The 67,770-nt window shown below is 38.5% G+C and overlaps 3 protein-coding genes across 4 annotated transcripts; 1 reads left to right on the forward strand and 2 right to left on the reverse strand.

Annotated features, from left to right (window-relative positions):
• Nucleotides 1–23,277: 23,277 nt before the first annotated feature.
• LOC139131216 (uncharacterized) lies at nucleotides 23,278–37,426 on the reverse strand. 2 transcript variants are annotated; one of them, XM_070697190.1, is made up of 6 exons: nucleotides 37,328–37,426; nucleotides 34,926–35,187; nucleotides 32,949–33,014; nucleotides 31,734–31,967; nucleotides 26,314–26,428; nucleotides 23,278–24,180 (listed from the first exon to the last, which is right to left on the reverse strand). In XM_070697190.1, exons 2-6 carry the CDS (start codon nucleotides 35,154–35,156, stop codon nucleotides 23,834–23,836), a joined length of 993 nt encoding a protein of 330 aa, XP_070553291.1. In that variant the 5' UTR covers nucleotides 35,157–35,187; nucleotides 37,328–37,426; the 3' UTR covers nucleotides 23,278–23,833. The 2 variants fall into 2 exon arrangements, with proteins under 2 accessions (XP_070553291.1, XP_070553290.1); XM_070697189.1 differs by lacking the exon at nucleotides 37,328–37,426 and having other exon boundaries at nucleotides 34,926–35,222.
• LOC139132167 (tripartite motif-containing protein 2-like) lies at nucleotides 36,963–45,195 on the forward strand. The gene is made up of 2 exons (XM_070698558.1): nucleotides 36,963–36,999; nucleotides 44,264–45,195. The coding sequence occupies exons 1-2, from the start codon at nucleotides 36,963–36,965 to the stop codon at nucleotides 45,193–45,195; spliced, it is 969 nt and encodes a 322-aa protein (XP_070554659.1).
• A 1,484-nt stretch (nucleotides 45,196–46,679) lies between these two features.
• LOC139131217 (gamma-aminobutyric acid receptor subunit beta-like) lies at nucleotides 46,680–60,004 on the reverse strand. Its single transcript, XM_070697191.1, has 8 exons — nucleotides 59,761–60,004; nucleotides 59,373–59,467; nucleotides 56,912–56,979; nucleotides 54,891–55,108; nucleotides 52,791–52,873; nucleotides 51,629–51,760; nucleotides 50,595–51,049; nucleotides 46,680–49,416 (listed from the first exon to the last, which is right to left on the reverse strand). Exons 1-8 carry the CDS (start codon nucleotides 59,856–59,858, stop codon nucleotides 49,018–49,020), a joined length of 1,548 nt encoding a protein of 515 aa, XP_070553292.1. The 5' UTR covers nucleotides 59,859–60,004; the 3' UTR covers nucleotides 46,680–49,017.
• Nucleotides 60,005–67,770: the final 7,766 nt, after the last annotated feature.

Genomic DNA, 67,770 nt, shown 5'->3' on the forward strand with positions numbered 1-67,770 from the left:
AGACCTTCGTCGTCAATGTTATCTGAAGACTACTTGCTCGTGAAAAAAAAGGCAAGGGTAATGTAAAGAAGGATGTGCCAGTACCTTTTTAATTTAAGTTGAGAAATTCAAAGAGACGCAGTCACAGTCCATCAGTCAGTCGAGCTACATTCATGGCCAGCCCAGAATTATCGTTAACGTACTTTCTCCAACGAAACATGTATAGATTGCTTCCCTTTTCTTGCAAAAAAATTATAAATGTGCAGCGGCCTTAAAACATATCTACCTCCACACCGGTCGGCTGAACATCATTACATCAAAAAAGTGCAATACATTAAAGAGTACTGAATAAGGTTTCAATTCTGGGAAAAGCGAGTCGTTACAGAGGGAAATGTTAATATTACTTAAGTCGTACGCCACTCTACTTTAGCAATACGCCAGCGATATGCGCACCAATTATTTTCAAGGACGGTTTTCAGAGTGCCTGTTCTGTATTCCCCTGCACGAATAGCTCTGTGTCCGACGAGATCTCGTTTTCTAAGGCTTTTCTTCTGCCAAGCCCCGAAGCTTGGTTCGCAGACGGATGGCCAGTGTGAAATTTTCAAATTGCCGTACCTGAACAGTTCAATATTTGCATAGCAAGGAAATAATTTCTCATTCCCCATGTCGTTCCCGCGTGCTTGGAAACTCAAGTTTATTCCATTCTGGTATCAATGACACTCGACTCGTGTCATGTACTTTTTCAAGCACTGCGCCTCCTTGCATTCTGCGGTCAGCGCACTGAGCTGGACGAAGCATCGACACGAGTCACGTCTTTCAGAAACGTGACTTTTCTATAAACAATACACAGTTCAAGGCTCTCGTAGAGCCAAAGCCAGTGTCAGTCAAACTTTCTATCACGTGCATGCTTTCAATAAAGCTTTGGTTGATCGAACTCCGTGCAGACTTAAAGGAAAAATAGTTGTTAGTTTTAATGATACTTGGAAATTCATTATTCCTTTTTTCTTCTTTGCAAAGTATATGGTCACTTATTACAATACCATCGGACATAACGCACAAGGGGCTGTATTGATTGGTCGATAACAATGTTTTTGCAAGTCAAGTTATCAGCGTTTAAGTGTAGCGGTGTTATGTAGGTCATTTCCCCCACACTCATCATGACCTGAGTTCAATAAGTCTAGAACATTCTCAAGGTGACTGCCCTTAATGACCTCACAACCTTGAATTCAAATAGTCATGTTTGGAATGTTCTGGAAAGTTAATTAGTTGTGTAAGAGAGATAATTTTAGAACAGTAATTATCATGTCAATAAAAGTTCTAGATTGTTCTTATATGCCTTTATGTAAGCACATGGGTATAAAAGGGACGTGCACAGCTTCCAGTCAGACTTTTGGGATCGTGTCTCTTGTGTGTTACTAAACTCCAGCAATAGTCATTCTCAAGACTTTTCAAGACCTTCACTGCCAACGCTGGATTTATACTGTGGACTTTGTGCAACTTCAAGCCTGCAAGCCAAAGGACTGTTCATTCATCCGACTGACTGTTACAACTCTGAGACTGGAGCTTTGCTGTCCCAGCTGAGATAAGTAGTCTGTACACTTTTAAAGCTTGTACTCTATCCCTGACTTAGCAATTAGTTTTATTTTCGTAATAAATTTTGTTTAAACGGAAACTGCTGAGTTCACCCTTTTGTTCGTTTTCTCTGCACGTAACAAAATTGGGGGCTTGTCCGGGATACGAGCATTTTGAGCCATTTGATAACATTTTGCCAGCCTTTTCAAAAACTACTATATACTGTGAACTCAGCGAAATTTAAACATGGAGGAATTGAAACCAGAGGAAATGCATGACCTTGATCTGGACACATTTGCTTCCCTGAAGAAAGACGACCTCATAATACTGGCCAATTTCCTTAAAGTAGACATCAAAAAACCTACGCGCAAAAGGGAAATACAGTACCATATTTCACAACATTGAGTTGATTTCGGCCAATTTAAGGATTCCACCCTGAAAGATTATGAGCCCTAGTCTACCTCTGAACTCAGACAATTAGAATTAGAAATACATGCAAATTTGGAGATCAAGAAAGTAGAATTACAAATGAGAGAGAAAGAATTACAAATGGAAAAGAGAGACAGGCAGATTTGGAGCTTAGAAATTGGAATTAGAAAAGGAAAAATTACAAATGGAAGAAAGACAGAGAGAAAAAGAATTGCGATTAGAAGAACAGCGACTACAGGTAGAAATAAAACGTTTAGAGCTTGGAAAGTCAGGAAAATTCTTCCCTTCAGACAATTTTGACATCACTAAGCATTTCAGGTTAGTTCCCCCTTTCCGAGAAAAGGATGTTGATAAATATTTCCTTCATTTTGAGAAAATTGCTCAGAGTCTGAATTGGCCTAAGGAGTCCTGGTCTATGCTTTTGCAGAGTGCTTTGGTGGGTAAAGCCAGAGAAATTTACATTCAGTTGTCAGTAGAGCAGGCTTAGATTATGATTCTGTGAAGGAATTAATTCTCAAGGGCTATGAATTGGTGCCTGAAGCTTACCGTCAGAAATTTAGGGATTGTGAGAAGGTGAAGGATCAAACTTATGTTGAATTGTGCCTGAAGCTTACCGTCAGAAATTTAGGGATTGTGAGAAGGTGAAGGATCAAACTTATGTTGAATTCGCTCGGACAAATGAACAACTGTTCGACCGTTGGTGTTCTTCGGTAAAGGTCAGTCAGAATTATGACAAATTACAACAACTTGTTTTGATTGAGGAATTTAAGAGGTGCATTCGGAGTGACATCAAGACGTTTATCAATGAACAAAAGGCAGATACATTGGAGGTTGCTGCACGTTTGGCCGATGATTATTCATTGACCCACAATCTTCCTTTCTCAGGAAACAATCCCAGTCCTTTTCCTACAGAAACAATGCAGGTAAATTTAAATCCTCCTTTTCATCCAAGAATTTTTCAAAGGAAAGTAAAAAAATCAAATGACAACAATTCACAGAGTTCAAGTAACGCTTCCGCATTATCAGATCCCAAGTCTCAATCTCCTTCTGACAAACACTTTGGTACACTTTCTTGGAGAAAGGTGGCCATTTAATGTCAGATTGTTTCAAATTGAAAAGAAACGTGAAGGTCAAAGTGGTCAAAGTGGATCTAAGCCGATCGGCTTTATTTCTTCATCAACTTAATTAGAGTCTAATAATGTGTGCAACACATTTCCTGAGGTTAAATCCCTCTCATCCCCAATTAATGAGGTCAAGGTCATTCTTCTCAAGATAGCATTATGGGTATTTTCGAACCATTTATTCATGATGGTTTTATATCACTTTCTAGTGATTTTTCTTCCGCTACCCCTGTCAAAAGTTTAAGAGATACCGGGGCGTCCCAGTCTCTTTTGTTGGCAGATACCCTGCCGTTTTCTGAAAAGTCATTTTCTGAAAAGTCATTTTCAGGTTCTAAAGTTCTTATTAAGGGGGTAGATTGCAATGACTACATTCCTGTTCCTCTCCATAATGTCTATTTGTCTTCGGACTTTGTTTCTGGACCTGTGACTTTAGGTATTAGGCCTTTTTTGCCTTTTGAAGGGATTCACCTTCTTCTTGGAAACGACCTTGCCGGGGACAAGGTCATTACTAATCCACTTGTGACTGATAATCCTAGTTTAGATCAGGATCCAGAGCCAATAGAGGAAGAAATTCTCGGCTTTTCCCTTCATGTGCTATTACTCGAGCCATATCAAAGAAAACTTCTGAGAATCAAAATACTCTCAAAAATAATGTCACAGATGTTGACTTAAATGACACCTTTCTCAATCAGGTGTTTGACACGGATCATTCCGTTATCGTTCGTGGATTTGAAACTTCCAGTAAAACTTCTGCTGACCAAAGTCAGACATTTCCTAGATCAAATCTCATTGCAGAACAACACAAAGACCCAGATATTTTGTCTTTGTTTGACAGGGTAGATGATGAAGGTAAAACTTCAGATAGCTCTGTTTCCTATTATACAAAATCTGGTATTCTCATGCGTAAATGGAGACCTCCAGATGTTTTGGTTGATGACGATTAGGCTATAAACATCAAATTGTGGTTCCAAAGCCCTACCGTGCTGAAATATTGCGCCTGGCCCATGAAACGCCCTGGGCTGGTCATTTAGGTGTAAGGAAAACTTATCATAAAATTCTCAGTCACTTTTATTGGCCTAATCTCAGGCAGGATGTAGCCCATTTCTGTAAAACTTGTCACACATGTCAAATGGTAGGAAAGCCAAATCAGACCATTCCAAAGGCCCCTTTACAGCCAATTCCTGCATTTCAAGAACCATTTAGTAGGATACTAATAGACTGTGTTGGGCCCCTACCAAAAACAAGATCAGGAAATGAGTACATGTTGACAATTATGTGTACATCAACTCGGTTCCCCGAAGCCATACCACTGAGAAATATAAAGGCAAAGACTATAGTGAGAGCTTTAGTCAAATTTTTCACTTTATTCGGCCTCCCTAAATGTGTCCAGTCCGATCAAGGCTCCAACTTTATGTCTGGTATTTTTCAACAAGTAATGGATCAGCTAGGCATTAAACAGTATAGGTCATCCGCCTATCATCCAGAAAGTCAGGGTGCTCTTGAGCGATTTCATCAAACTTTGAAAAACATGATTAGGACCTACTGTTTTGACACAGAGAAGAGTGGGATGAAGGAATTCATTTTCTGCTCTTTGCTGTTAGAGAGTCAATTTATGAGTCTCTTGTTTTAGCCCATTTGAGCTTGTATTTGAACATACAGTCCATGGCCAACTTAAGTTAGCTAAATACCTTTTAGCCACTTTCAGATTTTTATTTCTTTCTCAATTGAACACGTCCCAAACCCCAATAAAGTATACATTTTCTGAAAGCCCTGATATAGAGCTATCCGACCAAGCACAGTACATGGTCATTATTTGCATAAGAGTCACGTTACGAGCGTTTTGCTGAAGCTTGAAAAAATCGGTTTCTCCCGCCTTATACAAACATGCTGCAAGATTTCCAGTTAGAATTTCTTCATTGACAAGCCTTGACAATATCCTTCAAACCGTGTCTGCGATTTTTTCCCGGAGGCTCCATTCAAATTATATGGCGTTATAATTAAAATTCCTTAAAAAGCACCTTCATCTAACACTTTAAGAGCGCATTAAAAAAAAACAAAGGCATATAAAGAAAATCCCAGACACGGTTTTGAAGGATATTGTTAAGGCTTGTCAATGAAGAAATCTTGCAGCGTGTTCCCATAAGGCGGGAAAAACCGGTCTTTGGAAGGTTCAGCAAAACGCTTGTCACATGACTCCTATGCAAATAATGACCGTGTACTGTGCTTGGTTGGATAGCTCTATATCAGGGCTTTCAAAAATGTATACTTTATTGGGGTTTTGGACGTGTTCAATTGAGAAAAAATAAAAATCTGAAAGTGTCTAAAGGTATGTAGCTACCTTAAGCTCGTTAAAGAGAAATTCCTATCAGATGATGATGATTGTCTGAATATTTTGCAATATGTGTCAGATTTTCGTACAAAACTCTCTAAAGCATGTGAATTAGCCAGAGAAAATCTTGAGTCATCCCAGCAGTCAATGAAAACCAAGTATGATAAAAGCACCTCAAAACGGAAGTTTGAACCAGGTCAAAAGGCTTTCGTTCTCCTTCCGGTTCCTGGCAAAACACTCCATGCTCGTTACTTTGGGCCATACCTAATTGATAAAAAATTGAGCGATTTAAATTACATCATAATAACACCTGACAGGCGAAAACAAAAACAGCTATGTCACATAAATATGCTTAAGCCATATTTGGATAGGGATAATCCTACTAAAACAAAGCCTGTCAGTGCAGTCAGTTCAAACCATTATGAAGATAGTGATACTGAAACTGACTTGAGTGAAAATACTCTAAACTCAAAGCTGGGCTCGGTCAAGCTTCAGAACTCAGAAATCCTGGAGAAGCTAGAATCTACAAAGTTGGCACACCTCCAGCCAGAACAACAACAACAGGTGAAAGAACTGCTCCATGAATATAAACACCTGTTTCAAGATGTTCCAACGAGGACAAACGTCATCTATCACGACGTTGATGTTGGGGACAGTAAGCCTGTTAAACAACATCCATACAGACTGAATCCAACAAAAGCGAAATATCTCCAGGAAGAAGTCAAATACCTGCTGGACAATGACTTTATTGAACCCAGTAAAAGTAACTGGAGTTTGCCGTGCATACTTGTTCCCAAATCAGATCACAGTTATCGTATGTGCACGGACTTTAGGAAAGTCAACACTTTAACAAAGACAGACACTTTCCCAATCACGAGGATTGATGACTGCATCGACCGAGTGGGAAAGCCAAGTATGTGACAAAATTTGACCTACTGAAGGGATTTTGGCAAGTCCCTCTGACGGATCGTGCTCGTGAAATATCCGCCTTTGTTACACCAGACGGATTGTTCCAGTACAAGGTGATGCCATTCGGAATGAAGAACTCTCCGGCAACGTTCCAACGGATGATCAACGATGTCATATCCGGGCAAGACGGATGTGCAGCTTACGTTGACGTGGTCGTCCTGTATAGTGACACCTGAGAGGAACACATCAAGCTCATGCGGAAGTTCTTTGAGAGACTGAGTAAAGCAATGTTGACTGTCAACCTTGCCAAATCTGAGTTTGGTTGGGCGAGAGTAACTTACCTCGGACATACTGTAGGACAGGGTGAGGTAAAACCTGTTGATGCCAAAATCAGTGCCATTTCAAGTTTTCCCATACCAAACTGCAAACGACAACTGATGCGCTTTCTCGGTATGGCTGGTTACTACAGAAAATTCTGTCCAAATTTCTCCACAATTACTGAGCCTTTGACTAACTTACTTAAAAAGAAAGTAAAGTTTGTTTGGTCAGAGCAATGCCAACAGGCATTTGATACCCTTAAGCCATACTGCAAAGTGCTCCAGTGTTTTCTGCACCAGATTTAAGTTTGCCGTTCAAATCATCTGTAGATGCTAGTGATACGGCTGCTGGTGCTGTTTTATTGCAAGAGAATAGTCATGGTGTAGATCATCCTGTTTGCTATTTTTCACGCAAATTTAACAAATCCCAGAGAAACTACTCTACAATTGAAAAAGAGTGTTTATCTTTGATATTAGCTTTACAGCATTTTGAAGTCTATGTTACTTCTTCAAATCAGCCAATAGTGGTTTATATTGATCACAACCCTCTTGTTTTTCTGCAGAAATTTAAAGGCAAAAATCAGAGATTGCTAAGATGGAGTTTAATGTTACAGGAGTTTAATCTTGACATTAGACATATCAAAGGCAGAGACAATTTAATTGCAGACTGTCTCTCTCGTATTTAGAGTTTATTGTTGTTCACACTTTTAAGATTACATTTGTAAAAGAAAGATTTTTCTTTGAACAATTTTTTTTTTAAGAGGGGGTGTGTTATGTAGGTCATTTTCACATACTCATCATGACCTGAGTTCAATTAGTCTAAAACATTCTCAAGGTCACTGCCCTTTATGACCTCACAACCTTGAATTCAATTAGTCATGTTTGGAATGTTCTGGAAAGTTAATTAGTTGTGTAAGAGAGATAATTTTAGAACAGTAATTAGCATGTCAATAAAAGCTCTAGATTTTACTTATATGCCTTTATGTAAGCACATGAGTATAAAAAGGGACGTGCACAGCTTCAAGTCAGACTTTTAGGATCGTGTTTCTTGTGTGTTACTAAACTCCAGCAGTAGTAATTCTCAAGACTTTTCAAGACCTTCACTGCCAACGCTGGATTTATACTGTGGACTTTGTGCAACTTCAAGCCTGCAAGCCAAAGGACTGTTCATTCATCCGACTGACTGTTACAACTCTGAAACTGGAACTTTGCCGTCCCAGCTGAGATAAGTAGTCTGTACACTTTTAAAGCTTGTACTCTATCCCTGACTTAGCAATTAGTTTTATTTTCGTAATAAATTTTGTTTAAACGTTAACTGCTGAGTTCACCCTTTTGTTTGTTTTCTCTGCACGTAACATAGTGTAGCGGTGTAAAATATATCAAAAACAAAAAAAAACAGACGCTACACCAAATGGAGTTTTTTGATGTAACAAGCCTTGTGTTTGAGTTCCCTAATCCTGAGTACTTGCTGCTTATTTGACTGGTGACATGCCACATGTTAAATTGTATTGAGATGTAAAATGCTAAACAACCACTCACAAAAAACCTAAAATGCTAAACAACCACTCACAAAAAACCTAAAACAGGAAAAGACATTTTTTCAACTCGAAATAAACACTTGTAATCTGCTAACACAAACTCGTCTTTCGTACTTCCCCTTGCGTTGCTATCATGACTGTCTTCTGAAAGAAAACACATTACTATATGTTAACATCGTTGGATTTCAAACTTTTATATGGTGCTGTTTCTTCTAACCTTCTTCTTAATAGTGCCACTATAAATTATAACGTCTGTCAGATTTATTAAATTTCTTACTCATACCGTCACCAATATCATCATAATCACCGCCATCACCACCACCACCATCATCATCTCTTTCTCTCTCTTTGACTTTAACTCTGACAGATAGACAGACAGACAGACAGACAGACACCACACACACAGTCTCTGTATCTATCTATTCATTATTTACCTCTCTAACTTTACATAATACGCTAACTGATAGCCATTTGTACTCTTGGTGATTTCATTTCATTAATGTTTCATTTAATCATACGAAGGCTGGAGCTTCATTCATTTGAATGACGCAAAGTTTTATTTTTATATGAAACTATGCACTGAACGTCACAAGGCGTCTTGTCGATTGAAGAGGATATCGTTTTGTAAGCAAGTACGAGTGGGTCAGTTTTCACGCCTCCAGTTCTCTGAAAATAGGAAGCCTATATGGTATGCATCCCGCAGATTTATATCTACCCCAAGTAATAAGTAATATAGATCAATTTCGCGAGGTGAAAGAAACCAAACATTCACATTTATAAGAAACAAACATTGAAGCCTTGAATCTGCAATGTGTTTTACAATTACTCAAGAAAATCGTCGATGACTGTATAAAGGTCAAAGTTCATATCGCAGGGCAGCGTGTCGCTAATACATATCTCAGGGACCAACACTGAGAACCACCTGAATGATCCGCTGATCGGCTTATACTTGAAAACTCTTCGAGTCGATGGAAACCTCAATTTAGTTGTAACATCAGCAATTCTCAGTTTGGTTTGTCATCGCGCCCTTCAGATACGTTACCTGGGCGCCAGCGAGCCCTGAGGTTGATAAAGCGAACGTGTTGCCCCTACTTATAAGAGTGTTCGGAAGAAAGTGCGGCGACCTGGAGGTGATAGCATCGTGAATCCAAAGTCAAGGGTGTGATCAGATTTCACCAAGTCTAGTACGTTTTGTATGCTGCCATGTTTCAGGTTGTGTTTCCAGGGAGCATGATGATAGCCAGATAAAAAAAGGGAGTATCGCATTAAATAGACAAATACGACACCATCTCTCTGCGAGATGCAGGTAAACGCGTGATTTTTTCCTACTCAGCAAAGACCGTTATGATACAGCACAGCTAGTGGTAGTCTTTGAACTCGAATGTACAATAATCTATATCTCTCCTCCATGCTGTGTGAAGTTACTCTTTAAAGATTCATACAGTCATTTAGTTCCAAAGATTGCCTCTGCAGGCTGGCGATAGCGTTGACGTCTGATGTGCATTCCTTTGAACCCGTTGGCAATTTATATTCAGCCTTGTACTTTTGACCTACCGAGCGAAATATGTTCAGCAACTATTACAGAAAAGCACGTGCAAACTACTTGACAGACTTGTTTATTTGACCGGGGTTGAAGCTGTGGTGAATATTCGCCCCCGCGCTCTCGGATCAATCCGAATAATTACGTTCAAAGTCTGGGGCTAATGTCATAATTCTTCTCGGCCTGCAAACGTCCCGTCTGGTAGGTCAGAAGCATTTCACTTGATTATGATGACTTAAGGTGAAGGTTATATCCGACAGCATACAAGTGAATAGCCCTCAAATTAGGTGAAATAATTACCTCAATATACGAAGCGATCTCATTTAACTATCGATAGGAGCAGTCAAGTCTCTTCGACCAACGCTGTCTCGTTTATTTGGAGAAAAATAGCGTGATGATGGACTGATTTGACAGCAACTCGATATCCGACGATAGCAGAAAAAGGTGTGCGATGCAAACATACCATGTACCGTAAAGATACGGGCCACACTACCGCAGGAAACCGCGCTGTCAGTGATACATACGTACCGTGGCTGAAAAGGGTTAAAATTAATGTTGTATCTCATGTACACCAGTGCTAAAAATCTAGTGATCGAAGTGAGACGCTGTATTCTAAGACATCAATAAAAAGTGGAACGTTGTCCGATTTGGTATATGTTATGAAATTGGTAAATCTGTCACTTTGAAGAATGTGAGGCGCCAAATATAACACAGACAGACAAAGAGAGAGACAGCGATGCGGAGAAAGACAGAGCGATCGAGACAGATAGGGAAAATAAGTATTTGAATGTAGTGGAGCATGTCCCATTGACCAAGCTACACAAAGTCGTATTATAATAAAAAAATTATTGCATTTTAAAAAGATTGTACTGTAAAAAGTGTTCTACTTGGCTAGCGCTGTAGCATAAAGCTTAGAATCACTGCAAATGCCTTACAGCGGTAAAAGGGCGGCTATTGTTTGATTTATGATCATCTACAGGCCGCCATCAGACTTGCTATCTACTGAGATAAATTTTGAAAATTTTGCGTCATAAAACGAGTAATTTGAGTCATTTTGCCGTATGCTACCCGCCTATTAGTTCAGCATAAGATGGACCACTTAAAGCTTAATTGTGCTGTGTTCTGAGACAAGTTCTCCTGCGCAAAAAAAAAAAAAAAACAGGGACAGACGACGGCCCGGTCACAAAAATCGAACTGCAACCTCATTTTTTTGCATTTTGCATATAAAACCCGCAAAAATGCTTCAGGTTACATATTAATGAAGTCGAGCAAATCAATGAGAACTACGCCCTACTTTAACAGGATAAAGGCCGAATTCAGCGGCCACTATCGTCGGTCGATGCAAACGAATTCACGGTAGTTAGACTGGATACAGTGAGTTTATCAAAGATAATGGTGACCGAGAATGATGAATGAATATTTAAACGTTATTTAAGTTGTTAAAGATACCTACATGCATGCATGCATGCATTCATGCATGCATGCATGCATACAGACATATTGGTTCGCAATATATATATATATATATATATATATATATATATATATATATATATATGTGTGTGTGTGTGTGTGTGTGTGTGTGTGTGTGTGTGTGTGTATGTATATTACATAATTACATAATTACATACAAATATGTACGTATGTATGCATATGGTTGTATATATGTAGGTATATATCTAGCTACGTATATAGCTATATATCTGTGTTTCAATCTATCGTATATGTATCCTTGGAAATGCGTTAAATGGTTTGTACTTTTTTATTACATTTAATATTCACGAAAACACGAAAGTGAATTAAAGATTTTGTCACTCATTTACTAATGGGGGGAATGGTACTTTTTAATCCTTGTTCCCATTTTAAGTCATCTTTGCTATTTACCTTCACGAAAATTGAGTAGTTCAAGTTCCTTAAGGGTTATTTAATTCACTTCAGAGGTAATTGGACAAAACTATCGTAATCGAGTTACCGTAATTTTGTTGAAATGTTTTACACTGAAACTACCCCATGGGAAGCTTTCTAGTCGTCTCATCTACCTATCCATCCATCTTTCCATCTTTCTATCTTCTATAAAACTTCATTTATCTAGTTGTCTTTTTGTCTTTTTTCCGATTATATGTCTTTTATTATCTACCTTGATATCTTCTGTTGTTTGTAAGTCTATCTGTCTATCTGTCGATCGCTCTATCTATCTATCTATCTATCTATCTATCTATCTATCTATCTATCTATCTATCTATCTATCTATCTATCTATCTATCTATCTATCTATCTATCTATCTATCTATCTATCTATCTATCTATCTATCTATCTATCTATCTATCTATCTATCTATCTATCTATCTATCTATCGCAACTTGTATATAATATCCGTTCATGTATTTGGGTTTCGCTCATTCAGTTTTTGCTGATTCATCACGATCATAATCCAATTATTAGAGCAAGAAATATTTTGCATTAGGGGTATACCTACCAATAAGTCAAGCAAATATACCTTTAAAAACGTCATTTTACGTTACTTTTCTTTCTAAATGACCTTTAACATTAAAAGTCTCATGAGCTAGTGTATATATATATATATATATATATATATATATATATATATATATATATATATATATATATATATATATATATATATATATATATATATATCCTATCTCTTTGTACTCACGCACGTGAATCATAAAAGTTAGGCATCCGAATGCACAATGAGATGAAATTCTGATGGAATAAATGACGTCACGGACCATTTGCTGGAACGGTACTGAAGATCCTTCCGCCCATGCACTTTCGATCCACATAATTGCTGCGGAAATAGACACACGTGCATGGACATACGTAGATTTGAATTTGTTTACTGGGGAAGAGCTTTTACCCGAAGACATTATGGATATAATTTTTTGATGAGACAGCAAAGGGAAAGCAATGCAAGTCTTTGGCTCGGTTGGCAATGCATATAGTAGCTCTCACAATATTTTAATGCTCGAGTGAGACGTAGCTTTTAGCTATTGCGATCAGTCAAAGACGGGCATCAAATCCACCATTTCACGAGTAAACCCTATGCTATTTTTTTGCACGCATCCTTTGGCGAATTGGTATTTGTGTGCCATAATTACACGTAGTTGTCCATCAGGAAACAAATGTCTAAAGGCAGTGAACAGTAGATATCGTCACTTGGAATCGATAATTCGTCTATATTTTTATTAGATTACCTATCCTATTACCTATTCTTTTAGATTTTTGAATCATTAAATTCTTGTGGGCGGACGTCAACTTAAAAGTTATCGTATTATTTCAGGAGGTTATGCAGCCTGAGACGGCCCTTTCACGAGGAAATTCAATAGCGATCATATCGTCTCGTTTCTTGCCCTTTCATTGCGGTCAAGGCTATCGATCCTGCTAGAAGGCAAGCATTGATTTACTGCCCCCGTAAAATGTTACGTCGTGCACGGCCTGATCCTGCAATTTTTTTTTCGATCAGTTAGGGCTCATTTACCTGGGAAGGCTGAGAGCGATTCAACTATCTTTGAAATTGATCAAATTGCGGGCAGATTACTATTACTGCGCGTTCTAGTTTTTTTCACGTGACTGACTTTATCTCGACGACATGCAGGTATGCGGGTCAACTCGAACTCTGAAAAGTCATCTAGTCAAGTTCGAAAACCATAGGTGGCGTAAGCAGTGCATGCAGCTCGTCAGAAACTTCCTATCATAAAATATCTGGATGTACAGAATATATACACTTCAAAGTTATATTATCATACAAATTGAAGTTTCGCCGGCTTCACATCAGTTGCTTCCGAAATGTTTTCCATTTTCACGCTTTTCACCGTGCAGAGAACGCAGCACGCAACGGATGGAAATCAAGGTCACGGTCAGGATGTATCATTCGAGAAATAAATATAACATTCACTGAAATAAAGTGTGGGGACCATGTAGTTTCATTAGAAAAAAAATCTGTAAAAATTGATACATGCTGTACACAGAAATTGAATTGCACCGTATATTAAGAAACACAAAGCGCATGCTCTGAGCTATACCATATATCAAAAAAAAGAACGTCACAATATGAAGACGACGCCACATTACTAGTATTACAAAATGTATGCACACACTGACAACATCACAAAAGATAATGTCAAAAATACTGTATATTGACAATACCATAACTCATAATGAAATATTTTTAGGCAATAAAGCACCCAAATAATGTTTACTCAAGTAAACTTGCACTCCATAATGTCTTCGGCTCAGCCTCGTAAATTATTTTTGTAAAGCTTGCTTCCGTCCATTATGGTCCGAGAGGAGTACATTATCGCTATTATTTTACAGTTTAGGCAATACCGGTGAATTTGTCGATGTAGAAAACATTTTGGCCACAATAAAAGATAATCCGATACATTATCAGAATGGTTGTAGATGACGTCACAACGTTCACTGGTATTGACAATGCTATGACATAATTCCCAGTGATAGCTTAACTATGCAACATTACCTCCACCAAAACCAAAGTACAATATAATGAAGAATTATACTATTAAATTAAAAGAGTGTGCTACGTAATTTGAAACCAAGGAAACTCTACGGCAAAGGGATGCAACGTAACGACAAAACTTAACAACACAACTCAAGACTGTAGAACGCAACGATGACACTAAATAGATATATATGACAATATTAAATAATGTGATCACAATATTCGAAAACAATCAATCAATAATTAATACGGGCGTTAAATTGAAACTTAACCATAACATTACTATACAACCTATAGTGACAAGACTGTATCGGATATTTGAAAGACAATATTTCAATGTTTCCGGACATTGCAAAGACAATATTTCAATGTTGCCGGACATTGGAAAGATAATATTTCAATGTTTCCGGCTATTGGAAAGACAATATTTCAGTGTTCCGGATATTGGAAAGACAACATAACACAATATACGCACACAACACCCCATTATAACGGCGCACCCCCTAAGACAGCTGCAAGTACGGCGTTCTTTGCAGAACCATAATCAGTTAACTGTTGCTCAAACATCCAGCAAACGTCGGTGTTACCTAAGACGAGGTTATTGGAGGGACGAAGGCTTTGTATCTTATTTTACTCTATTTTCCTTATTTTATTCTACGGACCAAGAGCATTTTTCCTAACTTTTCTCCTCCTCCGAGTCCATAAAGTGTGCTTTGATGCACAGTGCAAGCTTTGTCAACACAACGCATTGTGAACGCTCCATGTTTATGCAATCATAATGCTAATCCTTGTCAAATGAATTCTTGTCCGAATGAAAATATTCGATTGGCAAAAGTAACATTAGGCCACTTAATGAAAATTCTTTGTTTGCCGTCCTTGGATTTTTGTAAAACCTACCAGCCAAACAAACGCAGACAAAAAACAAAAGTGCATTAACATAAGCTCAATGTCAATTTCGTTTCTTTTAGAAAATGATATTTTTATTTGCAATAGTGTTAACATTGTGTTTGTTTTCTAATTTTCCCTGAAAACCTATCAACACGCGGGCGGCAAACAGAATTTATTTTACGGCGCCTTACAAAAATGGAAATTACAGCCATGCAGGCTCTGTTGACAATTTAAACTCCAGTAGAATGTTAGCATGTCTTGTTGCTCGTAGTGCGAGAAAGATTTTAACCGTCTTGGATTTGCGAAAATCCAAACTTTTATTTTTCTCTATAGAGTTAACACAGAGGCGGCGGCCATTTTGAATTTCAAATCTCGGTAAATCTTTGGTCATTTGTCTCTCTATTACTATAATTTGCACGGTGACCCCCCCCCCCCCGATTTTTATTCATGATTTTGAATGAGAATGGCTGACAGATTTTTGAAGAAAAGCTTGAACAAATTTTAAGTCTTTCATTTTTGTACTTTAAGTTTGTTCGCGCCTCAAAATCGAAGATTTAGAGGTTTGCTCAAAGTTCCGTACGAAAACTAATTGCCTTACGAAAACATAAGTAAAAAGCAGGGCAGGGGTCATCGTAATAAATTTGATACTGTAGAGAAACAAATTTTTAGATATTTTCCGACCCTTGAAATTCCATTTCTGCGTTGACTCTGTATACTAGGAGAAATTTAAAACGTCGATTTTTCCGGTGAAAACTTTATTTGCTCCGTAAACCTCAAAAAGAGTCCCCACAATTGCTAGACTAAAACAGTAAAATGTGAAAGTTTTCGAATGAGAATATTCTGTCCCCGAGGCGCATTCTAACTCAAGGGGATATGCGCCTCGAAAGTGAAAGATTAAAAACTTTCCTCAAACGTTCCTCAGTTAATCATTCAACCATTCTCTTTCAAAATCAAGAAAAAAAATCGGAGGCCACCGTACAAATTTGGTTGTAAGTAAACAGATAACCCATGATTACAGATATTTGCATTCAAAATGGCCGTCATCCCAGTGTTAAATGTATGGAACAAATGACATTTTGGATTTTCGCAAAAACTAAGACGATGAAAAATTTTCTTACACCAAGAGCTTTAAAATAAGGCCCCACGAGTGATAGATCAGAATAGAATTGATGAAATTTTGAAAGCCCGATTATCTGTCCCCCAGGCGAGTTCTACCTTAATTCCAATGGATAAACAGGGGAGAAACATTATACACAGGAGTAATGAATGTTTCAACGGAATAAAGTCTTAATTCATTCATAAACTACTTTGTGGAATATGCAAATGTGTAAGTCACGTGGCATTTTTATGGAGAAAACAACTCATAAAACGCTTCACTGCAAAAAATTTCAAAGACCAGTCAGTAGAATTTTGGCAAAATGGTAGAGTGCGTTGCGATCAGTTTGTGCTCTTGACTTTGATCTGAAATCGAATTTGAAACGCCAGGCGATCAAAATCGTGCTTGGTTCCAGTTTGTTGATCTTTTTCATTTCGAATGAATGACTGTCGGTTTGTTTATGTTCATTCGACCGTGATTAGGCCTAGTGGGCACATGGCGACTCGATACCCACCATTTCTCGCGTGCGCGCTTTCCTTTGCACAAATAGCTTGATAATTTGGCCTCAAACAATTCATTGCCCAGTCAACGCATTAAACACCGTCTTCCCCTGACCTTATATTCTGATCTTGCATCCCTAATTTTACGAATATGTGAAACATTCAAATTATAATGGCACAAGTCATGCTCTTTCCGTATAATAAACGAATTATTTTTTGAGATTGAGAGCACCTCGAAATAGAAAAACAGACTTTTGCTCGAACTTCCTGTAAGAAGATTTCCTGTCAAAACAATAATAAAAGATAGGGGTAACCGAACCACAGAGAAACATAGACCGAACGTAGTATTTACCGATATTTGAAATCCAAAATGGCCGCCCCACCATCCCTGTTCTAACTCGATGGGAACAATGTTGAAGTTTTCGATTTTTACAAAACTAAGCCGATGAAAACTTTATTTACTCCATGAGTTTCAAAATGAGCCCTAACAAGTGTTAGACTAAAAAAAAAGTATTTTCAAAGTTTGACAAATAATTTTTAAATTCGCACGTTTCCAGGATTTCTTCGTCATAGAGGCCAAATTGCGCTATTCAAGCCGATGAGTTGACATTCTTGCGACAGATTTCCCGTAGCTGCTTTTCTTAGCGTTGGAAGGGCTAGTAGCTGTAAATTTTGATGTCTATCTTTCACATTTTTTGCTCTTAGTGGCAACAGCAGTTTCGTGTCGTACACCCCCTAGAGCATGTTGAGATACACAGTATTCAGACTGTCAGCTGAGCCGGTACACGGGTAGACTGCATTGTTTATGACAAGTGAATTCTAGTCCGGCGACAAGTTACATGTCAACAGTAATAGTGTATTGAACTATGTGTTTACAAGCTAAATAATCGAAGTTTCAGCATGCAAAACATGAAAAAAATAATCAAAAGTTACAGCGAATTGCCTTTGAAGTGTTGTAGTTGTGAGTAATCGTGACATTCAGTTGTAAAACAGTTAAATATCAGGCAGCCGTCGAGAATGGGAACCTTGTGTGAGGACGTAATCACAAAAATGGTAAAATCCTTGGGAAAATTTTTAGGTTTTGTAAATTACAACTTCGTGCATTTGACAACTTCCTTTCTAGTCGGTTCATTGTCAGTTCAAAACGTGAGTCAAATACTAAGTACTGAAGCATGTCTGCCAGATGGCCAAGAATGAAGGATACTAATAGACCCACGCTTGGCCACAGTACAATGCCACGTTATGGGTACCTTTGCAAAATATTGACATTGGTAGGAATCTCCAGACAAGAACTGATTTCTATACTTAGTGTATGAAAAGAGTGTGAACCAGAGTATCATATGTATGTATTCCGCAACATGTACATAGAACCAGCCATACATGGTAACAGAAATGTTTGCTTAGTGAGTACTTTGTTCAGAAATTGTCACGTTGAGAGCAACGTCAAGGATCAATATTCGATCGATGTCAGCTGGCCTTGCTGATGTAAAAAAATAATACTGAACCTTTCAGCAATATAATGTCATCAACAAAACATTCTTGAAAGGTTGACCTTGATGGATGTATGTATGTATGTATGTATAGTATGTATGTATGTATGTATGTATGTTATGTATGTATGTATGTACGTACGTATATATGTTGTATGTATGTATGTATGTATGTATGTATGTATGTATGTATGTATGTATGTATGTATGTATGTATGTATGTATGTATGTATGTATGTATGTATGTATGTATGTATGTATGTATGTATGTATGTATGTATGTATGTATGTATGTATGTATGTATGTATGTATGTATGTATGTATGTATGTATGTGTATGTATGTATGTATGTATGTATGTATGTATGTATGTATGTATGTATGTATGTATGTACGTATGTTAATGCACTCATGCAGAGCACTCATGCAAGTCTCTACGGCCAGCAGTCTTTACGTCAACTATAGAATCTACCTGCCCTCGTCATGTCAATTATGTCAATTAATTAATTCATCATTGTGCACGCCATCTTGTCAACTCTGCAGCGCCTGGTCAAAACGTTGGTTGGAAGTGTTAACTCATCATTGTAAATTACTTAGATAGATATCTTTGAAATGTTTCCTATAGGGAGAATTGAATACATACACGAGGTTTAAAAAGTAGGTCGTCTGTGTGTGGTATACACAGACTTACGTTATGTATCGCTGATCATACCTCACGATGATTGAAGTTTGGAATATGATACTGGAAATCGTTCACTGCGTCAAAAGTAATCTGATAGGCGCATCGACATGTTTCAAAGAATTTCGAAAAAAGAACTGCGTCGTTTTCCGTTTCAAACAGAGGAGGGCACCACGCAACAGGACGTAGGGTCAACGTAAAATATCGGTGAATATAATATGTAGCCTTGGGTATCTAAAAGGGGTCGATGAAACCAGGGCGGGAAAAATGAAACCTTTTTTGCCTTTTTGAAAAGCCATCAGATGTCACGCAGATAGAAGATTAACATTATCTGTCGTTTGAAAGCGCGTCTGCCATCTTCATTCAAAGGTCAAGAAAACATGAAACATCAGAAGAAAAACGCTAAAATAACTGACTTGTTCACTGTTCATACCAAGAACGACTTTTTTACAGCACGGTTAAGATCTGTTCGAGTAATTTTCAACTTACTGGAAAATTACTGGAATCGATCTCGTTTGCGTGACTGCAAAGTTCGGCAAGCTCGTCCTATACAGGTCCACGAAGACTACTACTTGTTTCAGCCTAGCTGTATATCACGGACCACCCCTCTTTGGAAAAAACGATCATTACTGTTGAAAACATTGGTCTTAAACTCTTTAAGCCTCTGAGAAAACTGATTTCCTAGTAGCAAGCTCAACGATCGATTAAGAGAAAGAAGAAGGAATGATTCGCCATATATTCTGTGAAGTTTTTTTTTTGATTACCATTAAATGCCCTTGCAAGGGGAGATCATTGCTACTATAGCTGAGTGTCATGGTGCCCTTGAATGCATCTTGAAGAAAAGCTACGCCCTTTCTTGACAAGGTCATAATCGCATATTACTCTCAGCTGGCTGAAAGTTGGACAACAATTTGGAAATTACAAAAACCAAAACAAATTGAACATGTAACAACAGGAAGAAACAAGGTCATCAAAAAAACCCCAACAAACAACAACGTGAACACACAAAAAAACTTCCCAAGAACAGAAACGTGGGCAATAACAAACAATAAACCAATGAAATATACGACAGATGTTTCGTATAATCTTGAGACCAAGAATCACCGTGCTCGTTCAGCCGTGTACAAAATGCTTCTCGTCTCCTATATTCCACGGCCGACAGATTAACAACACTGCGAATGACGTCATGGACGTGTCTGGGTTTGTACGTACGTGAGACTATAGTGGGAAAACAACACTTAAGAGCGATGCATGCGTACCCAGAACGTGATCGTCCGTATGCCGTAGAAGACGTTTGGGCGGGAAATAATAATTTTTTAAGTTGATTTACGTCCCCACGCGCGTAGGTTTACCGGAGGTTTTCACGAAAATACCAGAACTTGTATCTTTAAATACGTTTTTAACGTTTAGCATTTCTGTTTACAAATCTTCGTTTACAAATACTTTGCTTAATAAAACTGACGCCTGCAGAATATCACATTTTAGCGTAAATTATGGAGGCGAAAAAGAAGTTTTTCTGCGTTCATGAAATGGTCATCGATATTACATGGAAAGAATCAAGTAACTATAAAAATTGCATGTGTAAAATATTCTGTTTGTCCCTCTGAACCACTTACCCTTCAAAACTTTGAGTGGGAGCAAAATGAAGAATTCGATCACACTGGCCTTATTTGCGAGCCGTGAACGTCTGTTTGTTTTCCGCGTCTCGCGAAGGAATCTGTCTAAAGTTATCACTTACGTCAAGGCGACACAAGATTCTTAATTATTAGGACTATTAAGACTATCTTCTGCGACATTGTAATAAAAAGGACTTAACCAATTTCATTTTTTGTAACCCTTGGGTCAATTGGTAGATTACCGTTGTCTTAAGATAGTCTGCATATTCTGTATCCATATTAAAGGTTTACGTGAGGCCAGGCCATCCCGTTATCTCACTGTTAGTTGAGAGAGAGAGAGAGAGAGAGAGAGAGAGAGAGAGAGAGAGAGAGAGAGAGAGAGAGAGAGAGAGAGAGAGAGAGAGAGAGAGAGAGAGAGAGAGAGAGAGAGAGAGAGAGAAATTGTTTTCACTGGTAAGGGTTACGTGAGCCTGAGCGTTTTACAAATACGATGTTATCAATCACATAGACTATTTTTTTTGTCATTTATTGGCTAGAACTATATATGTGAGACTCAAGAAGACCTAACGCAAATGTCTCGAAGTGGTGCGGCCTCTGACTGGAAAGTCAAATATTTTTAAGCATCAGTGTTTACGTATTGTTTTATTTTACTGGTAGCGGAACAATGTGACTGTAGTTTCACATGGCCAGTCACTGCTGAATGTGCACATGTCCTTGTCAAGCCACGTGACGTCACTTTCACGTTCAGAACTCCATGGCCGAAAATTCGCCGCATTTCGTGAGCGTTTGTATAACGTTACGTTTGTTGCAGCTGGTTGACAGCCGCTATTCTTACAGCGTTAAGAAACCCTCTTGTGGGTTGTGAAGGTCAAGAAACAAAACATATAATTGTAGTTTGTTATCAGGGTCTCTCGCTTCTACAGCTGTAGCTACGCGTGAGCAGGTCCGATGGGGATGGGAGACAGGCAATGGCATCCTCTCTTGTCGTTATCTGTTACCTGAACATCACACTGTTCCGCATTTAAGATGATACTGAAGGATTAACAATTAAACAAAAATAAACCAACAGCAACCGCCATTATAGGGCATTTGCCATCTGTGCATGAAAGGGCGATTTCCTGTGATCAACATGATACAGAAGGTGACCTCATGCGAACAGTTGTTCGATTATATCGTTGACATTGTCATAAAACTGCAAATGTGCACAAAGAAAGTTTTTCACAGATAGATATCGATTTGCTTACAAAGACTGAAACTTGGGGGCAGTTTTACGTACGAGATGCTCCTTTGTCCTCGAGCAGGGATTTGTTTTACCTGAACGAAAGACCACGTTTAGATCTGAGCAAAGACCTTGGGCAATCTATGACCAAGTTCTTTCATAAGGAATATTACTTTCTTCACATCATTTAAGAATCGGGAAGACTTTTCTCCAAAAAAAATCACTCTTCCCAGCTGTATTTTGCGAGATTCCCCGAACATTTGTATGCTCCGTCGATCAGTACTAAGATTTACAGAAATCGAGGAAAGGAAAACATGACGTTGTGTGCACAAACGCTCACGTGGTACATCAATGCACGCTTGGCACTTTGCCAACTCTGAAGCGCGCAGGAGGATCTCTCTCGGTGCCTCACTTCGAGTTGCGATAGCAATGATTTATCTCGCCTATAGTCACAGTTGGTGGTAACACAGGGTAATTTCACTACATACGCGTCTCGTAAATCGACCAATGCAAGGCTTGCTTAATGATATTAGCTTCTATTTTTATCATGGACATCCGTATTTTCCCTCCCATCAGAGCCTAACCTAATCTGCTCGGGATATTGGTTTTTTTTATGTATATCCATACGCATGTATTCAAAATGGTCATTACAAGTATACTGAACACAGCGAAACGGTACATTCAGTTCTGGGTGTTTCAGACTTAAATACCATGAAGGCAGAAAAACTTGAGGATATTTGCTTCAACTCCATCAAATTTGGCAAAATTGAAGCAGTTATGCGCTCTTCTTTTTTTCTCTTTTTTATATTTTTCAAACCAGTTTGATGTAAAACTACCAAGCATCTTGGTTTTTTTGTTTAAAGACTACAAAAGTGTTTTTCTTTCAATTTCTAACAGTAAATGCCGTATTAAGAGAAGGCGACTTGGCACCGACTATATTACTGTCCCGATTGGTGTTTACAAACTGTTTACACACAGGTGTGGCAGAATATACTCGGACGCAGAAATCGGCGCTTGGAGTGACATTTGTAGAGTTTGTTATTTCAGAGTACATGTTTCCTTCTCCGAGTCGCTTTTTGTTTATCTGACAGAGATACATGTAGCACACATTTTGAGAATCGTCCAGCGACGGCTAGCGCCCTCTCTTGTCGTCCATGTGCGACGACCGAACACGCGATGGTCCCAATGAACAAAATTTGATGAGAGCCATTAAAATCATTTTATAATACTAACAGCGGCAATTTAGTAGCCTTTCCGTGCAAGAGACTACTCTTCTTCATAATTTTACTTGAATGAATAACTAGAAGCTGTAAGATGGAGGATTTCAGCGTTCTTGTAACGGGGAGAATCATGAAAGACGTTACGATTGACGATGATGTTCCTGGAAAATTGGCTTGCGGGTCAGATATAATCATGTTCCCTCCATAAAAGGAGGGACGTATAGCTTGCAATTTTGTCGAAAAAGCAAATCCAGCATACACCGCGTCTGCATACCCGTGTCTCACAGTGTTTGCTACCAAAGACCGGAAATCTGAAGTCTATCGAGAAATAGATAAGGCATGCGCACTGGCTCATTTTATAGCAAGTTTACTAAATTATATAAAGTGTTTTCGAAACAAAGTTTAACATCGATGAGAATTTTAAAGCATATGGACCCGGGAAGAATATTGAAAGGGCGCTTACATTTCTGTATTTCTGCTCTTTTCTCAAGATAGCAAATCCAGAAATATCTATAGGTATCATCACAAGTCTATTGTGCATCCTCGAGGGTGGGCAATTGGGTCGCTCAGCTTGGATAGAAATGTTGAGCTGGGATTTAAATATCTAATGTCAATTTCGTCGTTTCTTGGCGCGGCAAACCGATCTTACATCTCGCTTTGAATTCGCGGATCATTGGCAACATTGTCGCACTCATCGTTGAAGCGAGGATTGTGTACGGGTTTGACTTGAAAAGTATAATGCTTTCATATTTTGTCTACTCTGAGACTCTTGGATACATTACTTTCTCATAATGAGTTGAAGACCTTGAATACCGATTTCCATATTTGAAATGCACCTCTCATGCAGGAATGACGTTTGAATGAAAGTCCGCAAAGTCATTGACGAGAGAACTCCGGATCTCGTAAACTATGAGAGCTCTTCACTGTTCAGGTCGCTTGGTGGCGGTGTTTCCAGCTCTCCAGATACGGTTGACGGCGGAAGCGTCTGCTCCATGTCTGCCTCCACGCAGTTCGCAGGCGGGGTCTTTGCCACGAGGTCCGGTTGATCGCCCCTGACATTCTCTCCTTGTCGTTGAGATGTGCCGGGCGAAGCTTCGTCGTCATCAGCAGCGTTGAACGGAAGTGGCGTGAAAATCGCCTCTGGCCGTAAAACATCTGCTGCATCTATACTGCCAACACCGTACGGAGGCGGTACAGATTTCCTTTCCTTAGAGATAATTTTGATTTGGCAAGTGTCTGGATGTAATACTTGTCCTTAGGAAAGAAAAGGAAAGAGAATAATTTTGCAGGTGTCTGGATGTAATACTCGTTCTTAGGAAACAAAAGGAAGGAAAAACAGTAGTGACATATATATATATATATATATATATATATATATATATATATATATATATATATATATATATATATATATATATATATAATGAATAAAAAAAAATAACAAAAATTACTTCAAGTACAAAGTGCTGATATCTGTAACTTAAGTTTCGTGCATCCTGCAATCTTAAGACAAAAGTGAAGGGATTCTTAGCTAAATACAGACTCATATATATGATCGGGACGTACCATTCTATTTGTAGTTGGTGTTAAATTTGATAAATAATATTTGTATATATATAAATATATATATATATATTATATAATTTTATATTTATATACAATCCCATGGTATTTTTCTCTGTTTGACGTCATCGGATACGAGTGTTTTTCGCGGAGCCGTACAACTTCGAGCCGAAGGCGAGAAGTTGTGCAACTCAGCGAAAAACACGAGTATACGATGACGTCAAACAGAGAAAAATTCTATGGGATTATATATTTATCACATGAACAGTCTTCTTATTTTTCTTTTATGTGGATGGAATAAAATTATTGTAACAAATTGCATGATTTTTATCGCGATTTTGTGTTTTATTTACGCGGATTACTTACATTTAATGAGTAAAGCGGTCTGTCACCCAGGAGATGTGCAAATGTTTACAGGTATGCTTTCATTCATAAATCCCATTAAGCTAAAAATTTGATACATGGAATGGTATCTCCACCAATCAGACATACGGTTTCGGTCACGTGCGCGTGTCAATCATTGTCTCGCGCTGGACCGATGCCAAGGCAAGTCTGCATCGGCGGACATAGCTTTCACCGCGCTAGCGACGGATAACGATGGTATTTTGGGTTATTTAGAATATTTACAATTATATTTATAAAGTAAATGCAACGGCACGATCTAAACAGTAGTTATCAATCTTAGAGATGCTATGGCTTTTAAAATATCACAAGTTTACGGCCTTGGCGAGCCCGAAAGTTTCAGATCAATGACACACACAGTGTACCGTGTACACTTGTAGTGGGCACTGCCGTCACTAGTCTCCGCCGGTGGCCATCTCAGTCGTCAATGTTTTCGTCATACGGACTTTGATATTTGCCGTGACACATATATCGCCCGTAGGTACTTCCCAATTTTGTTACTTGACGGGAACTCTGTTCTGTTGTGAGTGTTGTCCGAGTCAAATTTCGAAATGCATCGGATTCTACAGCGCTGCACTGCAGAGTTAAGGCTACAGGTCGACAGCTTATGTCTTCACTACAGCGTTACGCTGCAGGTTTGATTCCGATCGAGAAACAACGGAATTAAATAATTTGTGTGATGAAGGAAATTTATCGTTGTTCGTCGATATTTGTGCCTTCTATGTCGCTTTCCCGAAGTGTATACGGTATTCATTTATTAAGTTGAACTTTCGTTGAGGTGTGTCTTTCGGGATTATCGCCAACCGGGATCTCCAGGTACGACGTCGCTTGGCGATCGCCAGGTACGACGACGTCCGCATTGAGCCTTGCGACTGTAGCCGTGACGTTACTGAGCCAAACGATCGACGGTATCCTCATTCGATTCTTAGGAATAGCTTAAGTTTTAGCGACTCGAACTTTCGTTGGGCATGCCTTCCATGTTTCCACATCTGGATTTTTGGGTCACCTTTTTGTCAAAATGCCATGAGAGCACGACGTCGATCACGACAAATCGGTCTGTGTCGCGACATGCACGTACGAACGGTACCATTGCAGGAAAAGTTCCGGTTGATGACGTACAACAGGGGTAATATTGATTTCTTATCTGTGCTGGTGTACGTCACACAGGGGGAGATACTGGCCAGTTCATGTGATAAATATATATATATATATATATATATATATATATATATATATATATATATATATATATATATATATATATATATATATATATATATATATATTATATATATATATATACGTATGTATATATATAATTTAATTTCCAGTTTCGTTTGATTCTTTTATTTCACGGTGAAATACAACATTAACAGAACAATCATGATCTTAGTTGCAGGAAGTAGTTTCGAATTTTCTTACCTTCGGAAACGATGACCACGGCACCGTCGGCCGCCTCGATAACTTGATCTCCAGGCTTGAGGGTGTACAACTCGCCCGAGTCGCTCTGGGACATTTCCGAGGCTGGGCTTGGCGACTGCACACCGCACAGTGGAGAGAGTAAAACACAACTTTGGTCATTTATATATATATTATTTATTTGACATAGAGTATGGACTATTACCGTGAAAACTAGGTGAACGCTTACATGTAATATTCTAGTAATGTTGCTCCTTGGCGGTATGGCGATGTTTAAAAAAATATGTTACACGGACGACAAGTATTTTAGTATTTTATTTCAGCATTTTATGTGGCTATATAAAATACGAAAACGTGTGGAAAATTTGGACGACAACATATGTCGAGATATGGTCCAGACACCGCGCAAATTTTAGTGGTAGAGAAACAAATTACCCGAGATTTATCGATATTTTAAATAGTCAGAATGGCCGCCATCCCTGTGTTAACTCTATGGAGGAAAAATCAAGTTTTCGATTTTCGGAGTCGAAAAACTAAGCTGGTGAATTTTTTTCTTACTCCAAGAGCTTCAAAATGAGCCCCCACAAGCAGTAGATCAGGAAAGAATTGTAAAAGTTTGAGAGTCCGCCAGAAGATATGTTCCCGAGGCGCAATCTACCTTAAGGCTGCGTTCAAAAAAACGATTAGGGGGGGGGGGGCTGGAGGAATTCGGGGGGGGGGGATTCGAAATTTTTGGGGTAGTAGAGGGGGGGGACTTGAAAATTTTGCTCTACCTGTAGGGGGGGACTTGAAAATTTTTGGTTCCCTTTTGTGTTTTACATTTTCCTATTCCAAGTTTTTGTAGATAATTCAATGAAAAATGAATACCATTTTTAATGTCATCATAGTAATAATTTAACAAAATTTAGAACCATTTTGTCACATTTCATGACTTGTATCTCGAAAAAATCTAAATGTGTGTTTGTCGTAAAAAACAAACTTGAGCCTCCTAACCTGGGCAGAAGCTGCAACTGTTAATGATTTCTGCAATATTTCTATGCAATGGAAACAACTATAGTTTCCTGCTATCTCCCTACAGCATGCGCAAACACACAATATTTAGTTTGTCAACAAAGCCTGTATATATAAATATAAATACGTATTTGGTGATAATTTAATTGGAGTCCAGGCTGACAGTCAGTTGTCAGTGTTTTAATGCATGGTACACATATATAGGCTGTGATAGCATTAGCTGAATACTAGACAATTCAACATGCTGTAGGGAGTAGAACAAGAATGCAGTTGTAAAACTGAACAAAAATATTGCCAAAATTATCAAAGTTAATACAGCTACTGCCTACGGGTAATGTCACTATCATTAATGCTCTCCTCCTGCAGTGTCACTGTCACTGCATACCTGATCAGTGCAAGAGATAGCTCTGACTCTGATGTACATGCAGAAGAGTTTGGGTCAAATGATGCTCATGACAGTGAAACATACTTGTACACAAGATCAGGCCAGAGAGCAACACATGGAAGAACACATAGAAATATTTGAATTCTGGCATATGAGAATAATCAAATACGGGTATTAAAGAAAAAAGATGGGGGTCATCATGCTTGATTTTCTAAATTTTCACATTCTTGTTATAAAATGTTACAGAATCTGATGTAAAACTTTGAACAGTAAAGACTAAAAGAAAAAATATGTGACCAAATGGAATTATTTATTTTTTAAACAAATCTAAAATTATTACACCCAAAATTTCAGAGATTAAAACATTTATTTGATGAAACATTTTACCTTCCAGTGTTGTCAATTTTGAGTAGCATCTAATCCATATATGTCTTGTAGTTTTGAAACAAATTTTTGGTAGGTCACTGTGCAATATGGCAATTAGCCAAAATTCACAATTTTCCTACTCTCTCATGATTGTCATTTTGTGTGCTCTTCAGCAGGAGCAATTGACCTGGCCAGAGTTGGATTAACTCATGTTGGCTTTTAGAGCAATAAATTTAAAAAATTCACTGATGCATTTAAAGAACTTGCCTTGGGAATATGACTATCGAAAGTGCTAAAACAGGTTGTGTTGAACACCTGTGAGCGGAACGGCGCTATACATGTTTATTTTTTCTGCGCTCACATCCTTTACAAATATGCGGGCCTGTGATAGTTGGGGGGGGGGACTTGAAAAATTTTGACCATATAGAGGGGGGGCATTTGAAAATTTTTTGGGGTACTTAGGGGGGATCTGAAAAAATAAGATTTCAATCGAAATTCCTCCAGCCCCCCCCCCCCTAATCGTTATTTGTGAACGCAGCCTAATTACATGTAGTGTACAGTGAGTACGTACAGGTGTATGTGTGTGTGCACTTGTGTGGACCAGTGTGATGAAGTCAGTGTGTTTAATTTAAAGCCGCGCAAATTTAATTTTATGTGACAGAGGGATGGGATTGACCGCCCCAACACTCAGAGATAGCTTTGAAAAAAAATCTGTCAGGAGGTCGAAGAATACCACATCTCGCTCCAGTTGTTTCCCTACTTTCGAGAATATTTCCGGTGCTCCTGCAACGCTAAGTAACGACGGTCTCTGACATAAGTGACAGTTAATGATTATTTGGAAAGTCAACAGTTTACAACGAATCGCTTCTCATCCGCTTCTTTTTCTTCATTAGCAGAGACAGCGTGTCTACCACTCTCCATGTACGTATTCAGATCAAACTCGCAAGACAGGTGATATTTAAAAGGAGTAATTTATCCTTACTTCAACCGTTTACATACACCCACATGTGTGGGCCACATCTGTTTTAGCGTTGACAATTGAACTAACGTTTGTATATGAACATGTTTCATGCAGTGTAACAAGAATAAGAGACTCATATCAAGAGAGTTGGCTCGAAAAGTAGACCGAGCGACGGCGGATAAAAAGCCGAAGGTTACAAGGCTCTTCTGCAAGTGCACCTGGGAGTCTGCAGGTAACATGTAAGCATCTGCTGAATATCCCAGTTTCAGCTCAAAGCGTGACGAAAAGATGGAACGTGAAATTTTGGTCACGTGCCATTTATTTAATCATAGTTAAAAGACAGTTACTAGCTTTCTGCAAAAATTGCGTAATACAACACTGAGGCCGAGACTAACTGTACATTCCCATATAATTTATTATCTCAAAAAGAAATTCGTGACGAACGCATTAACACTGGTCGTTTTACAGCAACCGATGACTGCAAGTGCAGTAGAGTACTACGGTTATGCATGCACGCTCACATGCATACATGCATCATGTGAAGAATTGCGCACGTAAAGTAACTTTTTTGGCGCTTACATTGTACCCAATACAGGGTCAAACAGTCCCATATTCATAATGGCTCGTGCTCTGAATGGAATTTTAGACCCTAATAGTAGTCTCATTTTGTTTACGACAAATCCATTCAAATCAAATATTTTCACGTGTGCACGTGGACACAACGCCCTCGGCACTCTTTATGTTGGTAACAGAAGAGTTTAGGGACTGGTCAGTTTCTTCAGCCTGGGGGGGGGGGCCCGGTGGATTCATGGGGGGGGGGGTCACCCTGTTTTTGACTTTGGTGATTAGGGGGTCACCATGTTTTTGAAATACCCAATAGGGGGGTCAGTGTGTTTTTGAATTTTGACACAGGCTCATCATTGCCTAAAATGCTAGTGTCAGCCACAAATTCATCATTCAGTTGTATTTTTCGGCGCGCCCTTCGGGCGCGTAACTTGAATAATCAGTCATATTTTTCAGCAAGCCCAACTTTAACATATCAAGCATACATACATCAGAGATATCTGTATGTTCAATATTTTTCAGCGTGCTCTTCAAGCTCATTACTTTAATATATCATACATCTTTCAGCATGCCCTTCAGGTGCATGACTTAATATACAAGGCATATATATCAGAGATATCAGGATGTTTCATATTTTTTGGCGCACTCTTCGGGCGCCATACTTTCAGAGATATCTTGATGTTTGCTAAGTGAAAGTGTACCATTATGAAATCTGCATTTCATATGACAAGGATGACAAATTCCTGATACTTTTCTGTTCTCTCTGTGTTCTGTTCTGTGTTCTGTTCTCTCAGTATGAGAAAGCAACATGCACAAATATTTCACAATATATATTTGATACAGTGACTTATTTTAGAGATAGAAAAATGACAAGATATCTTTCCTTCTCATTGATGCAATTATTTTCCTTTGTTTCATAGGTTTTCTGTAGAAAGATGCTTTTTTATGAACAAAATAACAGTTAAAAAAGGCAGTTTTTGTCATTATTAGCTGTGCTTTTATGGTTTCAATGTTACACAAGAAAAGGTCCTCTCAGACACTGTACACATCAGATTTGGCTAAAAAAGCTCTCTATGGCTCCTCAGTAGATTTAATTGGATGGTTGGCAAGTCTTAACACCCATCAAAGTTTTTGATTCACTGCCTTAACACCCATCAAAGTTTTTGATTCACTGCTTTTTCCTCTTTGATATTAATGATTGACATCCATTTCTGTACAACAGTTCAGGACATCTGGTTAAGCAGAGAAAGTGTGAAATACATTCACAGCTCATTCAAAATACAGCTCATTCAAAATGTACTGTATTTAAACTTTAAGATTGACACTTTGAAATTCCTATCTTACAACTGACATGTCAACAATTTCACTAAAACATAGAATGACTATTTAAAATATAAATATATGTAAAATGTAAAATATAATATAATATATATATATATATATATATATATATATATATATATATATATATATAATTTATGTCCATCTTTTGTTTTACCTTTGTCGCGCCCGGGGGGTCACCCTGTTTTAGAAATTTGGAATAGGGGGGGTCACCCTGTTTTCAAAATTTGGAATAGGGGGGTCAGCCACTTTTTGACGTCGGCAAAAAATAATCCACCCGCCCCCCCCCCCCAGGACGAAGAAACTGACCAGTCCCTTAGCATATATTTGCCGGAAGACCGCATACACGATCACCAAGAAACGTAAATGTCACGTGTATACAGCATACATGTATCTTGTCTACAAGAGCATCTTGCTTCTAACCTGAAGCAGACACGCCGAAACGACTCTATTCAGCTCACCGTTGTAAATAAAAAAAGTGCAAATTCACACTGCATGGACTGTTATACCGTGGATAAGCGAATTTATATTTATCACACTTTTGCTACTTGCATTACATTATGTATTTAGGTTTCAATTTAATTCTATACCACGGTTCCTCTGCCCCACAGGCATAGTGGGGTAGAATAACGGTGATTCTATACGTTCCGCAGTATTACTACCGATAAATGCCGTCAAAGGTCGACCGTTGTTGCCTTATTATGCTGTGAGTTTTGACAAAACACGATCCTTTAAAACACCGGTCACGGAGTTCTAAATCAGTCAACCAGCAAACTTTAATGCTTTTGAACTCACCGGTTCCCGTTTCCGTTGGCAACAACATACACCGGCGCAGCTCATAACGACGGCAGCGGACGCCAGCAGCATTTCTGTCACCCCGAGCGTCAGACAGACTGCATAGATACCTCGGCTAGCACGGACAACGTCTTGGGAAGAGGCGCCATCGTCGAGCATGCCTAAGATTGACGTGACCCAGCTAACAAGAGCTGCGAGTGCGGTGAATAAATTTAGTGCAATAAGAGTTGTGATCTGTAATATGAAAAAGTTATGTTGTAAGTTACACAACACTTAACATGTAGAGATAAAACATACAATTACTTCAAATATAAAGTAATGATGACGTATGTATGTATGTATGTATGTATGTATGTATGTATGTATGTATGTATGTATGTATGTATGTATGTATGTATGTATGTATGTATGTATGTATGTATGTATGTATGTATGTATGTATGTATGTATGTATGTATGTATGTATGTATGTATGTATGTATGTATGTATGTATATATGTATGTATGTATGTATGTATGTATGTATGTATGTATGTATGTATGTATGTATGTATGTATGTATGTATGTATGTATGTATGTATGTATGTATGTATGTATGTATGTATGTATGTATGTATGTATGTATCTATGTATGTATCTATGTATGTATGTATGTATGTATGTATGTATGTATGTATGTATGTATGTATGTATCTATGGAATGTATGTATGTATCTATATATATCTTTGTATCTATGTATCTATGTATACATGCATGCATGCATGCAGGTAGGTAGACAAAAAAGAGCATAGTATAATTAATGAAGTGTGAATACATTAAAGAAAATGCACCTACTCAAACGAAATCTTCCATCTAGCCCTTCGCACGAGAAGGTTGTTGTTTTCAAAACAATCTATTAAGCCATGGACCCTGGTAAGCATGTTGAGGCTCCGACGATGAAAACCAAATGATAAAATATCGATCATACTGTCTGCCTAACGCACTGCTATGAAATTAAAGTGAAAAGTATTCTTGCAGGCGTCACAATATTTTCATGAATGATTCATGTGAAACGTAAGAGGGCTTTGATCAAGTTATAACCTACAAAGAAAACATAGATCAATTAGAATCCATAAGGACAGAGGCACTGCTCTTAAAAATTTTATCAGTATCTTATTTTTCTGTGTCATTATTAATGTTGGTAATATAAACTACCATGAGAAATGGTTCATACCGTATATGGGCCAGGAAACGATTTCCCTTTTCCAGAAACCAATCCAAGGAGACCGGTGAGGGCAGCCTTCATGGAGAAAGACAAAAGAGAGTTATTGTTATATGCTACATTGACCACACGCCCACGCCACCTCTGGTATTAAAACCCAAATATTCGAGTTACAGTCGATAGTATATGTCAAATAGCATTTAATCTGTCATCTATATAGAAGCTCTCCATTAACAGTTTTGGTGTATGGTACCAAAGGTTACCCCTGTAAGATTTCTCTGGGTTTGCGCACACCGAAACTTCAGAGAGGTTCTTGACAAATTAATCTACAGTTGGCTGAGGTTGCTTTTGAATACTGTGGAAAGTCACTGACACTGTAGCCTACCAGGACTATGGAGATGCCTCCATACCCCTGAGCTCCATGTTAGGACCCAGCCGGCTAGCCGCCGTTTCCTGCGGACTCAAAGTATTTTGAGTCTGGAATGACTTGGTCCTAGGTTGCAACGATTTGGTCTGGTTGTTAGCCCTGAATCCGATCATAACATCAGGAATAATATGATGGTTATTTTCTCTCACTAGGACATGTAAGAGGCAATGTAAACACAATTCGTGTTCTCAACGGTCGGATTGAAGCTTAGAGCATCTATTTCATTTATTGTGCACCTTGTTGAAGCAAAGCGTGTACGTGCTCGTTGCTGTTTCGCACTTGCAAAATTTCCCGCAGCTGAGAAATTGAGCTCGAAATAAGATATCATTGCAGAATCTAGCGATATCTTTCAGGTTCTGCGAACTGGAATTGAACTACCGTCTGGCATGGTGAAAACCTTGATGGTCGCCAGACTGCTTATTCGAGCCCAAACACGTACGTTAAAAAGAGTGTAATGGAGATACCGTTGACAATGTTGGTATAGCGTTTAGTCTGCAATTTTTTGCCAGTGGTTCTGCAAACCCTAGAACTAGAACTTAACCAGTTATTATGATGATATATATATATATATATATATATATATATATATATATATATAAATATATATCGTCACCAATATTTACATTCAATAGTTTAAAGATACCATTTTTTATTGGTTGACGACAAAATGGCGGAACCAGAACTACTCATTGACAACTGAACTCCAAGCTCGATCTAGTCAATCTATTGAATATAAACACGAGTTTTCAACTTCAGTGGATCAAAATTATTGATTTTGAGTTAACAGGACCTAAAACATGCACTGCTTAACGCGACACAAGGTTCGTATTGCATTATTTTTCGATCTAGTCACAGACCAGTTTGATAGTAGATGCATCTTAAGCATCACATCGCATCACACAGTCACTTTTGAACATCTTTGTAAATAACTGACCTTATTATACACCTACTGCCGTAACCTATGGGAGTTTGAACGTCCAATAACTTTCCGTATTTTGTATAGTACGCGGAGTCCCGAATACGGGAGACGCGCGACGCGCAAATTTTCAGGGGTTTGTAGCAATTTTATTTCAACAATCGCGCGCGTTCCACTCATGTCGCGCGTGCTGCATCCCTCAAATTTTTTTTTAGAATTAGTTTATACGGACGATTAATGGAGGGAGGTGTATAATAATAGGGTTATACACAAAATACGGCCCTGTATGGACTCGGGCTCAGTGAGTGACGTATTGGACTCGCCTTCGGCTCGTCAAATATGTCACTCACTGAGCCCTCGTCCATACAGGGCCGTATTTTGTGAATAACCCTATAATGTTCTGGCTATGGAAAAACAAGCATTGCCCATTTATATATTGTATATATATATATATATATATATATATATATATATATATATATATATATATATATATATATATATATATATATATATATATATATATATTTATGCGTGGATGGATTTACAGGATAGGGCTATCTAGAACTCATATATTTGCGACATTGACAAGGACATGGACTACATTGGGGATACGTATAATCACATAATCACATACTGTACTTACTATTACACCGCTCCAGACAGGGGCTGCTATCCATCGGTGTTCTGAATTGTCGACGAATAATGCAGATACGCCGAGCACAACGCTAATCGATCCGCATATCAGAAGAACAACGCCGATCACACACGAACTGCGCTGATCGTACGCCATTTTATGGAAGACACCAGGCAGCTCAGTAGGTAGATTTTTTTCTCCAAAAGTAATTTCAGATGGTAGGGTATGTGTTTTCTTCATTAAAGCCTCCACGGCATACTTCCTTGTTCTTCTGTGCACAGGCGGAGAAAGAGAAAGTTATACAGCCGTCTGTGACCAACCGACGATAGTATACACAAATGACAGGATGTGTGTAGGACTGAACAATACATGTATGTACGAAACAGACATTCCTTCGACATACCAATGTACAAAATTAGGAACCCTACCTTTTCACAGTCTCATGTAATTCTAGAATGCCGGCTATCCTTTCCGCTAAGCTCAGTATGCTTGAACACTTCCTTGGTGTTTGTCACTCTTAATTAATTAGATACCTATTTACGTTCTGCATATAATTTATCATTTCGTTTCAGACCTTGGGGGCCAAGATCTTCAGTATTCATATACATGTACAGAATGACTGGGATTGAACTTTGGTACCTGGTGCAATATTGTGACGTACAAGGTTTGATAAATTGTATGTCGTTAATGGTCGTAAGCTTTGCCGATTGTAAAATCAGATGAAATATTATTTTGATGTATTGTTGTTTATGATCGATACAAATGAAGATTATGGTGTATCTGTACTGAAGACGCCAGTGACGCCGTGACAATTGCGAGTGCACCGCTGGAGGCACTCTATCGTGTTCTGTTCTAAATGCTAAACCAGTGCAATAGACCAGTCCGCAGCTCACATCTAATATAAGTCAATAAGTCAAGACCATTTCAGGTGTAACAACAAGATCGTCAAGGCAAATTGCAAGTGACCACCCATTTCCTCACTGTATTCGTTATAAGATGATACGTGGTCGATTGTGTCATGGCGTAAAGGTATGCATTTCCCGCCTTCCGAGTTGAGCCATTTGGTATGATTTTATTGAAATTTTGCTAATTTTTGGACAATTCAATGATCTTATCGATATTTTCTTCTGCTTGTAAAATACGACAGTTTTATTTTCACTCTTCTCTCAAATGACGTCGGAATGTACAAAGTCTTAAACTAGTCAAAACAGCCAGTATGTGTGTGTAATGTAGGATATTATTATTAAAAAATTAATTTTCGTCAAGATTGCATAATGCAAATCAGTGATGACATTTTATCCTGTAAACAATACACTGTGCTTGATATTTCATCATAATCTAAGGGAAAAGAAACAACCTCGAATTATCCAGAACAAAGTTGTAAGAACATCGTTAACAGTTACAGTCATTGTCCCTTTAACCCTTTTCCCCTCAAGTGCATAATTCACCATCAGATAAACTTGGTTAAACCGACGAGACTTCGGATGTATGTACACGTATGTTACATTTTAACAAAAGACTATATAGGAAGTCTCCTGAAAACAGAGATACTGTAAACGTGATTTTTACCTACTTGTATATATATATATATATATATATATATATATATATATATATATATATATATATATGTATATATATACACCCAAGTATATATACTCTCTGTGCCCAAGTTCAAAGGTTGCCTTAAAGCCATTATGGTGATAACCGGTAGGGCACATTGTATACATTTTGTATATGTGTATATATATATATATATATATATATATATATATATATATATATATATATATATATATATATATATATATATATATATATATATATATATATATATATATATATATATATATATATATTAGATAGATGTAATGAATCTGACTTGTTGTTTTGATATTCAACGAAATGAATCTGAAGTTCGATAATGCTGTTCGCTCAAACTTGGAGGGCGCTGTGAGAGAGAGACTGTTTTGTTTACTGCGCCAGGTGTTTGTAGAAACACAGACGCTTAGCTCGCTCTATGTACGGCCCTGTGATATAGCAATCATGGCGCGGTATATGGAGCAGGGAGGTAGAAACGAGAGTGTGTATAGAAATAGCAGTATTGCGTCTAGACGATCATGTGCACATTGGTTACTGGAAGGCGATTAGGTGCTTCTGGTGTTCCGGTATAAAATGATTATGCGCAAGAACACGAGTCTCCCGTCAAATATGTCGGGCTGTCGTGCTGTACGCAAAGTCATTGCAACTTCAATCAAAGACTGGCCACTTCCGAGAGACTGCAAATCTGAATAGCAAATACATTGACCGAGACGACGTTGGCTAAACTGCCAAAGCGATTTTGGTAAACAATGTCGAGGAACGTAATGACACTGAACATACACATATCGTAATGAAACTGTCGCACTTACTTTGAAAAGGCAGGGCTTAATTGCCCCACACTAACCAACTTTCACCTTCCTCCAAATAGCGCCAGTAATGGCGCCGTCAAGCAACGAAAGGTCGCTTTCAGGTCGTTTAAAAGGCATAGACATAAACAAGAAACGAACAATACTCGCTTCATGAATATGTATAAAGCACAACACACTATTGCTTTTATACGATCGGTCCGAGTCAACAACCGTTACGAGTAAACACTCTGAACTTCTAGCTTACAGGAGCCCCTTTCTAAATATTTTCATGGTGCTAGCCTATTGTTGCGCAATTTTGTTTTCCGCACACAACCTGCAGTTACTACTTGTTTGTCGGTCTCGTCACGCTCTGTCTGTCTGTCTGTCTGTCTGTATATGTATCTCTGTGTGTACGTACCTATGTATGTATGTATGTATGTATGTATGTATGTATGTATGTATGTATGTATGTATGTATGTATGTATGTATGCATGCATGCATGTATGCATGCATGTATGTATGTATGTATGTATGTATGTATGTATGTATGTATGTATGTATGTATGTATATGAGGTGGTGAACAATTCGTTTGTAAAAACACTGCGACATACAGACTTCGATATGCAATTCTACATTAAAAGGAGAAGGATTGAGAAGTGTTGGGTGCAGAGGTGAAGTACAGGCTGTGATAGGAAGCTTAACGATAGACCATAGAGAACTTTGTAATCGGGTCGTTGTTCTTGGTCATGTTGTAATTTTGTTAATTGATGATATCGAAATTTTTACAAACAAATGTAAAGGAACAGCATAATGAATTAGACAGTTGCTGAGTAGAGTGTCGAACGTCAAGGATTCGAATATATACCTTATGTTTTATTGCAACCCATCAACTGGCCTTGACTGATGCGGCGCTGGTTGTGTTTGAATATTTGTCAACTATTATACGAGTTTATCAAAGGTGCAAATACAGCGACCTGATTGGACGAGATACGAAAATAACACTAAGTGCAACATTCGCAATGTACCTCAGCTAGAACCCGGCAAAGTATGGGGTCAGATCGCGCTAAAATGTTATTTGTTCATAATTATTGCATGATGAGTTTGTCCTTACTTGTTGATTTTATTAGAAATCTTTCATTATCTCGTAGTTAACTGCTTATTTTATCATGCTATCGCGATGACTTTGCAATTGCTTGCTTCATGATTATTTTATCACTTTGCAATTATTTGCTAATTTCATTATTTTCATAATGGTCACACCATTATGTATATTTACACATCCGACAAGTTAAACACTAGTAAAAATATGAGAAAATGGCGGAATTTAGTTAAAAATCCCCATAAGAAGGAAAAAAATCCCCATAAGAAGGAAATAATGGCGAAAATTTGCGAAAATTTGATTCATTTGATGGGTATGAATTATGCCGTTTTGGTATAGGGTAATTTATATCTTAAGGTAGCATGCGCCTCGAAAGTGAAAGACTTAAACTCTTGCCCAAACATTCCTTAGGAAATCTTGCCCAAACATTCCTTAGGAGATCTTTCAACCATTCTCTTTTAACATTACGGAATAAAAATCAGGAGTCACCGTGCAAATTTTTGTACCAGAGAAACAAGTAGTCTAAGATTAAGCTATATTTAAAGGTTTTAAACGGCAGGCGAGGGTATTTGGTTGCTGATATACGACCTCTGGGGTGAAAATCCGCATATTTGGCGGGAAATAACCACCGACGAGCAAAACGAGGTGATTATTCAACCCACAGACAAACAGAAACAGACTCGCAACGGGTATTGTTCAAGGCGTGAAGCGGTTACGTAAGTCATCCATGTTCGCCTCGCCTCAGGTAGCTCTCGCCTCGCTTTTCCGAAGAGTGCCGACCATGCACCCTTCAGTAGTTTCCGGATTTTCGCCAATTTTTAAGCGAAACTATGTTCGGCAAAGTTTGTGTTATTGTTGTCATGTGGGGCTGAGTGGAATCGGCGTGCTGGCGAAAACGGGAAAGTTTTGAACTTCGGGAAAGTGAGTTTTACCATTTTAAAAATTCCTCTCACATTTTATGAATATATAATGAGTGTGTTTCAACCAAATTTGAAAATCTTCTATCGATACTGTCTGGTTTTATTCAATGGTTTACGGTCAGTCATATCTTCTATTAAAAGTTGGTCATTGAAGGACGTGTTTATGAAATTGCGGGCGTGTTATGTTTTGATTGGCGTGAAGCAGTGTTTCTGCCCTGAGAGATCACAAAGTAAGTATGGTTGCTACGCGACTGGCAGCATGATGCAATCTCGTCGTACTTTTTGCATAATATCGTGCAATTATCAATCAAGAACAAAGGTCTCACAAAAATCTAACACCTGTGAAGCTCATTTTAATATGAAAAGGCCATAGTCTACCGAGACGACCATGGAACAAAAGCCATGCCGCGTTGCCAGTCTGTTTCTTCTATTTGTTTGTGTTCAACCCAAATATGCTAATTTTCACCCAAGAGGTCTTACATCCGCAACCAAATACCCGAGTGCACCGTTTATAACCTCATTATGATATGCTTAAGGTAAGAAGTGGACAATGTTGAAGTTGTATAGGACTGAAGTTGGAACGAGGGTTCAGGAACATTCAGCTTCACACAAACTCTGAAAAGAATGTTTCACACACGCGTGTGCACAGTAGATTCCATACAATAACGTAACGCAACGCATCGATATCGCGAATACACATCAAACTTGAAGAATTTTACATAGCAAAACGCCCAAAAAGAACTTCGAAAAAATTATGTTGTTGTTACATCGCCGTCGCTGCTTACATAAACTCTTCATTTGTGGGTTCATAGAGGTGCAAAATTTAACAATCAAAGTCAATCTCAAGCCGTAGACTTGTTCGAGACTATGGCGCGTTGAGCTCTCAAGCTGGAGTAGGAAATTTGCGCTAGCTAAAAAACGTTACGCAGCGCACAGGTCTTCTTGTTAAGAATATAAACCCCGGCTCCAGCCAATCAGGTGTCGAGATTTCAGCTGAAGCATATTATAATTAAAATTCAAAATGGCCTCTATCCCTCTGTTAACTCTGCGGAGCAAAAAAATCGAATTTAGAAAAACTAAGACGGTAAAAAGTTTTGTTACAATAAGAGCTTTAAAATGACCCCCCCCCCCCACAAGTAGTATAGCAGAAAGGAATTGTAAAAGTTTAAGTCCTAATATCTGACAGTGTCCCCGAGGCGCGTTCTACCTTAAGCTACCTATTCTTTATCCAATATGTGATCAATTGCTGATATCAACTGCTACTCTTTGGTCGTAAACTCAAGCCTACAGAGATATCTACATCTGTTGTGGTAGCGTTGTCACCAGTCTGAGCTTCGAAAACTTCGTAATCTTTTTGTCATCGTCGTTATTTATGTTCGACTTGTTTGCTGATCATACATGAATGTGAGACATGAACACCCCCTATTTATTTAGGTTTCAAAACGCACTCTCACTTTCAGCTGACATCGGTTGACCAATATATCAAAAAGGGAAATAATACAGTAACTGTATCTTGAACAAGCAAGACTGTATTTCGCGTAAAATGGCCTCAATTTATGTTCTGTAACGGTCGAATAGACGACCAGTTTTCTCCTCAATATGTCTATTAAATCTGTTTAACTTCACAACGTTAACCTTTCAACTTCCAATTTTCGCTGCACCCCGAGTCTAATGCTCTGTCCGCAGAGAAATATGGGACGAAGTCGTGTTTTCATCGAAACAGACACATGGTAACCAGGGAGGTGAAGTCTTATAAACATTACTGGTATATCAACATCATAATTATGAAAATATAATATTAGCAATAAAACCGGGTGTATATTTCACTAGGGTTGAGCTTCCTTTCCGCTCAATGATACGCTAAAAATCACTGAAGGGGATTCGATCACACTTTGCATGTTCGTCTAATGCGCAGGAAGAGCCTTTCCCCCCACTTATCTATGGTCCTGGACCAATGTAACGTTTTCACGCCCTTTCATGCAGACTATGAAAGGTTTGCACTCAAAATAAAGTATGCAAAATTAGTGTCAGCCCAAGTAACCTTGGTAACATTGTGGTAAACCATATGTAATGGTTGCCTGACAAAAGTGAATTCCAAAGTGCTGTGAACCCTGGCATATTCAAGGAGACACGATGGAACTCCCTTACGTGCACCGTGACATGATTTATGTGAAGACTTCCGCACGTAACAGGTGTCACGTGATTGCCTGCGAAATAAGAGTATCATGGAGTGATTCGAACACGGATGCCTATAAATGGAATATTCCGTTCAACTGTCAATGCTTAGATCTGTGGTTAAATTTCTGATATCGCTATCACAAGAGAACTAAGCCGTCTGAAGTTCAAGTGTATTCTTCTATATCTGTACGCAAATATACAACAAAATCTGAAGCCCGGGTTATAAACTGATTAATATATTCCTTACAGTTGTACTGGGTGATCGAAGTATAGCGAGTGACCTTCGTTCATGACTGACGACAACTACTCAGAGTTGAGTCTTGTCTGCTGATGCAAGCAAACCAAACCATTAATTTTGACTCCTTTAGATCGGCGTCAGACAATTGGGCATAGCCATAAAGACGAACATTAAAATTATTGCAAGTCATTGCAGACAAGCATATCGAACAAAAATTTTATGGTACCACGCACTCGAACGAGCGAGTGCAATACAGCCACGCTAGTATACAGGTCTTTATGTTTTAACGATGGCAATATTTAACAACAAATGCATTGTTCAAGCAGGCGCGTATCGATTACCGAAGACCTGGCCAATTGTTCCTGTGCGCAGTTGAATACGACCAACTATTCACAGTTACAAAAGAACCGCGTTGAATTCTGGGGTGATCGTTGGTGGTTTCAAATTTGAAGTCAAACTCGAGCCGGTAGAGGAGCCACATGTCGGTTGGGGGCTGACTGTTACTGCACAGCAGATAGTATACAGACTGTAACGTCAAGCAGAATGAATTCGTGACCGAAAAGAAACGATCGCCTTGGACGTGTCACGGTGACTCGCTGAGTGAAAAGCCGCACAGGTAGGTTGTGTGAGTCTGGATGATAGAATCAGGAACACCTAACAGTTCATTACAATGAATGATTTGCAATGTCATGCGTGGTCTGTCAATTAAGATTCGATTACCGGCAAACGTCACTTTGTGACACACTCTCCATGCACTACTCATATTTTGCTCTACGATTTTCTCAATATTATTTGTATTGAGGAAAATTAATTTTAAGTGATATGTGTTTTGTGATGTCATTTTATGATCATGATGCACGGCCAATAAGTATAGCAGCTTCTTTACAAGACTGTTTGATGTCAGAACGTGATCGCACATTAGTAAAATGTTAGATTACGCTAGGGTACCGGTCAGTGTCACGTTTCAAACAAAACGTCACGCTTCAAACTTAACTGTGTTCATCTGTCAACAAAAAAGAATAGAATTGAAGTTTAAGTTTGATGACCTTGCAGTCGTTGCGTAATATCTGGAAACTTGTTGCTCTGTTGGAAATTCTGCTTTATTGGATACAATTCAGTGTCTGCCAGTTATTCACAATGCGTGGAAATTGAGGCAACGACTTCGATCGTATCTTGAATGGTCGGTTTTACGTCAGCAATTAAAGATGAGTTATGTGGCATTGTCTACGAGCTTAAACACCTATTTATCTCAACCCCTTGTGATGCAAAACTCTATGTCTGGCCGTAAAAAGATATCTTACATGTCTGATAGTCCTGCATGTCAACTCAAATATCTCGTTATTATTTCGTATTGTATAGAATACCACACACTTTAATGCAATTTCGAGACAGACAAATTTTCTATAACTCAACACTAAGAGTATTATCTCGACAGTTTGCTGACAAATTATATATAGGAATACACAAGTTGTTACCAGAACCGAACAAAGCTGCATTGATCGCTAACCACCGCTGTTTTCAATAACTGTGAACGTTAATGTCATGTCGGCATGCTTCAAGGACGTCCATAGCGTCACTAGTGTGCTCCGAGGCTTAGCAAGATCATATAATCAGCAGAAATCATTTCCCACGTATATGTAACTGTTGAATTACAATGGTGTAAGTCACTCTCTATGAATGTATTAAAGGGATGTATCTGTTTTAAAAAAACCCTGATATCTGGTGAGTTTGCTGAAGTTTACAGATTGCCTTCCGAATCTTTATGCGTTTAACACACTATGCATTTAACAATATATATATATATATATATATATATATATATATATATATATATATATATATATATATATATATATATACGCATGCTAGACAGACATATACGATAAAATTGACGTATGCAATTAACACAATAAAGCTGTGTGATACAGGTAGAGAAAGGATACAACTCTGTATTCATGATTTGATCAGTTTAAGAATAAGTAATGGTTATATCTTTTTTTGGTCTTCACACTGTTTTATCACGTTATCACGAAGCAACGTAAATTCTCCCAAACTGAAGATGGAAGGTCCAATCGCAAGGAGCTCGAGAGATCATCTTTGTATGCCAACCTTGAAGTGTTTTAATATCGCTGCTTATAGGAATTGAAAATTTCGCCTTTAAAACATTTCGATACAATTTACGTCTTTTGGTTGAATTGTTAACGGGTAATTTATTGCCGCTGTGAACTTTTCCTGCAAACTAAGTTCAACATCATTAGCGTGTTTCCGAATTCGCACTAACAATCACTGTTAACTTTCTCCATGATTGCATCTCTTTCAGAAAGAACTCGTCGCCATGGTTACTAATGCATCTGAATTGGCGAGTCAAATACGCGACCAATTTCTGACGTGCCCGCTCTGCTTTTCGTGTTATCAGAAGCCGAAGTTGTTGTCATGTCAACACACATTTTGCTGCCAATGTCTCGAACGATGGCTGACGTCACGGAAGATTCAGAGACAGCTTTCGTGTCCCGTATGTAGGAAGGAAACTGCTGTACCGAGTGAGGGCGCGGAAGGCTTCGAGGATAATATATTCATTAGGACTTATCGAGTATCTGCAGACAAACGTGAAGGAAATTAGCGAACAGAAAGGACTGGTATTTGAGTTTGGAGAAAAGGGCAGTGGAGATGGACACCTCTACAAACCACAGTCAGTTGCTACGTCATACACTGGTGACGTCATCGTAGCTGACTCCAAAAACAGGCTGCAGATTTTCACCGACGGCGGCAAATACAAACGGAAAATAACTTTCGATCACCTGGATGAAAAGTTCGTCCCTAGCTGCGTTTCAATCGCCAAGAATGACTACAACGAAGAATTGGTTTACGCGTCGGATATCAATAACAAGCTGATCCTCGTGTGCAATCCGTACGGAAATGTGGTGAGGGACATCGGCAAGGACCACTTGCACATGCCCGGCGGTGTTGTCGTCGGCGACGACGGGTGCGTCAATATCGTGGACGTCTGGTCCAACACCGTCCGCGCGTTTGGCGCCGACAACGAGCTGGTACGTAAATTCGGCGGCACGGGCGACGGCGAGGGAGAGCTGCACCAGCCCAAACACATGGCCGTCACGAAAGGCGGGGATCTGGTCATAGCTGACACGCAGAACTGCCGGGTGCAAGTTTTCGACGCCACCGGTCGATTCCTGAGAAAGTTCGGCAAGAAGGGAAAGCGAGAAGGCGAGTTTCTCTGTCCCAATGGCATCGCAGTGGACAGGTTCGGTAACGTCATCGTAGTGGACAGCGTTTTACGTCGTGTCCAACTCTTCACCTACTGGGGGCGGTACATCCGAAGGATCGATTCGGGCGGCGACGGGCTCAGGTACCCCGAAGGCGTTGCAGTCGCATCAAGTGGCGCTGTATACGTAGCCGATTCTGGGTGCCACAAAATTAAGGTCTTTCAATATTAAAATACGGCGGTTTTCCACATACATTGGTAGGGTCAAAATGCAACTCTGAGTTAGTGAGAAATTTGATTAAGACGACTTTTTTCATGCGGATATGAGTATAATGGATCGTGGTTTAATTGTCTAATTGACCACCTCTCTAGCTACATCTGAATAGTTACGCAGTTTTATGATGTTCATGTTTGTGTCTATTGACAATATATTGAGGTGTTGAGCGCACAACTTTTCACTTTTTATGTAGCGTAAGAAAGCATCCTATGACAGATTTGTGTCACACTCGTCTATAACATTCAAAATTTGATGCTTATGAATGCAAGCCAAAAAATTCCAAAACATGTGATGTGACATAGTGTGATCATTTCTTCTGGACACATTTGTGTTTCAACTGAGAATTTGCCGCTGTTTATAGGTATTTGACCTTCAATTTGTATTCAGTTGAAACCATGTGGACTAATATGAACCTTCCAGAGCCTCAAAGTATAGCTACGTTATATCGGCATACCGTGTATAGAGAAAACAATTTCGGAATGCCAGAGGTAGAGTGTATAATGGCAAACAAACAAGGTTCTTAGCTTTCTGTGGTGTGCTATTTGATTTTCTGTGTGCCAAATTTTGAATCGCTCGTACGTGCCTAAGCCTTTAATTTATGAGGCAGTGATTTCGACTGTTTTTCATATGATAGCTATATTGAACAACTCTACAACAGTACAACTTCATAAGCACCTGCCGGATCTGACATTATAGATATTGTAAGAATACATTAGGTTGCCATCCAGAAATGGTAAGTGTGACTGGCTTTCTTGACCTAGTATTTTCGAAAAGTTTGCAGGTTAAACTTTCCTCTTATTTGCCTCATGTGTACGTCGGCCTACTTAATGTACCGTTTTGTGATTCTTCATTTGTCTACGTCTCTCATGGATTGATAAATGAATTGTTAACCGATCATCGGCTTTTCAGTCAAATCATATAGTGTTGAACTTCTACAGCCTTTTACAAAATTAAAGTTTTGCAAAAGATTGTGCGCACGTTTAACGGAATTTTTTAATTGAATAAACAACGAAATAATAACGTTAACTTTTTAGTATGTGGCTCTCCTTACCCAACTCCCATTCAGTTCCTTTATCCACGTCTGTCTCTGTCTCCTTCACTCCTTCTAGCCCCCTTCTCTGCCCGTCAACCCCCTGATCTATCATTGTCTGTTTCTCTAAGTGCCTTATTGTACATCTTTCTTTATCTGTCTGGATTCTCTCCCTCCCTCCCTCTCCCCCCACTCTCTCTCTCTCTCTCTCTCTCTCTCTCTCTCTCTCTCTCTCTCTCTCTCTCTCTCTCTCTCTCTCTCTCTCTCTCTCTCTCCCTCTCTCCGCATGTTGGTGCGGTATGTAGAAATGAGTACGAGTTCACTATAGAGTGTGTTGAGTTCTGCAACAGTAAGAATCTGATGTAGCAGTCGCAAAAATAAGACGTGAAGAGACAAAATGAAATCGATCTCGTTTGAAATTTGAGTAAAAATTTATTCGAGCTCTAGTAACATGTTCTTCAAACTGTCTGTATCCTGTCGTTAACAGAATCTCGCAAATGTACGTCTTGCACTTTTGTTCCTGTGTGATAAGAATAACACTGTTGTAGTAAATCTCACATAATTACACGTGTATGAGCCTATTGACGCCATCTTACGTGTAGTGTTTTCTTCGTTTCATGGTCTTATGTATAATTATACAGGGTGAGAGGTCACAGATATAGGGTTAGAATTGCAAGCATTTCCCAAGACTGCCTATCATCAAATGAAATTTAAGACAGGATCATGGTAAGAATCCATTTTTTCAACCTGTGTCAATTTCCAAACTAGGCCCTTGCAATGTCTTTACAATTCATTCTACCAACGATTGCAGTAAATGCGAGACTATGTCGACACACTTCCCTCTCAAGGACTACGACATGTAAGCATACGTGAGAATAGTGGATAAACCTGAAGAAAACTGGTTCTTATCCTCCTTACGGTAGAAATCAATGCTTGCCTGATAGTGTCTCTATCGGCCCACTGAATAACTACAAACATGTATGTACCTCTTAATTGAGCTACATGTATAATGTAACCCCTCGCGGTCCATAATTGACGAAAGCAAACTTTGCACATTATGGAGTGCAAAGTTTGCTTTCGTCCATAATGGACCGCGAGGAGGTACATTATGGCTATTGTATCATAGTTTTGACAATGCAAGTGAGTTTGTAGATGTAGAAAACATCCGGGACCACAACGCTGCATAATCGGAAACATTATCAGTAACAATCTTTGAGGATTCACTAGTATTGATAAAGCTATAATATAATAAAACATAATTTGTTGAATTGTACCGTCGTTTTGAATTGGCCTCGCATTCTGCTGTCTCATTACCGAACGACATTACCTTTAAAGACATTCCTAAAGTCGTTAATCATTCCACACAATATCGAGAAAATCTAGCTCACGCTAAGAGCAATTTCGTCATCGCTTCTTCTCTCCTTTTTGATTTCTGACAATAGTGTTCTTTTTGTACGAATGAATTTATCAATTTATATATACAATATGTGAGGATACACTATTCATATATAAAATATTTTGTGAAATGACGTAAGCTCCAAAGCTATGTACAATAAAAAATAGCCCGAAACGGTCAGCTCCTGTATGGTCCGTTTAAACGTAAGACCAAATACTATGTATGGAAGATTTGTAATTCACAACGATTCGGGAACCTAGGTTATTGGATAATCCACAGTTGACAAAAGTAAGCTATTTACAATTCATTAAACAGGAAAGATACTCGTCGAGAAAGTTATGTGTTTGATCCTTAACGACATGGAAAGTGTACGCCACTTACAAGAATGTATAGTATTGGATATTTTGATCAATAATTTCTTTACCAAGTGGAAGTTTAAAACCTGGGACACAATGTGGACAATTAACAAATACTGAGTCAGAATCCATTAGTAGTGGTAGTAAAAGCTTGTACTCTCGTTCCTAAACATCTTCACCGTATAAATCTCAACCAATGGATAAACTATTTGAAATCTGAGAAGTCATCCCTTGAAGATTAAAGACGCATGTGAACGCAAAGGGTTACGGATTTGCGTTTCGTGCAGAATTGTGTGGCTCGTATGACTTTCGAATTGAGGAAAACCTTACTTCATGTAACAGAGAGTTCAAAAGCTCATATACTGTTCACTTCTCCTCCTGACACAGCACTATTTACGAAGCGTGATTCCGATCATCTTTTCCTTCGTCCGCGCCAAGGAACGTCACGGCCTGTAAACCAAGCTATCGAGTCGTACTTTAAGAACCTACTAGCTGCTGCTTATTTCAGTCATGCATTAAGGACACGGTTTCCAAGGCGAGTAAAACAGTTTCTCTAATCTGTAAATAGGTTTTTAACCAAACCTCTTCAAGGTACATTTGTAGATGTATCAATTCAAGCTATAAAACAAGATGATGCCTGCCTTACGTACAATTCCCCAGCTACTCATATTCTTTTGGGGGTTCATGTGGAATGCAGGCGTCTGGCTAGTCGACTGCGTTTTCATATGTAATCGTACATTTCTCCCCTGTATAATGATTGCAAGTCGTGTTAGAGGTTTAAACATCATCATAGAAATCCATGTATGCATGTTATTCTCCTCGTTTAGGCTATCGTTATAACAATTTCGGGATAAGTAGTCTTTGAATCGCTTCAACTTTTTCTTTGTGAATTTCGCATTCTATTCCCTTTGATGATGCTTCGGTCACTCTGCGTACTACGTGCAGTTTTCATCTCTCTTGGATGGTCTGTCATCGCCTCCCATCACTGACACCTTTCAGTTAGATTGTGCATCTCGGGCGAGCAATTCCTCAAAAGTGAAGTCGGTCACAGTGAGGTAATAACTCCAGTAGACGACGTTTATGACAACGAAAGTCATTGGAAACAGCACCCGGGAATAGATGTCGATCTTGCTGGCCGGCAGGCCCATAGTCTTAATATCTTTCAGTTTGTAGCGTATTCGTCCCAGCACACCGCGAGACTGCTGCGGAAAGGCGAAATTCGAGGCTATCTGCTGAACAAAGTTGCCTTGCAGGTTGTTGTTACCGTTCGTCGCTGGGTCGTTGTTGGAGGGCGTGCTTGTTATGTGGTATTCCACCTCGCAATCGTCTGGGTCGTCGGGGTCAAGAGCCGACATTTCTACCTCGTTGATTTCCCTGCATCTTGTCGGCTCCTCCTGTTAATGTAAAATATTACAGTGGGAATTTTTATCGCCACGTGTTTATGATACCAGCACGTTCATCATATCATATGTAAACTTGCAGAGCTTTCATTTAAGGTAGAATGCGCCTCGGGGACAGCTACATGTATAAGTCTCTCAAACTTTTACAATATTCTTTTGGCCTACCATTTATGGGGCTCATTTTGAAGCTTATTGAGTAAATATGTTTCATCAGCTCAGTTTTGTGAAAATAGGATATTTTATTTTCACCTGAACAGATAACACATCGATTGCTGCCATTTTGAGTTTCAAATATCGGTAAATATTGGGTAATTTGTGTTTCTAGTACCAAAATTTGCACGGTGACCTCTACTTTTATTCTTGTTCTTGAACGAATTTGGTTTAAAGATTGTTTGATGAAAGTTCGAGCGAAAGTTTAAGACTTTCATTTTCGAGGCACAAACTACCTTAAAACAATTCGGACTTCCACATTGATCATTTGTAGGCAGGCAATCACAATATCGTGTAGAGATGTATTACTTAGGGTCTTATCAAATTGAATAAACTTTTAAGAAATTATATCACCACTGTAAATGGTTGCAAATCACTGACTTACATTCGGGAGATCACTTATAAAATAAAGTGCGCCGCCAATGTCAACCATGTTCGGTGGTACTGACTTTCTAAACATGACTGACAAGCCTAATTTATGCAGATTTTCGATGGCCGAGGTATGATAAAGATCACCTATAGACAGGAATGACGTTTGCAAGATGTTTTCGAACTTCGACAATACTTAAAAAAAAGACAAAGCTTCAGTTGAGAGGTATTTTGTAGGAAAAGGGGCCTGTCAACTGCTGTCTGGAAAACCTTGTTTGGACACCGCATCAAGGAATATGTCACTCTAACCGTGTAACAATATCATGGAACCGCGTTGAAAGTGTCGTTTTCTTCAGGTATATCTTTCTTTATCCCTGTCCTAAAATGTATTGAAACCATACCTCTCTTTATTGCTGTCCTATAAATGGATCGAAACCATGTTCAAACACTTTATGCTTTCGTGCCATAAGAGTGTGTATGTAACGGTATATTTTGTTCCATGATCCTTCGTTTTGAAAAATATTTTCGATATCTTTTCGGTTGTTGTTCTGTTAATATTGACAAACTATAGATCTTTGTGAACGTCTACTCACTGTGTGTTTATGTTCAGGTGCCTTGTAGAGATTGTTGCGAGTATTTCCCTGTTGCTCCATCATGGCCGCCGGGTTCATTTCGATGTCTCCTGACTCGCGGCTCAGCTTCTTCTGCTTGCGTGCCTCCTGGTAGCGGGCCTTGTTGAAGTAGCTGACGGTGGCGTACTCGATCAGCGAGGCGAACACGTAGAGGAAGCACATCTCCAAGAAGACGTCGATGGCCTTGACGTAGGAGATCTTCGGGAGGGAGCTGTTGGTGGCGGCCATGATGGTTGCCATGGTGAGCACGGTGGTGATCCCCAGGGCAACTCGTGCCGGCGTGGCGTTGCGGTTGACGAAGAATGACACCCAGGACAGAACGACAATAAGCACGGATGGGAAGTAGGTCTGGATCAAGTAGTACGACAGGTTGCGTACGAAGTAGAAATCAGCGATGAGTTGAGTGTAGTTGCCAACTGAAAGAAAATAATTGCATCATAATCGTACATATTTTGTAAGATATGGAAATAATATGAAAAACAATGCCAATTCCATACATACAGTATTTTTGTGTCAAACGATAATCGCATTTCATCGCTCGACAATTTGGTTAATAAACTGTGTACAGATGCGCTTTCGAACGCAAAGGTTACTCGCTATCGTCCTTATGATTAATAAATTAATTCTATGTACACAGGGCCGAGGGACCATTTAATTCAATGTGTGAAACAAGCTCGTACGCACCGCTTTGGCATAAAATATCATTTTACGAGTCTCATGAGCTGAAATGCACTAGTTATCTAGTTCAAAATTGGAATATGTGTCACATCTGTGTACGTGGGGATTTACCATTTGTAATGCATGATTAGTTTAAGGTGAATGTTTTTAACGCTTACAGCCATTCAATATCTGATTCTTTATATATATATATATATATTATATATATATATATATATATATATATATATATATATATATATATATATATTATATTATATATATATATATAAAAAAATTTTGAATGGGTAATTGAGTTGGACTAACGTGTAACTTACCCATGTAAATCGCGCTGTATTTTCGGCTGTTATATCCCAGAACCGAAAACTGAGGTAATTCTATGCCTTCCGTTAGACTCACCGGTGTCTCAGAAACCCATCGGTAATCGATATCTCGAGTAGTATACGCATCTAAGAGACATAAGAAAAATAAGTCAGGGGTATCAGACAGGTAAGAGAAACGATCATATAAGAAACAGTTTCCGAAAGAGTTTGGAAACATGACGTTTAAAATATTTTGTCAATATATTAGAGAGGTTAAGATCGCACCTATAGCGAGCGGGATGCATTGCATAGTGGCACTTGTCTGACTCACACAGTCGCATTATCTGGAGAACTTGGCTTTAGTCTATCAGGTAAATAGAACACAGTGACAAAAACTTGAAATACTGAAATTTTAAGTCGTGATTGAACAACAGTAGAAAGCCATTTTGATATAACAAACGACAATGTTAATTTCAGAAGCCTGAATTTCATCAGCATAGCAACGTCCGCCGTCCGCTGCGATTCCACTGCAGGAGGTACTTTGGCTTTGTTCAGTGCAGCTTTGCATCTGTTTTTATCTAAAAATTATCTCAAAAATCAGACGGCAATCGATAAAAATGAGAGCAATAGTACAAAACGAAAGACGTTATTTAACATCAAGTCTACTACCGTAACGAAGCGAGCGAAAAAATTGCTCTCGGAAAAGGTGTACGTGAAAAGAGATCGTTTCACGAAGAAACTGCCAAACGACGAAAGAACGCGTGACACCATCAGAACATGATGAGAGCGCGCCGAAAGTGATGACGTATGCGTCCACATTTCGTTCACATATGCAATGTATGTATGTATGTATGTATGTATGTATGTATGTATGTATGTATGTATGTATGTATGTATGTATGTATGTATGTATGTATGTATGTATGTATGTATGTATGTATGTATCTATGTATGTATGTATGTATGTATCTATGTATGTATGTATGTATGTATGTATGTATGTATGTATGTATGTATGTATGTATGTATGTATGTATGTATGTATGTATGTATGTATGTATGTATGTATGTATGTATGTATGTATGTATGTATGTATGTATGTATGTATGTATGTATGTATGTATGTATGTATGTATGTATGTATGTATGTATGTATTTTTACACAAAAATACTCACAGCTCTCAAGTACGAGGGAACATTTCTGTTGATCAAACGGAAAATATTTCAGGTCCATAGGGCAACTCGCCAGTATCGAAATTCTGCAAAGTTAAGAAGAAAAAAGATATTAAACTGCAAAATGAAACAAAAGATTTGACCTTTCATTTAAAGTAACGGTACAAACCAAACAAAGCTATCTGTGAAAAACAGACAGGGATTTCAACGAAAGACTTTTTAAAAGACATCCTTGGCAAATGTAAATGACGCAATTGAATATTTGGGTAAACAGAGTTCTATTAGCAATTTTATCAAATGTGACATCAAGAAATTAACATGTAATGCCACGATAATCGATCTGTGCTAATTAATCAGTGAGTTTTGTTTTATTTCAGGACACGTTTAAGGAAATTGGCTTATTTATTTGTTTTGACCGGAGTAATGGGCAGATTTGCTGCAATTGCTGACGTAAAGACACACTCGAGACTCGCTTGTTTATTCGATCTGCCCCAGTTGGCACTGTTCACGCTGAGATGACTCCAATGATCACCGTTTGCCCGAAGAAGCAAACCGTGGATAGCTTTTGAATTACACGCTTGCTTGCCTGCAGCAGTCATTAATAGGGCAGATTACATAGCGGACATTTTACAAAATGAAATGAAGTACATAATGGGGCTTATCTAGACTATTAATTACAACAATTAAGGCGTCCAACATTAAAACCAAAGGCAAACACTGATTAACTAATACATATTAACTAAATGATGATATCACAAACAAAAGGAAGGTCACGCCACTGTAAAATATTACATAAAGGCTATCAGGGTTGACTCCACATTTCTGTAGTTATTCTCTGTAACTATTGTGTAACTCTGTGTATTTTTCGCACCCATTCATTGATGTTAATGCTATATATCAAAGAGCAAGTTACCTCGTATTAAAGCGCATAGATGGTGCCCGTAGAGTTACATGGGCTACCGCTTTAGGAATTTTTTGGATATGGTTTTGATATAATTTGGTAAGAAATACGTGTTGGAGACGCTAATATATACTTGATAAATTTCATGTTAAAAGACTGGCATCAGAGCTTGATGAATTGCACGAGATGAATTGTTTATCGTGAGTTCAAGTCCAAGCTTGAACACGAAAAATACTTGGATCAACGGAATTATAGCCCAAGACGATTTTAAGATAATTTTCGCTGTTCAACGCATAAAGTTCATATGGAAATCGGTCGTCACCTTAATTTACCGGTCGAACAGAGAGAATCTGTGTGTACGGTAAAAGATGTTAAAATAACTCGACTGCAGTTTATCTTTCTGTGTCCACTGTACGAGGAAAGTAGCAACTTACCGTTTGAATAGGGATTAAATTTAGAAGGGAATTATACTCTTTTTCAAGTTTAATCACCACAAACCAAATACAGTCTCTCACCTGTCATATTTTATTAAATGCATTCAAGGGACGGGCAGTTATACTAGATTTCCCAGGGATCTAGAATTTGTATATACCGGTACATTTAATTTTACGATTTAATTGTTGTATTGTAATAATACACGATTTACCTTGGGTATTTTTATTTTCCATCTAATTTACAGTTACAGACAAACTAACTTTTGTATTTATCTCATTATTAAAACTGTGTGTGATTGGCTGAGGCCCTGCACTGCTGTATAAAGAAAGCTAAAGTTATGAGACCTTTAAGTTTTCTTTCAACGTATCTGCGATAATTATCGACGTAAACCGTGCGCAGGGGATAATTTGTACAAACACTACCGTCTCGTCCTTTTGAGTGGGACTGTGTTTAATTATGCTTGAATTGTGCCGAGTCCTGAATAGGTTAACACCGCTCAGGAGATTGGACAAAGTGAAGAAAGTATTGGGCAACCGACGGTGAAACACACTCAGCTTTATTTATCAGCCTTTACATGCTTGATAATGCAGTATGCCGGTATACCTCGCGTTAACATGGACAAACTTCAAGCTGGAATGATAAAAGCCGCACACTCTCGCAATTAGGCAATTGTGATACCAATCCCAACATCCTATTCGATGATGGATTCGTGAAATCCATCTACAATCTTAACTTTCAGACAACGCCCACACAAGGGTTTCTGTTACCTCGTACTGTACAGCACCCGGCCGTTTGGCGATATCCGTACGAGCGAATTTGGGTTTGTGACCTGGTGAAAATACGCATTCTTTTCGTTGACAAAGTAAGTGTCTGGTAGCCACAGATGGTTGAGGACGTCGGCGTTTAGGTACAAGTCGTCTGGCAAACTAAACTTCAGCCTGTTGTCGTACCAGAGTTGGCGGAAATAGAAGTCCAGCTTGTACTCCTGCGCAGTGGGAAGGAAACGTGGGTATCATGAGGTGCTGTATGTGGTATTGAAACACAGGGTAATAAGCAGCGGTGTGAGTTATAACCAGTTTTATTGCATTTTCAAATTATGACAGCCCTGCATTATAGATTTTATCTCTACCATGTCTGTGGGAGCTTTGGGAATCTGCTGCATAATACACACAAGAAAGCTTGGATTCTTGGAAGAATATGTGCCACTGGATGAGCACGTGCATAGACAAGACTTGAAATGACGTCATTATGTAATGGACTGAAATGTTGTAGTTTATATCTTTGCGAGCTCGTCGAGATTTGTACCAAATGTGACAATAAGTATCTTATTTAACAATCCTATATAACCACCGGTTTGAACAAGTAAAAGCTTAATTGCTTTTCCTCTGTATGAAAATTGACATGCTCTGTGACAAAATAAACTTAAATGTGAAATCCCGTGACACGGACACGCTTCTCAGTGAAAATTTTCCAACGCGGGAAGTGATCTTGGCTGTGTAGAAATTTTTTTGGGTACTTGTTTACGATAGGGCGTTCTGCATCTTGATATAGCAGACATCTCAGCAGAGAACACTCTGATACAAGAAAGTGGCATGGCAATTCTTAGCGGGTACATAGTGATCAAACGAACCCTCCTCATTGATACATATAAAACAGTATCCCACAACTCCTATAGGAAACGGAACGTCCCCGACCCGGGGCAAACATTTTTATTCCATGATGGAAGTATATTGAATGAAAAAGAACATTGCTCCATTAAAAAAATCGATTTCGCATGCTTAATAATTGATGAATTAGATTCTAATAGCCATAAATTTTATATGCGCACGAGCGATTGCATTCATGGAGGCCTAAATTGTTGCGTGATTCATATAAGTTAATGTCTATATACATCCTGGTAAACCATCCACAAATACATTACTGCTCACCAATGATGGAATCGTGTCAGTATTCAAAGCTTGCTATCTATCAAGCTTTCATATATCACGTGCATTCATGCTCGAGCTCAATTTTTACATTGACTATACTTTCAAAACTATCTACATGTAGGTGTTTGGAAACGCCATACCATCAATACTTAATGAATTGGAAGAGGGTACAGACTTTTGGCACAAAAATGTTGGCACCAGAGAGGCAAATTAACTATCATTGCATTGTATTTGGAAATTCAAAATGGCCGCCATCCCTCCGGTGTTAATTTTAATGGGAAAAATAAATTTTCGATTCGAAAACCTAAAATGTGAAAAGTTTTCTCAACCCAGGGGCTTTAAAATGATTCCCCACTAGCGGTAGACCGGAAACGTTTTGCAAAATTTAGCAGTCTGCATATTTGTGCAAAGACGCATATGCATTCTTCATTAAACCATACATTACTTTGTTACTTTTAATACCGCTTTGACATTGAGCACTGGAATTACATGTATGACCATCTTCAAGAGGTGAAATTTTTAGTTTCGTCTTCATTAATGCTCTTCATCTAGACTTAAGAGTTGTATTCGTAAGTGGTAAAACTACGCATTACACAGACTGAACGTACGAAAGTTGAACCAGGCATGCTTATCGATCGCGCATGCGTATACACAAAGGAAAAAAAATCAATAATACCAAAGTAAAGTGTTCGATTTCACGTGTAGGTAAGCCATAAATACTTCCGTTCATCGACAAACACCTTTGTAACCGAGAAATTGGACTTATTTTCAATAAAAGAACATTTAGGGAAAGCAAATATAAAAAAACAGAGACACATTTAGCATTTCTCAAGTTTTTCTACAGGTCGTAATTTACATACCATAGATGTTGCCACGATGGGTCCCAGATTGTATACCAACATGGACACGTTCACAAGAACTGGCGTTCCTGTAAGTCACAGAGAAAATGAACCAGTAAAAGAAGATTCAAATCACGTGATATGTGTTCCCTGAAGATTAGTAGACAGAGATAGCACTTGGAAGTAATTGCTGGTAACCTAGGCAGTCGTTCGGGTTTCGGGTACTAGGGTTAGAGATAAGGTATATTATAGCTGCAGCCCCCTAGGAACGCGACCTTTCGTTCGCATCAAAAGGTTTGTGAACACTGCAGTTCTTTACTCTCGATGCCTTCTGATTAAAAACAAACATGTGCTTACAAAGCCTGGAGAAATAAGTTTAGAGCAGACTTGAATCGTACAGAAGAATACCTTTGATTGAATTTGACCAAGCGGGCTATTTCCTCTCAAGCTTGATGAATTCCATTGAAAGTGTCTACCCGTAGGCTTTTCAATGAAGCTGTATTAAAAACCTTTCATATATATATTTTTTATTTTGATGTCAATTGAACCGACCGCTTCTTTCAATTAACATGCAGAATCGTCAGACTTATAGCGACATTTTCGTACCATGTGTTTAATTTACAGCGTAGTCTCTTTAAATCTCTGCGCTGCTTATTGAAAGCACTGAATTATGGCGCACTCGGAGTCCTGTGTGTAATTTGGTCACCACCGTCGAATACTCTTTGTTGTTCCCGGTAATGATGAAGGTTGATAGCAAACGTGACCGAACAATTGGAAGCAGGCGATGCAGTTTTCACTCACTACTAATATCTTTTACTGAAGATTCGACATTGAAAACATGGCCATCTTTGTGCTGAATTACGGTTTAATCGGAAAGACTTCTATGATGAATCTAATTAGAGAGGCATAACTACAGTTAATGCGTTCAGACATATCTAAATATTCGAAGCTTTGAAATCATAAAAAGAAGGAAGAATGACATAATTCTGTGATTTTCTCAACTGTAAAGGTGTTTATTATTAATATAATTTGTACTAAAATAGGCACATTCATAGATAGATACATATATAGATACGTAATTACAAAGATAGATAGATAGACAGACAGACAGACAGACACACACAATGATACATACAATGATACATACATACATAAACATACATAGATACATAGATACATAGATACATAGATACATACATACATACATACATACATACATACATACATACATACATACATACATACATACATACATACATACATACATACATACATACATATTTCATCTATATGTACGTATATTTTCATTAATTCATTCACTCACACATGCTGTTTTTCTCCATGATGTCATGGGGAGGTCAGAATATCGAATTTTACACGCAACGGTGACCACAAGCAATAGAACTTGCAACGACAGTGATGGTATATTGTTGTATGCTAATCAAGTGGAATCGTCGATTTCTTTGCCTGCGGTCGTCAACAGAATAATTAATCGACATGTCACAGAAACTCTTTAACAAGTGTCATGGCTTAATTAAATTCTGAGAAGCCTATGCCCAAGCGCGCGCTTTAGGATGTATTCAGTTTACCGGACATCACTTTAGAGAACGAAGTAGGTCATTCACTTTACGGCAGTGCTCGAACTCCTCACAAATTATCATAATTAGTTTCCCCGGCGTACTGCAGTCACGATGTTTGACTGGTCTTGTAATTGGATTTACAGTGCCAGATATGAAAAGAAAACGTTCATTAGGCAGGAGACTGGAAATTTTCATACAAAACGACCATATGTGCTTCAGCAGCAGACCGTATATCATAGCCGATTTGTTTTCTGATATTAGTTATAGTGTGCAGTGGAAGCTGCCGAATATAACGGTGCTACCAATCACATCAAGGTTTACTTTTTTATTGCAATACCCTTTTTATGATCAAGCTTAACCGTTTACTACTTGAGTGGTGTGGCTGCAGCGATAAAATTATTCAACATTGATCTTTTTACAGTAAATTTCCGAACTTGCTGTGCTCTGTATAAAATCACGATGAAGTAATCTGTTGTCAATTTTGTATGTTCGAAGCAAAAATTGCATCAGCAATAATTTTGTTCTAATTCACAGGCTATCTGTATTTCACACAATTTCCACTCAACAGCCAGGGCGTGCTGACATATGTAACTGTATAGAGATGTATATATCTTCTCGATACACGGTTGCCTCCTCATCCCGACTTCTCTGCCCATTCTGGCGAAAAAAACCCCGCCATCCTCGATCGGCTGACCTGTCTAATCAGTTTCATTTGCGTTTTCCACGCGTATGTGTGCGGGTGTACATGCACTTCGCATTGTGTACCAGGGACCGAAAGTGCAACGTACTCGGGAGCGCGGTGTAGATCGAAATGGAGGCACAGTTGTGACAAGGGACGCGAACCTTTCCCAGGCGATGATGTGGACCGTGTTCCATCAATAATTCATACGGCAAATACTTACCTCCGTAGTTTGGCCTCAGTCTTTTATCGTACCCATCAAGGAGTCCGTTTAGGACCTTGGTGACATTTGCAATCCCCTCGTCGGCATCGCTGTCGCTTTGGTTAGGTATGGAATAAAGAGAATTAGAGCAAAAAGTGATAAAACACGTGTAATTGGAAAAAAAAGAACAAGCCGAATCCCGGTTGATGAATCGGACTAATGTACACGCGTGCATGGCGACAGCATGCAAAGAGAAGCTACAACACAGTAGTAGCTCTGATAGACGGAGTACACAGCGCGTCCATACATAACTGCCATGTACTTGTAAGCCATTGCTGTTATCGGCCTACATACACGTATATAACTATAGATTGTGCGTCATATAGTATTCGCAGTAAAGCGACATTACCTGTTGTTTTCTTCTTGGCCGGCGACATGACAGGGACACCAAGCAAGCGAACTGACAACCAAACAAATGAGTAAAGGCCTCGAAGATTTGAGGAACATGTTTGTCCTCGAACCTCTCTCCTCCAACTCTCCGAGGTATCAGCGGTTAATAGATCCAACACCGTCTGTTAGACATTCGGCAAGCTGAGAGAAAAGCTCGACTGCCGTAACATCTTTCCAGCGAAGAAAGGTTCCCCTTGTCGATGTTATCGATTCTGGCTCTATTGCTACACTTTAAGCGTCCAATGACAGCGAAGTGAACGCTGGGAAATCGATGTGAATGTTCGCAGTCGAGTGGGGCGGTATTGTTATTCTTATTTGCGCATTTCGCACAGGTATGCAGCTGCGCAAAGTGTAATCTTTCGCTTGGATTGGCCGCCGCTACACAATTAAAATAAGTCCCCGCTCCGATTCCTCCAGAATGATGACACTATCTAATAAACGTGATGAAGTCAATATATTTAAAACGACTCAATCATTTCGAAACCACATAGTCTATTTTTTCTGGCTCCGCATGGCTGTTCTTCTTACATGTATATAATATCATGCGGTCAAAAAACACACTTCCGGTATGTCCACAGACGATGATTTTGATCCAGCGGTTTCACTGACAAGACAAGGTGTTTTATAACCAGGTAATATATAAAAATTTAACTCTTAAACGCGGAACAACATAAAAACCTAGTTAATAAGCAATACGACAGCATACTACTATATTCAATCTCCTATTAAGAAATACATGTTACCAGAGAGAGAGAGAGAGAGAGAGAGAGAGAGAGAGAGAGAGAGAGAGAGAGAGAGAGAGAGAGAGAGAGAGAGAGAGAGAGAGAGAGGGGGCAGGGAGAGGGGTGTCTTTGGAAGCATAATATACATTGTATTACTGTACACGTTATGATGTGTTTTTTTGTTGAATTGCATGTAGTTTAATGCCAGATCATTTTTTAATTCTTACTTTTTTGTTCATCCAAAGAATGTTCTCAGGCAGTCAACGGATTTATATTCCAACGAAGCTCCCTCAAAGATTTAATTTTTCGAATTTAACTTGATAACGGTAAAGCCAGACAACAAGTAAGCAATTAGCATAGCTAGCGATGTTCGTTCCGTTCCTTAGCGAGGATTGGAGGTTGTCTCATCGATTTATTTTCCCATATGTTGAATGTACAGTAACATGTGATAATATTTTCCATTATTTTGTTTTCTATGTCAAGTGCATGTTCTTGCTTTACTCTCCAAACGACGTTTGAAACACCCACTGTTTACTTTGTCAACACAACGTCCACACGTATATGCGTCGACACTGTTGCTGTTTACGCTTGAATCCTAGAATTCTAGTCCGGACCAGAATTCACCTGTCATCAAATTGAATGAATGCAGTATGCTCAAAGAATGTACAGGCTGGGTTGACAAGCTGAATACAGTGTATATTAACGTGCCTTGGAGAGTAGAACAAGAAACTGTAGTTGACATTAAAGACAAAGATAGTGAAAAATAGTCATCAAAACTTGCAGATCTTGACTTCAATATGGGTGATATGAACTTCCTGAATGATTATAACCAAGGGCAAATTGGCAAATTTTTTTTGTCCTTGAAGTTTGTTTAGACTTATCATACAGATCAATTTTGATCAAGTTGATCAAAATTGGACAATATATATACAAGCAAAACATACATAAAGGACTGTCTCGGTCGAAAAATATCGACCATGATTATGAGTGGGTGTGATCATGGCGGGGTAATAGACAGTCGGCGATTGCATCACAAACAAAAATGAATCCGTTGATTTATGGTTGCATGATACCTTAGTCTGCTTTTCATACTTACTGTGAATACTGTAGGCCCAGACTCAGGACTGATAAGCTTAAATAGGAAAGCACTTGCATTTGACTAGTCATTATCGTGTTTAATTTGATGAAGGCTTAATATCACGAGCAAATCGCTTCATAGAATATTGAGTATGGAATTTTGATGTGTGAGTTATGGTTAGCGCTTGCACAGAGTTCAGCTATTAATTTGAATACTTGTTGGCTCATCGAAACTCGCGATTACATTGAGTTTTCAATTTGATAAAACATTTCAGCAAAAATATCTGAAACGAACGTAGGATCTAAGAAAATACGATGGTATATATATATATATATATATATATATATATATATATATATATATATATATATTAGTAAACAGATAGATAAATAAATAGAGAGATAGATAGATAGATAGATAGATAGATAGATAAATAGATAGATAGATAGATAGATAGATAGATAGATAGATAGATAGATAGATAGATAGATAGATAGATAGATAGATTATTAAACGCCCTGCCTCTGGTGTGTCTGTCTGTCTGTCTCTGTCTGTCTGTCCCTGTACGGTGTGTCTGTGTCTGAATATTCAACAAAGTAATGGTATCGTGCAAAATGATATAATTATAAATTCTATGATGATACAACGACTGTATAGAGTGCACAATGGATTGCGGCCTCATTTGCGTATAAAATACGGGAGCATATCAGCTCATATATTGTTGTTTATTAATACCAGCCAACGCCTTTTTCCGCTTTGACTGGAGCAGTCTATTTTATATGAATCAATGGCGTTAGACGAATTGGACTGATCGAGACTCGGCCGTATAGAATGTACTAGTATTTGCTTGTGTTTCAATCTTCCAATCAATCTGGCAACGTGGTTTACCATTAATAAGCTTACCCATCATGGAACAATGTCGGGATAATTGTATGGGTGAACAAAATTGACCTTATCTTATTATCGATAATTCTTTTCGGATAAAAAACGAGAGATGCGCAATAAGACTTTTCGTGTATAGATATTTGATATCCGAAAAACAACAGGCAAACATTATATTTACTTCTCTGTCCTGTCACCGCCACACACTCTTTTAAAATCGCCGCAATATTGATTAGCAGTAGACTGCCATATGATTAAAGATTTATAATTCGTATGCTATTCCTCCTTTAACTCGTATAATTAGGAAACATCAATTATTCCTTCGGTTCGTTTTCCTCGCTGTGATCGACCTTTCAAGTGCAGAACTGTTATGTGTGCCTCGCAGTTTTACTTTTCTACGATGCTGTCAAACAGCAGTCCTATACAAGCCAGTCAATACAGCGTTACATGAAAACAAACTAGTAGTACACATTACATACTTTATATATACATTATTTTTATCAACAATATATATATATATGTTGTATTTGTCTACATTATATATATATATATAAATATATATATATATATTATATATATATATATATATATATATATATATATATATATAAACATATTTATATATATAAGAAGTGGAAGGATTCTTAGCTCAACACTTATATATGTATGATAGGGAGGAACCATTCTATTTGTAGGTGGTGTTAAAATTTGATAAATAATATATATATGTGTATATATATATATATATATATATATATATATATATATAATATATATATATATATATATATATATATATATATATATATATATATATAATGTCAGTCGCCCTTATGAGATTTGATCTGTATTTCCGCTCATCGTCTCCCTTCGGGAATAGCTAGTGAGAGGGCGTCGGGAAAAAGGAACAGTGTAGAGGCACAGAGTCTTCAAAGATAGCATCTGTTTATTCTTAACATGAAGGTTACATACTTGCCAGGCGTTGTCTCTTCTTGCCCGGTATTCGTAAACATACCTTTTATACACAGTGGTTATTTACTTGCAATTAAAATGTAAACTGGTTTCATTATCGTCCGTAATATCATGCCTGATCAGACCCTCTCACGCCGCTACGCCAATATCAATATCCTTTTATATTGTTTGTTTAGGAGTTTTTTACTCATTGGTCACCACGAGAAGGGTAACATAATATAGTAAAGTTGACGTCAAAGTGAATGACCTCTGTGACACCTGACCGGTGTCAAAAATCATTTGACAGAGTTTGTGTCGTGAACATTAATTTCCAATTCTATCGTCAACATTAATCTTACAGAAGCTATCTTTCTGAGCACATTAGTTTTACTTTATAGGAGGCTGGCCAAGTGAAGTTGTACGTATTATCTTGCATGTGAGTAAAAAATTCGCGAGTAATTAATTTTCTTTTTCTCGATTTCATGAATAAATCTAAAGCTGTAGAATTGCCAAAAATCTCAATACAATACAATACAATGCAACACAACACAATTCAATACAATACAATACAAAGAAGGAATTAACTCAAGAACGGATTGTCATTAATCATTGTGCATTATTTATGAAACTAAAATTTACATGCGTAGGCCATTGAACGTGCCTGTTTAAAAGACATACATGTGGAAGTTCGTTCCTAAGCCATAGCTCAAGTTTTACTTGACATGAAAAACGCCAACATCGTGGCATAAGCGTTGGAAAATTACTTCAATTTATTCACGAAAAATTTTAAAGTCTTTTCAATTATTGGTGATAAAAAAACGAGAAACAGGTGCAAACTACGCATTGTTTGAATGTTTAACAGGAGAAGACGCGACCTCGGCATTCCCACTCAGTATCTAATCAATTTTCTTTAATGGAAGTTCAATACTTACCGTTGTCGTCATCCGATTGGCTGTGTCGAGGGCTAGCTCCACACCACCTATAAGTTATCTTAAGAAGCTTATGACCGCAGCTTGAACATGACGTTGTTTTTTAAACCCGTCGACGTGATGAATTGAAACTTCTCTGTACCATTCATTGACTATACAGCTGTATATGCCCCCAAAAGAGTTCTGAAAACATTGGTTCGTACGCAGCCTGTCCGATATTCCCTAAGGTAGATGTTATGGAGATTCTCCACGCCTGTCCCGGTAGTAAAGCTGAAGTGGTTCATTCTTAGCGATGCTGTGTCCCCTCTCGCTAAGTTTTCTGGATCTTTTCATGGAGAAAAAAATCTGAATAAAACTAAAGTGCGAAGCTTCTCTGCCTTCCAATCTTAGTTTTACAATTATGCCTGTACAGTGTATACGTGCAGTATGTCACGATTGTAGTATGAATTATGTTGGTAAAAAGGAAGTTTCTTAGATTAACTCATATCACATGGAAACAATCCTTTAAATACAAAAGTTGCGTGTTTAAATTTTTTTCGATGCGTTTTAAACCGCTTACCTTGAACCATTTTGAGTGGGTGCAAATTCAAAGCATTTCATTACTCTCGCCAAATCTTAAGGCCTTCCCGCGGCGTATAGTGTCCCGCAAACCTTTTTGTGATTGTTCCATTTCTACATACTTCACAGTCAGACCCATTTGTTGATTTAACCTGTTAATTTTGATTTAATAAAGCCCTGAACCTACGGCATTTTGTCTTCCTATAAAAGCAGTGGGTAAGCCCGCTACTTTAGCTGATCTGGCACAGGATGTACTTCAACTTACTAATCAATCAATCAATCAAGAGCGGGCAATAAATAATTACAGAATTCGTCATACTGTGATAGCTATGCTTCCAACTCTCCAAGTCGGGGTTCCGGACCACGTCTCGGTCTGATGCCATTGTGCAGGCGCATTCCCGCTGCACGCTATGAAAAACCGAGCTTCAACGAGAAACTAACTGATAGCTTGTGAAACAATTTTACGGAGAATATAACTTAGACTTCCATTGCGAAAAGAAAAACTCAACAAACCTACTAGTCATTTGACTTCCTCGCGTCGAATTGGTGTAAAAACAGCATCTGGAGGTGTTACATGAATGATTATTGACAGATCAGTATCGCAGAGCATTAAAACCATGACGTGAGCAGACTAAATATCTTGCAGAACTTATCACCGATTCGACAAAACTCATGGCTTAGTTACTTCACTATTGTCATTCCGATCATAGATAATATCAGGGATGATATGATGTATAGTTTCTAGATGGCAAGACGAAGAATTTTGGTATGAGTGAAATGCTTGAACTGATTAATCCAACTGCTGTATAATGTAAGTTGTACAGTCACATTGCCAATTGCTTCAACGATACATGCGAAGTGGCATTCCCCTGGCCAAAGCTGCTTCTTTGCTTAAAATTTTTCAGTTTTGTTCCCGACATACGACACGATACGATAACAAATTTACATAGCGTCCGGGTATCCATCAAATCGCTGGCGCTTTACACGTGTGTCACCGTATGGGTATCCTCCCTCAAAAAGGTACATCTTACGTCTCGATTTGAAAACTTGACGTGTACTTACTGCTGAACGAATACGATTGGGAAGTCCATTGCTCAAGGTTCACCGTATCACCGGATCACCGTAAAACATTGTTCATCGCATGTACAGAAAGATCTGGTGGAGATATTAAGGTAGAATGCCCCTCGGGAGACATATTATTCAGGCTCTATTTTCAGTAAGTTTCTGATCTATGGCTTGGGGGTTCCTTTTTAAAGCTCTCGGTGTGAGAACATTTTTTACCGTCCTACTTTTGCGAAAAAAAGATTGCACCGTGACCCCTGAGTTTTAATTTTTATTTGGTAAGAGAATAGTTGAAGGTTTCATTTAGAAAAGTTTGAGCAAATGTATATATCTTTCACTTTCAAGGCCAGTACTACCTTAAGTTCAATGAGTGTAGTTCACGCGGTACCGTTTTCAAAGCTTTGTAGGCATAAGTAAAACAAAAAATTTACAGGGAACCCGTGGAATTTACAATGTGAGTTTGCCTTCATGTTTCTTCACAGTTTCAATTCACCATACAGTGGAGTGCTGTGCACTCTGTAATGGCGCGATGTTGGATGCCGGTAGTCCTTAGGGCATTAGGATAATCAAGCTTCGGGGAGAGCAGTGCCCATGCAGGTCTGCGAGGAAAGGCGTTTCCGGATGAGTGGTATGTGGCGAATATCAAATTAGTATACTTTTACAGAGACATCTTTATGCGAACACAGGGCGACTTTTTTCCTTCTCATGACAAACCCTGAATTTTCTTCGTGCCATGGATAACATGTTTTCCGAATATTATTTCTGTCAATTGTACACTGATAGTTATCAATACTGATCATTTTATCGAAAAATGCCGTAAGAAGCATTTACAACAAACGTCCGAATCTATGCTTGCACTGTGCGGACAAAAGAAATCAATAAAACGATTTCTGTCAACTAGAAACATATTCCGATGACCCAAAGGCGGCACTAGCAAGCTACATGTATAAAAACTTTGTGTAAATTGGTAGAGGAGTTACACTTAACACTTTAGTATTGGACATAAATATAATCTTTGAGATAATATTACTGGTTTTAAGAAGGTAGTTTATTTTTTCCTTGGTGTAAAAGGACACTCAGGCTAAATAGCTTCTTCCATCCAAGGCATGAAAAATAATATTCTTTACTTTTCTCCAGACTTTCATCTTGTGTTCATGTTCTCGCTTAATCAGCGTTTAAGTGCTGATCAATGGACTTCCATGGAATTGAGGAAGCCACTGGTCGACCTGACTTTGAGCAACGGAAATATTACAAAACATGTGACACACTGAGAAAATGGCGATGATGGAGCGACACAATTCTCCAGAGCCGATGGTGTAAGAATTAACAATGTGATCGCACTTAATAAAGCAGGCAGCCAGGGGAGTCTTCTCATTGTTACTAGCATTTTAATCATTTAAAAACCCATAAAGCATTCGCCTCATATTCATTTTGCCAGTGACTTAATCAGTAACTTAGTAGAGCGCAGGTATAGTCGCGACGGCAGCGCCCAGACAAAATATTAACAAACGTGGGATTATTATTTAATGTTCGATACTATGGGCTTTTAAGGATATCCACGCTCAAATCAGCAATTTTCGAGACCATGAGAAGAAGTACCAATGTTTCGTCATTCAAACTTAGATCTAAGGCATGGATAATTCATCTTGTGGACTTATTCAATTATCGGGATTTACATTGAAAATGTAATATGCATATGCATCAACGCAATATTGCATAATTGAATAGTGAAAAGTCAGACCACATCCACCTGGGAATTTTATCACGCAGAATTGCACACCTGGGAA

Source organism: Ptychodera flava, chromosome 4, assembly GCF_041260155.1.
Source record: "Ptychodera flava strain L36383 chromosome 4, AS_Pfla_20210202, whole genome shotgun sequence".
NCBI classification, from domain to species: Eukaryota; Metazoa; Hemichordata; class Enteropneusta; family Ptychoderidae; genus Ptychodera; species Ptychodera flava.

Bases quoted from the DNA above. Each gene is read 5' to 3' on its own strand.
- LOC139131216 (XM_070697190.1), bottom strand. From the start codon at position 35,156: ATGAAGAAAACACATACCCTACCATCTGAAATTACTTTTGGAGAAAAA. The intron at 31,968-32,948 runs GTATGAACCATT...TTCATATTACAG, and splicing joins CGTTTCCTGGCCCATATACG to ATCACAACTCTTATTGCACT. The intron at 24,181-26,313 runs GTAAGAAAATTC...TTCTTTCCTAAG, and splicing joins CGTGGTCATCGTTTCCGAAG to GACAAGTATTACATCCAGAC.
- LOC139131217 (XM_070697191.1), bottom strand. From the start codon at position 59,858: ATGTTCCTCAAATCTTCGAGGCCTTTACTCATTTGTTTGGTTGTCAGT. The intron at 55,109-56,911 runs GTATGTAAATTA...CCCACTGCGCAG, and splicing joins CCATCGTGGCAACATCTATG to GAGTACAAGCTGGACTTCTA. The intron at 51,761-52,790 runs GTGAGTATTTTT...TATGTCTCTTAG, and splicing joins TTCCCTCGTACTTGAGAGCT to ATGCGTATACTACTCGAGAT.
- LOC139132167 (XM_070698558.1), top strand. From the start codon at position 36,963: ATGGCGCGGTATATGGAGCAGGGAGGTAGAAACGAGA. The intron at 37,000-44,263 runs GTGTGTATAGAA...TCCCGTATGTAG, and splicing joins GCAGGGAGGTAGAAACGAGA to GAAGGAAACTGCTGTACCGA.